A 71,218-nucleotide genomic window follows, 5' to 3' on the forward strand; every position below is an offset into this window, starting at 1 on the left:
TGTCATGCTGTGTGGTTCACTGTTAGAGTTGTAAAAAATCATATGCTTTGTCCCTAAGTATGTGTGAAAGAGATATTTAGTCCCAGCTTAAGTCTAGTAGGATTCTCCAATGATTTAAAAAAAAGGAGAAAAGAATGATTGAACTTTACCAAATGTACCAATCCCAATGCAAATGTTATTGAAAATTTTAATCCGAAACCTCTTGTAAAATAATACATATTTAAAGGTGACATACTTTGCCAAATCAACTTCAACAAGCTTTGAAGTTATGTTAGATTTGGTGTTTCCTTGTCATTAATTTACTCAAAGTTGTATTATGATTGATTCCTGCATGTTTGAGTTATTCTGTGTCCTACAACTGAGGCTCGAGTGCTCAGAAAATTCTTGTTTTCATCTACCCCCTATCCCCGCCCACATCGCTGCAGTTGTAATTATTTGACTTTATCGATCCACTGCTTGTTCTGGTGAAATGTCAGTGTGAAGAGGCCTTATTAGTTCTACAGTTTTAAACAGTAGTAGTGTAGTGTAGTGCAGTTTATTATAAACAAAATGTAAAATGATGATCTACTTGTTATAGTTTGATGCTTATTATCTGGATTATAGTCTCCTTTATGCTTCAATTAACAATTTCCATATGTAAATAGATTGAGGCCATCGTTTTGAGGGCATATATCAAACCCAAGTGTTGATGCTAACGTTGGACTTATGTAACAGTTCATAGATGTCCCTGGAGCCGCGATAAGAAGACTGGTCAATGTAAAGAGTCCTGTTTTCATTTGCGTCACAGGCTGGATGATGAATGGCACTGGTCTGGTCTGTGTATGGGGCTCACAGCAGGTAAATGCTGGACTTTATGTGGGCCTCTGGGTGTTTATGACTGATGTACAGACTGTGTGTGGGGAATCTGCCTCAGGGCACACAATTGATTACATAATATTATATATATATATATATATATATATATATATATATATATATATATATATATATATATATATATATATATTATATATATATATTACATAATAAAGCCACACATAATCCAAATTTGCATTTGATTTGGATTAATTTGAATGATTCAAACAAATACAAGATATTGTTTAGAATCATGAGGTCCCTGTGACAGATTTATGTGTTCTTGGAGAACATTTAAACATCTGTCAAAATATTATCAGCAATAGTAATTCACTTTTAGAGGTGTTTTATTCATCCTGAAATGTTCCACTGTACGTTATTAAACTTAACCATTTCCATGGAGACAAGCAGGCACCACCAGGCCAAGTTACAAGTCACACCCTGTAATTGAATGAATGCAAGACACTATAATGCCATACTGTGGAGCATTCCAAGCAAAGCTAGGAAATCTCCATGGAGACAAGTAGTTAGGGTGCCCCCTCCTCTTGGAAGGTATGACACGACACTTGAAATATAAATATATTGCAAACAAAAGCAAATCATTTTTAAATATACTGGTTTTCATGTTTTTCTTTTGTTTGCTCCGTAATTTTCTACTTTAGTTGTACGATCGGGACACGCGCTGGAATCGCTTAATTCAACTTGTTTCGACTTTGTTCGGCTGGAAGTGTTTTTCGTTGTGTCGTCGTGATGTGCGCTAGCTCTGAGCTAGCCCCCCCCGGCCCCACCGCGCTCCTCGGCCACAGCCGCCGTATGGATCGGCGCCGGTGCGTGTATACAAAGGAGGAACTCATGAAACTGCGGAAAACCATCGTCTTACCCGGAGATCGTCACGTTATCCCGGCGGACATCCTAATTTTTCCCCTCCATCCCTTGTTGGGAAATGGGAGGTTTTGTCTATAGGAGTTTTTGTTTATAAGAGTTCTTCTATTGAGTGTTTTTTTAAACTTCCTATATTCTGTGATCTGTCCTTTTCCTCTGTATCTACTGCGTTGTATCAATGAAATTTCCCCATGTGTGGACAATAAAGGATTATCTTATCTTATCTTATCTTAATGGCTCCTCCAGACTGGACTGTACAGTAAATACACTTGACGACAGTGTTTATCTTCACCATTGACCCTGAAATGGATATACAAGCGTTCCTGCATCTCCTAAACAGCACCCCCGTATCCAAATATACTACAGTATATTACTATTAATAATCTTGTGTCACTATGTTCCCGGTGCTTGTTATGCCAAGCACATCTTCTCGGTGCAGGGGCTTCATTGTCCAGTGCACACATGTGGTATTTGGGCTATTCTTTACCCTGAAAATGAGCTGCAAAGAGAGAGAGAGAGAAAGACCCCAACTTACAAAGGGACGCTGAGCAGGAACCAAGAGCGGCAGACTTCATATGCATTTGAATGAGGGGGACACAGGGCAGGTCTTTGAAAGGAAAAATGTCTGGCCAACACCATTAATATTCTGTTCATGTCCTACTCAGATCTCTAAGGCACAGTTTGAAGCTCTGTCTACTTAAAAAAAAATCTAACTCAAAGCACAACTGCAAAGGCGCACTGAAAGATTCTATTCACACTTGTTGTCAATGTTGTTTTTGTGCAAAACACCCTCTATTCTCCTCTTTCAATATTCATCCACATTTGCCCCAGTGTTTGTGATTTAGTCAGGGTTGAAATGGTGATTTTACTTTACTTTTATTTTAATTTTAAAGTATCAGATCCACTGGCCACAGGTTGGCGCTGCCTCAGGTTAATACTGTTGTTGCGTCCAGGGCAAAACCCTTAACCCGCCTCGCCCCCAGTGTCTGCATACAGCGGTGTAAGAATGTGTGTGTGAATGGGTGAGAGTTTCCTTTATGTAAAGAGCTTTGGGTAGAAAAGATAGAAAAGTGCTATGTGAATGGGACTATTTAGTGCACAGGATTGTGATCGCTGAATCGCTGAATTTTCAAAATGCCTAACCAATGCATTATAAGATGCTTCATACTAACTTAGTATTCATTAAACGTATTCTGAGAGATTAATGTTTTTACCAGAAGTGACACCGCATTTTATGGGGTTGTTCCACTTCTCTTTTGCATCCCTTTTCCCTCACATTGTTTTAGTAAGGCAAGGCAAGTTTATTTGAAGAGCATGATTTTTACACTAGGCAATTAGAACATGCATTCAAATCACAAAACAGATGTAGTGCAAATAAAATCCTTTCAGTCATATGCACAGCTAAACTACCGTAAATCTTTTTTAGCCTGGATATGAACATTGTCAGAGTAGAAGGCTGTCTCACATGTTCAGGAAGACTGTTCCGGATTTTAACTGCATAAAACTGAAACAGCTGTTTTACAGTTCGTTTGGAGAGGCCAGTGAGCAAGTCGTTACAGTAGTCTAATCTACTGGAGACAAACGCATGGATAAGTCTCTCCAAGTCAGGTTTAGACACTATAGTTTTGTTTTTGGCAATGTTTTTTAGATGGTAAAAAGCTGCTATTGTTATTAATTTGACATTTTTAATTGATTTGAATGCATTTTTCCTGCTGTGTGAAGCACTTTGAATTGCCTTGTGTATGAAATGTGCTCTACAAATAAACTTGCCTTGCCTTGACGTGGCTGTTAGAGTTCAAGTCTGAGTCCATTATTACCCCCAGATTTCTAACTTGATTTGTAGGTTCTAGAGCGAGACTCTTGAGGTGACACTAACACTTTCTCTTTGTTTCTGTTGGCCACAGAAATAGAAAACACGAAAAAACCCGTAGCATTAAGTCAGGTCGAGGCATGTAATTCTAAATCCTATATTTTTTAAGTCCCTTCGTCCTGAATTTGCGTCGTGGTTTTCATAGTCTTGAATAATTCACAGCTTTAGTGCCCCGCTTCCCTGAAATGAAGCCTGCGTAAATTCAGCCTGGAAGACCTAACTCCATCCATCTACATCAAGGCCTCCATGGAAGGACCCCTCTCCCAGCGCCATCATCGCACTCAAGCGGGCGCCCGCCTGTCCGTCTGTGAGAGTCAGATCCCTCCTTCACCATGGACTCTCCCAGGTTTCTGCGCTTATCCCAAAGAGGTTATGCAGTTTTTCCTGGCCAAAGAAGGAGGGTGAAAGGTCAGGGGGCGTCGCATCATGGCCCCGCACCTGCTCCTCATCCCCAATCAACGCTCCCAGTGACTCCTCCCTGCTCCCAATCAGCACCAGGCGGTCGCATTTAAGCCTTCAGGCAGATGGCTCCGCCGCTCAAACCGTACTGCGACCCACCACCTCCCCAGCTCCTCCTCTACATTCCCCTCATCCTCTACCTTCTCTTCACATCTACCACCACCAGTCTCCAGGCTCCGGGGGGAGACATCTAATACAAATAGATCATGGAGTGCCCATGATTGCAACGTCTTCCGCCCGGGTCTGAGCGGCAAATAACTCTCGAATAAAGCTTGCTAAACAGTCCATTCTCGTGGTCTCTTTGTCTCTCCAGGGTGAAATAGATTTAGAACTTAATCTTATCTGCACTGGGCTTGGTAGTATAAATCACGCCACTCATTCGGCAGCAATAAACTATAATTGGAGTTACCACTGCAAAAGCGATTTATTGGTTTTGATTTATTGGTGCTTCTGTCTCTCGGTGCTGTAAAGGTGCACGACACACAATCAGTTCCTGGTGTAGGTTTCACCACCTACTTGTCTCAATGGAGATGTTATTGCTGTGCCTGGAATGTTTCAGAGTATGGCATTAAATGTATCTAGCTCCATGAAGACAAGCAAGCGATGCTCACAGTAAAGAATGCAAGTTTTTCAAGCATTAAAAACACTTCATAAATAAATGCAAGAAAGATAGGTTTAATGCTATTCAGTGGAACATTCCTGGTACAACAACATCTCCATGGAGACATGTAGGGTTGTACGGCCCACCAGAAATGTTACACATTGCACTCGAAATACTGTACTTTTAATTGTTGTTAAAATGTGCAGGAATTCATGAAAACTACACTGATCTGTGAAGTATTTTGCATCAGTTTCACCAAATCTGTTAAATTAGGAGTCGGCATAAATATTTGCAAACTCGCTCATGCATGTTCCGTGTAGAAATGGTTAGACCAACCTTATTGTAGAATTATGTTAGCGAGGCTATTTCTCGACACATAATAGAATAGTCCAGCTCATTGTCTTTGCACCAGATTAGTCAAAAGTATTAGGCCTGCGTTACGAAGCAAAACTAAACTTCAAGTGCCAAATACATTTTGAAGAGGTTTTGGATGAATACTGACATTTGTTTTGTGCTTATGGTATTAAGGAAACGGCAGATTAAATGTGGGGAATTGGGTTGGTGTGAAACCACAATAAGCTGCAAACAGGTTCATGTTGTGTGTAATCATATTAGCCTCTGACACAAAGCTTAGAAAGGGTGAAAGAAAGTTGACCCCTATTTACTTGAGGTTTATGCTCCTGCTCCATTTACAGCAGGTAAAGACTAATGTAATTACAAACAAAATCTTAAATATTCATTCTTCATTCATTAATAATTCACAAACTAAAACACATTTTAGCTTCATAAAATAAAAAAAAATGTAATTTTAAACAATACAGTATTGTCAGAATAGTTGTGGTTCTTATTGTTATAAAAAGAGGACTTAGTACATTGCATATTTGTTTATTAAGGCCAAACCTGTCGTGTGGATCCTGGTAAGTTTAGTAATAAGACAAAACTGTATTCATCCCATCGCCCTGAGAGTGAAATCAATCATAGTAAAAATATATCATCTGAAATTGGGGAAGGAGCAATTGGGTTTCATAAATTAATAAATGTTTTTCTAAATTTAGCTTACTCAAAGTTGTATTTTGATTAATTGATTCATGCATGTTTGAGTATGACTGTATTGTCCTTCAATGGAGGCCCGGGTGCTCAAAAAATTCTCTGTTGATTGTTGTCATTATTTGAAAAATCACAAGCCTGAGTTGTACAGGTAGAGTTCTAAAATATTACGCAGCCAGTTTTCAAAGTTAAAAACAACTTGACAATTCAGTGCTTACTAATGAAATGCCACTGAGCAGAAACTACGGCATCAGTTCTGAGGTTTTGAACAGGAAGTCAATGGACCTGTTTTAGACATTTTAGATCAAGATTGCAGTTTCCAATGAAAAAAATGTAAAATCTACTTGTCTACCGGTAATCTAACTGTACAGAAGTATTTGATAGTTATCCCTGCTTTACTTTGACACACCTCGCTCACAGTATTGGCTTGTGTACTGATATACAGATGAGAACAAATTCCAGTGTTACATACGGTGCCCTTCAGCCTCTCTCTGGGGAGTAAGAGCGATGCGATCGGCTGGACCTATTACACTTCTGTTTTGAGTTCAAATGCTGGCGATTGCTTTGTCAACATGGAGACAGTTAGTATCTTAGTTTTGGAGCCTGTCTGATAAAATAGCTGCTGTGGTGACATCAGTGTAGGGGTCAGTGAGATGTGAAGATAAAATGTAGTAAGGTGACTTTAAGGATTGATGCATTATTTGTTTCTATGGGAGACAATTTCACATTTATAGGACTTCACACTTCCACACCATGACACATCAACACACTGTAACCTTAATAATGAACGGTTAAGAGCAGCCAACAACCTTTATCCTGGAATTTTAGTGTTTGTGGGTTGGTATGAATGAAAACTTAGACCTACCGGTATTTATCTTTAACAGAGGAGGACGGAAGTGGCTACTGGAGGGCAGGTGGATGAACCAAGAGAATAGAGGATGTTCAGGGTCAGAATCATCAGGGCCTTATTTGCTGATCTCTCTCAATAGATCTTTCTTAAGCATTTTTTAAAAAACATTTGTGCTATTCCCAAAACATCCCACAAGACAGATCACTAAAACACTTTCAATAAAACTAGAGTAGAGCATTTGCAGCAGCTTTTGGTCTTTGCTACACTTTAATTGCGACACACAAGTCCAGGCCCACTGAAAATTCTGAGGTGACACTTAAAATAGTTCGGCATCCTCACTGTAGATTCCATTTTTAAAGAAAGTTTGTTTTTTTGTTTTCCTAAAAGCTACTGTTTTGTTTTGGCCATAAATGGTGGGATTTTTTGCTCCAATTGAGGACCGGGCAATGCTCTTCTTCATCATCCTGTAGGACTCACCAGTGCCTGCATGATTTATAAAAAAGATAGAACTGGCACTGAAAATATATGCTGCTAATGTTGACTAGCTTTGCTTTGCTAAGCATGTCAGTTCAACATATAAATTCCCATCACTGGAGATACAGCACAGAAACTATAATTTTCTATTAATCAGCATTTGCCTCCTTGTTTTCACCCAAGTCTGGTTTCTCTCTTGCAACGCCACAGTGCATATGCTCCTCCTAAAGCAGACCTGACCCTGAACCCCTCTGAGAGATAGACCCTCACACGAGTCGTTTTGGACCTGTCAAATGGTCCAGTACAGGCCATGACAATGGAAACACAGCGCTTCCGATGGAAAAGGGGCTAGTGTGCACCTTTTTTTCTCATGTAATTCTCCATTCTCCATGTAATTTCCTCACTACTTTCAGAATATGATTTATTGTCCCAGAGTGTAATTTGTTTTGGGCTGGAGTACAAACAGCTGCAACTCAACACAACTATACAACCCTGCATAGGACTGACATACAAACAGTGACAGTAATGTCATTGTGGTCTCTAAGGAAACTAGAAGATTTGTATATAGTATAGTAAGTATATCCTAATGAAAGTCCTGAATTTAAGCAACACAAATCTTTATATCCAAAGTTCTCAGCGCTCTGTGAAGCTTCTTACTGTGCATTGGACGGGGCAGATCTGTGTCATTGCTGGAAAATGCATACATACATTCCGGATTTCTGGCAATTTTTCATGCTTGGGTTTGGCCACTGATGGTGGGAAACCTTTTTTAAAGTAGACCAACAAAGTAAAGGAATGCAAAGAGTTAAGCAATTGCCTGACCATGCACAGCTGCGGAGACTCAATGGTCAGTCCAGTCTACTGTATACTGTATAAGGAACACCATTAGCCCAAGGACAACAAAGCAGATCTAAATGGAGACAGGAACATGAGGAAATAACATGCATCCCACCATAAGTAAGATAGCTTAGTAATCAGTGGTAGTGATCATTATCTCCAAAAACATCAAAACGCTAATTACGCAAAGACTGACTGGTTATGCAACTTTAAATAAATATAGCTCTCTCTTTTTTTGTCTTAGATGTCCGTAATTTGAACAAAGAGAGAATATTAGCATGCTAGCCAATGTTTAACAATTATTGATCCTCCCTATACTTTTTAAAGTTTACATGGGTTAAACCGCTCTCTCTCTCTCTCTCTCTCTCTCTCTCTCTCTCTCTCTCTCTCTCTCTCTCTCTCTCTCTCTCTCTCTCTCTCTCTCTCTCTCGCTTACAGCGGTTAGTTATACAGGCATTGTTTTTACCTTTATCTCACCCAAAAATAAGAACATTGTGTTCTCCAAGTGACAAGTTTGTTATCGGGCAGCCACCATACAGTACATGCAGACAGTCTGGGGACTGGAGAGGCCCCGCCACTCCCTGGATCAGATACTGTCAGGTCCATCCATGTGCAAATAGAGAAGCTTTTGTTTTTTTGAATTCTTTATTTTTGAATTCTTTATTTTCTTTTAAGAGAGATCAGCAAATAAGGCCCAGACGATTCTCTCTGATCCTAAACATCCTCTATTCTCTTGGTTTCTCCACCTGCCCTTCGGTGGCCACTTCCGTCCTCCTCTGTTAAAGATAAATACCAGTAGGTCTAAGTTTTCATTCATACCAACCCACAAGCGCTATAAAGAACAATCACAACAATAATTTAAAACAACACCACACACAATAAAACCAAACCATAAAGCACTTCTCTCCACATCAAGTGTAGTCATCTGGATACTGTTTTGAATGAAGTAGAACTGCTTGGCCTTTCTTGATTGTTCCACACTCAAGCACATGTAACTAAGTATATAAGAAACCTACACACACGGATCCTTACCTGTTCTTTGGCTCTAAGCACTCACTACAGCACAAGCTGGGAGTGATCAGAACACTACGGAGCCCAAGAGGTGCCCACCAGCTCAGAAGGCAAGAGGAAAGAGGAAAAACATGTCCGAAATGCTCTCTCAGCCTGTGGGTACCCGCTTGGGCTCTAAACAAAGTTAAAATAGCCACACACAAAAAGGGAAACAGAACCAAGCAGGAGTGGTGTCTCTATCCTTTATGTGTCTGGACTATCAAAGGATTTTTAGGCAGCACAACATTCCAGTTTGCTTTAAGACAGAAACTGGTACATCCAGTTTACATAAGAACGAGATGCCCGCACAAAATCAGAGCAGTCTAGTGTATTCAATCCTATGCAGTGTGGAAAATGGTAAATAATGCTACATAGGTGAGCCCAAACAGTCTCTGCACAAAAGGCTGCATCAGCAGAGAAGACACGTAGATTTGTAACTGCAGAGCGCCGTGCATCTTCATATGAAAGCCACAAATCACACGTTTGAAGACAAGGGGGTGAAGATTATAAGCAGGGAGAAGAGTTGGTTTGAAAAAGGAGTTAAGGAGGTTATCTTTGTTAAAAAAAAAATAAAAAAAAATGATAAACAGAAATGGTGGTTTAAGGTTAAATTTACTGGTGGCATGCAACAGCGTTTTGACCCCTTGGTTAACAAAAAGAACAGGCCAGTCATATGTTAATCGGGTACTCATCAGTGATGAGGGATCTGCAGTCTGCAAACAATCATATTGTTTTGGCCCATTACAGGGCTGACAGGGCAACACATGAGATTTGTTTCAGGTGAAACTAAAACAAACTACAGTGTAAACAAATAGATTAATAAGACATGCTATTGGAAACTCCGCCCTGAGGGCTGGGTTTACGGAGCTCAGAGAAGCATAACATCTGAATTCTCAGATCAGGTGCGCAGCTTGAGAATGACTATCAGATGAAAGTTGAAATGTCTTCATTTTCATAAGTGTCCAGATGACTACAACTGGGGCGATTACACGACTCACTTTTCGTCACAATAAATGTGCATTTTTTTATATTTCGATGCACACAGGATTCTTCTGAATTAAAATCAAAGTCACGTTCTTACTGTGCGGTTTTGTTCCCATAATAAGCTTGTACAGGAGCACCTGTGCCAAATGTCCCCTGCAATTACCTGCTTACCATCATTAAACTGCTCACTGATGCATAACATTTGCCTCACTTCTCCTTCTGTTCCTAAGGGAAACCTATAGAGAGTTAGACCATGTGTTTTCCCCCATGAGAGAGACATTTATCCATCTGCAATGTACAATAGGCTAATGCTTACATAACAGGTGCTAATATTCAACCTGTTGAGGCTATTTTCACCCATCCTTGCCTAGTGTCTTTTAGTTGTAATTTTCCAAATTAAAAATGAGTATTAATGGAGTATACTTTTTCCAAAATACATGTGTTATACACCCTTTAAAAGGAATTCTAGTTTCACCTGATGTGCATTGAAGCAATTTACTTGGTGCACAGACAAAGCAAATGTATTTATGATATAAATGAAATATTAATGTATTTGATATTAAAAAAAATAAAAGTTGAATTGAAACGGCTCTGGCAAAGACACACTTCATAGTAGACAGTCCAAATTCACAGTTATTGCCCAACTGGTCAAAAAAAGCTGTGAAATTTTAGAGCTTCAGGTGCAAGTATATTGGAATTATGCATATTGTAATATTTGAGTGCTTATAATTGTGTAATTGTGTGCAAATGTACCAAAAAGTTCCAATTGCAATAAAGACAAACACATTTCCCCTCCAGGTGGTAAAATGACTAATTAGCATATGCTTAAGCTGCCCCATTGTGCACAGCTTCCCCTGCGCCCCCCGGAGGCTTTACCTGGGAGTCTGACACATCTTTGAGAAGCTTAGAGGCTGCACTTTATGACTCGAGTGCTGTTTTATGTCAAATCATAACACTTTGGATGGATTCAGCAGAAGAAAGCTAATGGGCGAGTTAGCTTCAGAGTGAGCTTTGCAAGGTTCACAATACAAAGGTGAGAAATGGATAAGAATAGACTGATTTTGAGGAGAAGTAGGAGAACACAGAGATACCAATGAACCCAGTCTTACCGCATGTTGTAGGAAATCAAATTTTATCATCAATTGTTTATGTTTTAACTATTCAAATTCACATTTTAGGAGTTTTTTTGGAAACAGGGAGTACTTGAGTGAAAATATGTTTGTATTTTCTTGAAATCTTGATTTTTGGGGACAAAACTTGACCAATCAACCCATGACTGAACAAACATATCCTGAATGACGGAAAGTAAATTATTTTAAAATGTTTACCCTGTATTGCTATTTTGGATTGCACGGTGGCATGCAGTTAATGCAATATATGTTTTTTGACATATAAAATAAGTTTCCAAAACTGTATAGCATGTCTCTGTAGCTTCAAAAATATGTTCTCTATTGGATTGAACGGAGGCAGAACCTCAAACAGGTTAAACTATATTATACACTAATACATTGTATAGCATTGTAATACTGGAAAACCCAATTTCTTTATTTGTATTTTTTTTAATTAAAATAATTAAAATAAATCTTGAGCCCTCTAGTTATTACCACAGCAATGACTAATATTACATTTCTTCTTCTTCGTCTTCTTCACCATAAATCTTTGTGGAAGCATTTATCCATATTTGTGAGACCAAAGCCTCTGCAGTTGTGTCATTATTCATACTTAACATTACCATCCAAGCCCTTGGACACTTCTCTTTGAACTTTACAGTATGAGTGTGGACACCTGTTGTACCCATGTGTCTGGAAATGATAAGAGCTTTTGTTGCCCTTAATCGCCTCATCACCCCCTGTAGCGTGAGACGTGTTTCTTTTGCTCTTTTTGGCTTCTGTCTGTTGAAGTTATTTAGACTGTCCTGGTTTATCACAAGAGGAATCTTTGTGGGTAGTGAAAAGAATTCCCTTCCTTGTATGGCGACAGACGTGTCCTTCATCTGCAGCTGTTAGTGGCGACATACAGTATATATCATACAGTAGATCTTCTAACTCATACCATTTTGACTGAGTGAGACATTTTACCATCTGTTTCAATATCACTGAGAACAACTCCTCCCTTTTTTAATTAATTCTAGGTAATCCCAGCCAGTACACACCATGTTATGTGACTACGATCCACTTGGCCATTGTTTGCAGCATCTAAGGCAGCCATCTTGGTTTAATCTAATCTTTTGTGAGGCTGTGGGTCCATGTTCTTCATGAATGCTTCCTCATATCATATCGACATGTACAGTACAAACCATGCATGGAAACTATGTACATAATGCACTCAACTGCTTATAGCACAATATCAAGTTTAGCTGACCTGCTTTATTTACTAACTGTTTGATGACATTCTGGAAAGCTATTTGTGAATGTGAAATAATAGAAATCAGTTTAATGTTTAACGAGACTTTGATAACGAGCTTAATATTCTGTTAGATTAGTAGATGCGTAACGTCATTGTGGACTGTAGGAGAGGCTAAACAAGATCTTTAATACATAACCTAAATCAAACATACACACCTTTTCAACCTAATAGTGAACATTGACCATTAGACGTGGACAGTATATCAAAAATAAGGTAATATCATGAATGTTGTTTTGAAGCTAGGCAAATGTCGAGTATATCATTAATAGTAAAACAAAAAAAATGCTACAAAAAGACTTTGAAATGAGGGTATAATGTGATATTTCTGCACATTTGTCTGGTAATTAAACCCAATATTAATACATATGAAGACATGATTTAACACATTTCTGTTGGATTGTCTCAATATTGTCTGACTGTCGGGATAATCTAGAGATCTTCTTTTTCATGAATCTTGCACACACCAACACCTTTACGTTCGACCGATCTCAAATCTCTGTCAACTCGTCATTAAAACATCCTCAGTGAGTTGTCTGCGTCCACCTGCCACCACATTTGTACAGCCTCAAAAGAGCTCTTCTATCCAACAGGTGGTAACGTGTGATACATGAGGCCCCACAGGTCTGGGAGAAATCCTACTCCCCTGGGTAACGTTAGCCAGCATACCAGACGAGCAGCAAGGGAGCAAGGGCGCACAAACAACCCCGGCCTCTGTACGACTGTAAAGCTGTGTTAGCCAGAACCTCACATATGCATTTCCAAGTGATGAAATAACGGCCTTTCGAGAATTGAAACTTTTCCCATTTAAGACAAGCACTTTGGTATTGATGGTTCATGAAAAGGGGATGCAGCTAAGAATGTTGGAACTGTTATTTGTGTTTAATATAGTATTTTAGCTGCAGCACACACATGCTGGACACTGGAATGATTGACTTTAAGTGTTACGTCCTGTCCTTTTTAGACTTAGTACAGGACAGTAGTATTTGTTCAATTAGGGATATTATCATTTAGTAAATTTGTTATTTTTAAAGAGGTGTTTTATTTAGTCATTTAAAACATGGAAGCAGGAACTAGACTAAATGGGACTTTCTTTTTCTCTGGATGCCTTTATCAAATTTGTATTTTCAGTTTTACCCGATTAGTTTCTCTCTGATCCTGTTTTGTTTATTTTCATTTAAGAAAAAAAGAAAGGAAAAAATAGAAAAGTGTGTAAAAAAAGAATAAAAGAAAAAAAAGAAAAAAGATAATATATCAGTAAATATAGTAAGTATTTTTTTGTCAACAGAAACAACTCTATGTTTGCTTTTCGTTTGTTTGATCAAAGCCCAGACTTGAACTCAAAACCTGGATTGTTGTATAAATTGAAGTAGCTTGAGAGCTGAAAGACGAAACATGAGGCTGGAGAAGTTTATCTACAAACTGAACAAGAGTGAAACCATAAAAATGACTTTCTACTTTGCAGTCCAACTAAAAAAATGTTTTGTAGTAGGAAATACCTTCTCTCAAATGCAGTGGCGTAACAGTACTGCACAATTCACTTTCAGTACTTTTGCTTTTGTACTCTATCAGTAAAGAGGTGCTCTGTGTGTTCCAAAATCTCATGAGGTAAAATCTGTAGCAAGAAGAGAAGGCTAATTGAGCGATCTGGGACACTGGAATCATAGAGCCGATGAAGGGCTGGATAGGTGACTCCACTGACTGTTTGTATTTATTCAAGCGAAAGTTTCGGAGGGGAAAAAAAAGAAAGTAGCGTGTGAGAAAAAGCCGACGGGACAAAGGGCTCAAGGAGAAGTCGAAATGAGCAATCAGCAGCCGGCGAACAAAGAAAAGCCCGGGACTGGTCAGGTCTGGCACACTCTCACTGAGCAAACCGCCAGTGCGATAGCCCCATTCAATAGAGCCATTCTTCTTATCAGCCGGCCCAGTGCAAAGCTCCTGTAGGTGACCTAGATAAAAGGCGGGCTGGACAACATGGCGGGGCGGCAGCTAATTGGTGAAAGCCCACTCGCTATCATCAAACCCCTTTATTATCAGTAGAAACGTGTTTGCTCGTAGACATATGCAAAAGGAGATAGCAAGTGGTAAAATACAGAGCAGGATCAATACAGTATTATATCATATGCAGTAGCAGTACCGTGTGGTTTGTCTGTTCCACAAGCGAACACATGCAGGAGATTCACCAAAATGTATTTTTACACATTTGCTCATCTTTGCAGAGGCACAAGCAGGCAAATATCTCAACATGATACATAAATGAATATGAGTAACATCCTGTATTGTACAAGTAACATCCTGTGCTGTAAAGAAGGATCGTCTTTACTTTCCGTGGAAATGTAGAGAATTCACACCCCCCAAAAAAAGCTGAACTTTGATCGTTGTGCCATTCAAAGTCTTTTTGTTGGCTGTATTACTGTATTGTTCGGTAACGTTGCAGCCGAAGAGAGGAAAGCTTTAAATGACGTGGTCCGCTCAGCTTTAAAAAAAACTTTGAACTGTGACTTTTAAACCAAGCTCTTCAAATTGTTCCCGGCGACACTGCACTTACCGCAGTCATCGAGCTTCTTCCCTTGGGACGAAGATTTTGCGCCAACAAATGCAAGCCATCTCGTCATGCGAAAAGCTGTATATTTTTAGCAGCGTATTTTTTGTTAGCTTGCTTATTTCACAGTGTCAAAATGTTTCTTGGTAGTTTTTATTTTTAGGAATTTATTTTCTGTTGGAAAGACTATTCTTAAGTTTTCTCTAAAAATGTCATGTTAAACCTTTAGTGGAACTATTGGGCTACTTTTCAATTCTAAAACATCAAGATTAAGATGTGTTTTAAAGATTGTATTTATTCATGTCAGCAACAACCTAACAAACAGCAACTTTACATAAGTAATGAATAACAAACATTTTCACTTATAAAGAATTTACAGTAGACAACAAACAAACAAACAAACAAACAAACAAACACTGCCGTTTACTAAGAGAGACAGTTTGTAATTATCACGTGATCCAGGGTTGATCAGTTTTTGAATCTAAACATTATAGCGGCTGTTATTTTAATGAACAATTTGTTTTCTTCCTCAAAATTCTCTTTAATTGTGACGGTGAATATCATTGTGCAAATGGAGGTAGAAGAATGATTTTATATCCCAAATACATTTATTTAATTTATAAGGTTAAAAGCTCTCTTTTGAACTTGTCTGTGGCCTTAATGTGATGAGGGCGCTGTATAGCATCATAAATAATTAGAATCATTTAGACAGTAGTTAATGACAATGCCGGAGTTGTTTTGGGACCTGGGACACAGTGGAACTGAAATGACCATGAGATATATACGCTTACAAAAATAGGTTTTATGTTATTAAGTTTATATATGATTTAAAGAGCGTTAACATTGTTTTTTCTAAAATGTTTGAACATGGCGGTCAGATATACTGCTCAGTGCGGCAGTTCAATGTGATGTTGCAGTAAGAGTAAAAAAAGGGGAGGCTTGGTTCCATCCAACCCGGTGTAAGTCTAATAAAAGAATGAGCCCAGTGAGTAGGCTGGGGTAAACAGGCCACTACTACCACCACAGTGAACCTTGACCCCAGCATTCTCTCATACTTTGCTTGATGTTAATACACTGGAGACTCACATTTGCAGAGGACAGACCAAACATACAGCGCCACAGTGCACAGCCATGTTTGCCATCAGACGTGTGGGTTGGGGCCACAAAAGACCCTTCTCTTATAGAGCGGTCTATCCTCTGCTAGCATACTAACATCGCGTTACGGTATCCGGGTATGGGATTTGCAAAGGATGTAAAAATCTTAACATCTGTAAATATCCGGCATTGGCCACAAGAGTAAGACAAATGTTGGATATTGGTAATGAATTGCCTGAATGTGTCTTGTTAGTTCTTGGAGTCCACAGTGAAGTGTCTGTGTTAAGTGCTGTTCACCTGGATTAGTCTGAGTCCATTAAAGTGAGCGCTTTGTCAGTGTCTGTGGACAGTAGAGCAAAGCAGCTCACTGTTTATCACACACTCACTGATTGGCCGTTGTGTTGGCTCTGTCAAGCTCTACTTCACAAAATACTATCAGCCATTTCATTACACATGATTTCTTTGTATATTTTCAAAACGTTATAATTATTCAACTTTAATATATTAAGGTTCAAGGTCATATTGAGAGGTAATTTGACCAGACAGCTGTGTTCCTCCTCGTCCCCCCATGAGAAATTAAATAGAGTGCTTTGTAATTAAATTCCTGCTGGGATAATGTGTACATTCTACAGTATATTTTGATTTAATGTGTTCTTTGCCCTACAGTGTCATCTTTAGAGATTAGCTGTGGCACTGATATCCTGCTGGCCCAGTGTCAGTACAAACCAGGAACATTAAATCAGATTGAACTGACTTTTATACTTCGTCAAACCCATGGGAACAAAATGTGGAATAGTGTAAATCTGGACCATTGTCAGAGAGACATCTTAAGCAGTGAATTATTTACACTAAATAAGAACAATATGACCTCTGAGTTCACAGAGGAAATTAACCACTGAGATGTTTATGTGAGCCGTTCCTGTCGGGAGAATGAAAAATGCCTTTGGTGAAAGAAGACTTCCAGGGCACAATCTCTAAAATAACATATGTAGATTTGAGACAATTAAATCTTTGTGTCACCAGATGAATGATCATTGAAACCACATTCAAATCGATTGCTGGATCTTATATTCACAATGTACAAGACAAGAATGGAGCGGCATTTGACAAACCGTTGGCTGAATGTGAAGTCAAGTTGGCCTGAATAAGATCTACCACTGAGCCACACAACAGCATGTAGTAAGCCTCTGCTGTTGCCATAGTCGCCCAGGGGCTGATTGTCAAGAATGTGTCTGCACTTTTAACCTGTCTGTCCTAAAGTAAAGACACAAACGCAAGGAACGTCCAGCGGTGGCAATATGTGCAGGCTATCAATATTAACCGTTCTCTACCCACTCATTACTCATTTACGTTTGTCAATTAATGATGAGTAAAAATAATTTCAGCTAAGTGTAATAATCACTATGTGCTTAATAGATATTTGTGTACATGTTAAAGGAGACATATTATGTTTGTTTTTTTCATGCATAAGTAGATCATACTTTTTGTTCATTGTAAACCGATAAAACGGCTCAATATTAGAAACAGTTCCATTGACTTCCTGTCCAACTCTGTAGAAGCCCCGCCCTTTCATAGTGACATTTCACTGTAACAAGCTGCAGATTGTCGTTTACATGTTTATTTTGTTTAAATGGTGGCTACATGACATTTTAAAACCTGACATTCATCACTCAGATTCTTAAATTTGTCAAATACTCGTGACTAAGTACAGAAATGTGGGCGGAGATAGGGGGTAAGTTAAAACATGCAAAACATCATTCATTCATTTTCTGCGAGACAAAACAGAATAACTTAAACATGCAGAAATCAATCAGAATACAACTTTGAGTGGACGAAGGATGAGCAAACGCTGCTGTAACAGGGAAGTTTTGATGATGCGTATTATGTCACCTGGAGTGTGAGCCTGTTCACTGAAGGCCTGTGGTGTCCCCGCTCACACTCTGTCCTCTCTCCTCTCTCTCACAGCCATGGACATAGCTCCTGTCTGCCTCAGATATATCACTATTCTGACACGCTTCATTATGCAACCTGCTGGTGGGAGGGCGGGGGCAGGGGGAGGGGGCAGGGGGGAGGGGACAGGGGGGAGGGGGTCTATGGTACCAACTGTAAAAGGGACAGCTCCGATCTGGCTGCAGTGTTGCTCTAAAGATATCGTTAGTGTTTATTAGCGAGCAGTTCATGTGAAGTGGAGTGAGTGGAAACTGTTTTTGAATTGATTCTGCATTTGATGGTCTGCAGTGGGGTTCTTTGTCTTTGTCAAATAAAACAAACTGACATGGTGTTTGCTGGGTAATTTAGTATGATGTCATCAATTACAAACATCAGGTGAAATTGTAAACCTAAAAAGATTGCTGTTCTGGATAACATTTTTATAATTTTTAGCAAAAGTCTAAATATATCTATCTCTACTGCAATGAGCGGTCCGACCTGTCAGAGGCCCTTTAAGGCACTGCTCTGTTGCACAGGGAAGTACACTTAATGCATTGCTTCCCATCGTTACTATAACTACAATCAAACTCCCGGTAAGACAATTTCCTGGTGAAAGTGAACCTGATCTCCCCAGTTCTTCCATTAATAGTAATTGCTTTTACTAAGAAGTGCAGCAGTGTATTGATTATGGCTGATGTAGTGAGACGGACGTGATGCTGTGCCAGATTAAAAATAGCTGTTTCATTTTTGGATTTGGGTCTAGACTAGAGCAACACAAATCAATAGGATTACTTCTTTCAATCACTGAGTTTCAACATTGTGTTTATTTTTAAAGGTGCACGATGCTGCCATTTGCTCGTCGGCAGCTTTTTTCTTTTTAAGTTACTTTATGTACCTTTTAAATCAAAGTTGTTACCTATTTATGACCTTGGCAAATCAAACAAACAGGCATTATCACCATTTTGTGAAGACGGCGTAGACAAAACATGCTGATAATGTCAAGTACGAAGTAACGTCAAAGCTAATGTCTTCACACTTTGCCTCTATGAATGCGTTTGTTTTTTAATAAACATAACTTTACAGCATTTACAGCAGGTTGTGAATGCTAGATTTACGCCTGTCAGTAGTTATTAGAAACATAATGCTGACTCAATGGACTGAGAAGCATTTGTGAGAGAGGTGAGAAGCCGAGATGGCAACTTGTGACCGAAACGCAGCTGCAGCTTCGAAATCCTGGGCCGTTATTGTCAATTTCAGTTCGAATTTCAGGTTAATCAGAATGAAATATCAAGAGAGATTCTGTACAATGTTTGTAGAGAAGGTTTTACTGGCAGATTTGTGTTATGGTGACCTGCGGCTGACCTCATACAGTGCTGTAGTGGGTGTTTGCACGTGGCTGTAAACACGGTGACAGTACCAAGTTATAAATTCCACCTAGTCATTTAGCAAGCCTTTTCTAAAATGTTACATGCAGCTGTGTGGAAACAAGGAAAGGGAACACTAAGAATAAGCAACATAAAGAATAAAAATGTTGTAATAACGTATGCAAAAAAAACATACTTTTTACTGATTATATTGTTTTTTGACAGTATTTTCCACCACAACTTTCCCCCAAAGGTTGTAATAATAAAATGACAACACAAAAGCCAAAGTTATTTTTTCATAAAATATATTTATTACTACTAAAAAGTCCAAAACATCACATCGTGCTGGATGAGTTCAACTGGCATAAGTGACTGGCATAAGGCGTGTTTCCCATTCTTTCATTTGAGTTCATTACAATCTTAACGTAAAAACATACTGCAATTCTGAACCACTCTTGCATGTTTCGTAAGTGCTGACAGAGACCCTGTACAACCCGGACACACTTCACTCTTAGTTAACAATTCTCTGCAGGGGCTTTCTCCATTTTTACCCTTTTCTGTTGGCAGATTTTTCTCTTCCTTGGTTTTTATAGTTTAGCTTGTTAGTTGACCAGTTTAGCAGATGCGTGCTCATTTAAAGCATTAATAGGGCATCAGAATCATTCATTTTGATACTGAATTACTTAAGACTTAACTTAGCTAAATGTATAAAACAAAATGCATGAATGACATAATAATGACTAGCTGCAATTTCAATCGTCCCCCCCAAAAATAGTAGTTTGCGCCCATAGTAAGTAGCCAGGCCGTGCATCAGACTTAAAAACATAATCCACCTACACATCACATTTTAAACAACATGCTGTAACAAAAAGCAATAACTGTCCTGGCGGGAGCAGCTAGCACAGGCCGCTGTCCTCGTGTACTCTGTGAATCAATAAGAAGGTCAGCGCCTGTAGAGCTGCTACTACTACTGTGCTCTTACAGGGACGTTAGTGCGGAAAAGCCAGAGGGGGATTTTGGACTCATTTGGTCGTGATGGGGGTGGTCCGGCACATATTTACTAAGCCGCTGCCAATCCGTCGGTCAGATTACGCTCGGACTGGCAGCGGTGACAGGAGGGTGGAGTGTAAGAGCCCAAAATCATTTTTATCTGCACCTTGCACTTCACAGATGGCCCAATGTACGGTGGTCCCATTCCTCCGCACTAGGCTTGTGCCTTTTGCTCCCAGCCAGCTAACTAAGCACCATTTAAAATACAAAAGATGAGTTCTCTTGGCCTAAAACGTAAAGAATGACAAGCCCTTTTCAAATGGCTTTCAAAATTGGCACAAATTGTATAATCCAAAAATGGTTTAAAGTGATTTTTTAGATTTGTTTTGTTAAAGTAGTAGACAGCACACAAATACTGACCACTACTTAGCTAACGCCATCTGTTTATAGCATCCAGCGTATCTGCAAACTTGTTCTCTTTAATGTCGTCTTTGCAGTTGTATCATGACACTGCTCGATGGCTTGTGCGACTGTTCGGATTCTCTGGTTTGACATGATCAAAACAAACCTCTCCTTTTGGTTGGATTAAATGTCATAAGATACAAAAATGTCAAATAGTAGAAGAGGCAAACGATTATCACTTAAAGCTTGGATTATACTTGTAGCTATAGATGTCTCCGGTCATACAAGTTCTTTTGTGCTAGTGCTATTCAAACAGTGTTAACAGAGAGGCGGGGCATACAAATTGTTAAAATTGTATTGTTTTACTCCAAAATACAACAAAATATTGATACTGGAGCCATGGACGGAAATGTTGGTGAAAATTTTAATTCAATTCTTATCTCCCGCCTTTCTGTTAACAGTTTGTTTTCACCTAAAAGTGGGCGTGGTCGTAGCGCTAACCCAAACGTACCCGTATGACCGGAGACTTCCCGTGAACGCGTCAGGTATAACCCTACCTTACTCCTCCTTAGTATTTACTCTCAGTGCAAGAAATATTGGACGGGCGAGATGTGCTCACTGCAGGACAATTGTCAAAGGGCAAAGGGGGGAAGGGTGAGGGCACTGGGGCAGAAGGAGGGTCGTGGTGGGGGAGGGGCCGGGGCATTACTTGAAGGAAGCGCGAACGGCGCGGCCCTTGAGGGGCTGGGGGGGGCGGTAGTTGTCCACCATGCAGCACTCGGTCTCACCTTCGGCCGTGAACAGCAAGCTGCGGAATCGGGCCATCTGCGAAAACACAAGAAAGTTAGAACGACTCCTGTGTCACTCACTAAAACAACATGGGGCTTAAAGGAGGGAAGGTCTGCCCCTCCTCATCGGCATGGAAACGTTATTGCTTTGATTGGAACGTTCCACAGTATGAAAAGGAACTTAAATTACTGTATTATTCGGTTCTCTTGCTGTTCTTGAACTTTGCGTTGCTAAAGGTTCTTATTTTATCTACTATCTCCACGGAAACAAGCAGATGATGACGCGCGGCTAAATTATGGATAAGGTTTGTGGTAAGGTGAACCCACGGACAGAATGTATACATTTTCAAATACACCACCGGGAATTGTAAGATATAGATATGTTAAACAGGCTCTACTGATTTGTTTTCATGTGATATAATCTGTTTTGCCTCAGAGCAGAGACTTCAAATGAGACCGCAGTGTGCTGTCTGCATCTAAAAATAGAGCGCTTTATCCTCCGTGAACCAGGAAGTGGAACGCATGACCGTGTTGGCAAAACTCCACTCATCATGGTGAATAATTAGGATGCTAGAAATGCGTTTGGGCCGCCGAAAACTGTTTACTAGTTGTGTTTTTCCATCTTTTTAAGACACTACAAAGCAGGTACAGGGCCTTTAAATGCCGTACTGTGGAACTTTTCAAAGCAATAACATCTCGATGGAGGCAAACAGGTCCAGAAAAGTTACATAATTCACTTTTACAAGCACGTCATATGTTTATAGATCAGTTATAACACATTTGAGTACAATTGAATCTCCTATTTCTGTAAAAAGTTGAATTGGTTTCTTATAATGATGGACGCCACTAATGATAAATTAATATCACATTATTGCTTCCTGTTACATGTTTTATGCTTCTATAATTAACTTATTTATCACATCTTACGATCGGTGTGAAGGTTACGATTGCAACACCAGGTTTCAGTGAGATCATGAGCGTAGGAGGCGTTACAGAGAAATCAATCATCGTAATTTCGATGACGTAAATTCCAGCTTAAATGTGTGCCTGTTTAAAATATACGTTGCATTACCGTAGACTGTTCTTTACTAGGGAACTGCTTGATTAGACTCAGACTGGTTCATTGCTTAACCACTTTCACTTCCTACAGCCTCTGAAGTTCTGTGGTTGCACTGAACTTCTGAACTTCTTACTGTCACCACCCCAAGTGTATCATTGGGTAAATAAACGGTATAAGTTTTCATCTCAGTTGTATGGATAACTCAAACAATGATTTCATTCATCATGTTTGAGGTTAAGAGAGTGCTACCGGTCAGCGATCCGGCGCCGGCGTAAGCTAAAACCTCAATAGTCCCTGTGAGCGACCTTTACCTGCTCAGAGCTGACGCTGATTGGTTCCTTGCAGACGATCCAGGTGACGCTCTCCAGCAGAGGGGGCGTGGTCAGAGAGCCATCGTAGGTCCAGAAGTCCAGAGACTTGGGCAGGAGAGTGGCAGGGTCGAAGTCAGTGAAGGAGGTCTGCTTTCCCTGAAACAAGTTGCAATGGAAGGTGAGAGGAAAGCGCGCCATTGTCTGTAAATGTGGTTTAAAAGAAGGAGACGTACTTTGGCCTTGATGCTATTGAAGCAGTCAAGAACCTTCTGGAGATCTGGGTTGGCATTTCCAACCTGAAAGGACAAAAAATATGAGATTTTTTTGTGTTGTGTTGAGTGGAAAAGGTACCGCATGTAGGGCTAATAAACAATAATAATAATCTGGAAGAGCTACATTTCTTTTTTTTAACACAATCTAACGTCAGACTGACCTTCAGGAAAACCCCCACCACAGCGAGACCATCAGGTTTGCTCGCGGCATCCCCAAAACTGGGGTACTTGGTGTTCCAGTGCACCAGATGGAGCTACAGGGCAAAAAACAAACATATTTTTTTCAATACTGTTACATAATGAGCAAACATACTACCGATAAAGGACTCTTACCTCAGCAGGAAACTTGGTCCCAGCCACCGTGTGTTCAGAGCCCTTATCATCAGAGGCCCCCCAGTGGAAGTGAAACTGCTTCAGCCTGTAGACCCCCGAGATCGGCCCGTCGCGGAGAGCTGCAGAGTGAACGCACGGTCAGTCATTTCAGACCCGGAGTGACAAAAAGAGCGATCATCTACTGGCTTGCAATCCATTTCTTGTCGATATTTGGTTTGGAGGCCGACATATGAGAACACTTTACGTTACCAAGGAGATAAGACTTCTTCACTTGCACAAACACCATTCATATCACTAATGACACAACAAACCGATGTCCAGGTATTGTCAACCAATCTCAAATCTACTTCCAGTCTTACGCAATGTACCTATTTACGGAGGAGACACGTACGTACATTGTTGTAAGGACCTCTCTATTGTTCTGCTGTATTGGCTGTTGAAGTGTGGACGCTTTTAAATAGAACCGACATAGAGCAGAGTCCAGCACGTGGCATCACATGAGCGGTGACAAGACACGACAAAAGCACTATTTTAAACCCATATCCTGGAGAATAAGATGACACAGAACTAAGCATCCTCTTTTAACATAATCCTGGGATTACATAACCAGCATTGTAAATCACTGTTTTTAATTGCTATAAACACAGAGTGGAATTACAGCTTAAAAGAACACGAAGTCCTTTGTCATACGACCCTGAAGGATTGACATGGTACATTAATAGTTAACCGGGCTTGTGTGCCGTTTGCAATGTAACCTTCGTTTTTTACTCTTTTGACCCCGACGCGTTGGAGAAAAAGCTTTGTCGTGGGAAAGAAGTTTAAGGACAGGGGCCGCGTTACAAATGCAATTGCAATCGGGGGGCTTTGTTCAGTGCTCGCCCTCTGGATGGGAACAGCGAGTTCCTACAGTTTATAAAAAATGCATGGAAAAAAACATTCTCTGATATGAATAACAGCGATATACTGAAAGGAAGGGCGATATCCACAATTAAAATACTCTTTTGAATGATCTGGATGTTCAGACGATCTTTTAACAGTGCATCGAGAATGTGCTTATGTAAATGTCTTTGTCCAGGTTCAAGTCTAGCACAAAAGGGGAACGTACCGTACGTAAAATTAACCTCAAAAGTGAAGAAATGTCACTTAATAGAATACATTTGACTTTCAATCATTTCTTTTTGGTGTAATTTTAATTAAATTTAATTATAGACGACATACTTGATATTATAAATGTACAATATTATTATTTTTTCTATATATTTCCCACCCAAATGCACACATCATTTAAGATCAAAGAGAGGTAGGACACTTTATGCAACATTTATATTTAAGATGCAGGTGTTTTGTAGCTGCAGCCCAGTCATGACCAGTCTCTTTGTGTTGGGAATCCATACGCTCTCACTGCAAATATGCTCATTTGCACAAAGCATTTCTTGGGACAGAGAACGCTTCTTCCAATTAATCCACACTGACAATGGAATGTAACAATTAGTGCAGTAAAAAAGGGCGACTTACTAGAGCTGTCTTTGTCGTCTGCAAAGGTCACTTGGAAGGAATGTCCGTTGTTGAGGATGTCCATGCAGGTGGAGGGGTCGTACTTGATGTTGAGGGGCTTCAGGCCGGAGTCGTACGCCGCGGCCCCGGGCACGATGTCAATGGGAGACTGCCGTGGTCCATCGGCGATCGGAAAGTTCTTGCACCATTTTTCTGGCCCTGCAAGATTTGCAACATCAATTATGAATTTCAAAGTGCGAATGCAACGGGATTGTGCCAATTACACCCTCTCCACATTATTTATCATTATGTCCTCACCGTTATCTGCCGCGTATCCCCAAGACATGGTCACTACTTCGAGGGTCTAATGAGAGTATGGAATCCCGGTGACGTGCGCGCTCCTCTTACGCAAAGGCAGGCAGTGTCCTCCACCTGACAGCTGCACCGCTTATATAGGGCCCCCCCTGTCCCCATCCGTGCGTGTCTGCGTGCGTGTCTGCGTGCGTGTCTGCGTGCGTGTCTGCGTGCGTGTCTGCGTGCGTGTCTGCGTGCGTGTCTGCGTGCGTGTCTGCGTGCGTGCTGTTGTCGGATGCGCGCGGTGGCTGCTGCTGGGACGGGAGGAGTTCACATTGTGAGCTGGGACGGGGCCCCTGCTCCTGCTCCTGATGGATCCATGGATCTCCCCGTCTCCTCTTGACACTCCCGACACGCTTTACCCGGTGATGACAGTGACACGACGGACCGCAGTGGCGTTAGGAGGAGGAGAGCGGACAACCGGGGCAAAGAGCGCGTCTGGCGTTGATTTCCCCCGAGCGGAGTTAATCAATAGTGAGTGTTTTAGCTGAAGGACGCGCCAGTCCACATCAGGATCCGCGTGTGACGGAATGCGTCAAAGCTGCAGTGAGAGCAAAACGACGCGCGGAACCCGAAAGCGCCAAGTCGAATTATTGTCCACGCCATATTTTCTCACGTCCTAAAATAAGATAGATGACATTGTAGGTTAGAAAAGGCACCGCGTTCCCTTGGTTACGCAGGGGCCAATAGTGACATTCTGCTGACACCTACTGTTATTTAATTGACATTGCAACCAACATTTTTCACATGATTAATTCATACCAACCATTACTATTCTAAAAGGCATATAACGCAATGTAGTTTAATTATCTGTTTTTTCTCCCTTCAAATAAAGGCACAACGAAACTCGAGTTCTAGTGACTGTCTCTAGTTTGAAATAGGCTTTACACTGTAAAACCTTTCTCAAAGTTGGCAAATCATATGACACGCATCATGAGATTGAGGTTATACTTTGAGTGGACTGAATGTGCTGATGAATAGTGATGGCCCTCAGGCAAAGTAGAATAGTGGAGTGTCCATGATGGTTGTTTATAGAATGACTGATTAGATTAGATTAGATTAGATTAGATTAGATTAATGTATTTGTTTGTGGTTGTAATTGTAAAAAAAAAAAAAAATCATTAAATCTAAGCCAAGTACAATAAATGCATGATTTAATTGTCTCAAGCATTAGGACCAAAACAGTAATGTAGCTTATACTTGTTTTTGGGAAGGAGTAGAATTAAGCAACATTCTGGTCATACTCCTTAAATAGAAGTTCAGTCGTTTAATTTATAAAATAGTAAGAGATGATGTATTACCTTGACACATTTCAATGGTAACTTTGAAACATGTCAATTTGTTATTTGACAATACATTTTGTACAAGAACAAAAATCTCCTTTTTATAATCCTCATATTTCATATATTCTGTATTCCGTTACTCCATAAATCGATATAGGCTACATGCGCTTTTAAGTGGGTTCTATGCACTGAAACTTGCCTCTCAATATACAAATAAAATTGTATACAACATAACATAATAAAATATCGTACAATAAAGCATGGAAGCATAAGAGCATAATAATAATAATATTATCATAATCATAATCATATTAATAATAATCTATTTTTCTAGTTATATGTCTACAAATGTGACTTCCTGCACTGATTACCTTTTTTATGGCAAAATTATCTCAATAATAGTAAATAAAAGAAAACTTATGTTTTGTTGAACTCTGCATCCACAGAACCATAGATACACAGTACATGTTTCTGCTGCCCTCTAGTGGCCACAGCTGTTTCGCGCTGGAAACAAGTCGCGCGAAAATGACGTAGTTCAGAAGGGACGAACGTATTCACAGCCTCACGTGAAAAAATCAACAACAACTTAAGAAGGTACTTTATCCCTTTTTATCTGACATACAGCGCATGAAAAGCGTACGGTGCTCTTTGTGCTTAAAGCAAGAAGGTTTACGCTGCGGAATTAAACTAAATCAACAATATTTATGGTGATTTGAGTTCGTGCGCATGTGTTTTAAATGCTAGCTAACACAAACTACATGGGTCTAAAACATTCTCTATTTTAGATTATATTTCTTTTGATTAAAGATACTGATATTTATGAAGTGAAGCTCGTTGGTGTGAAAATTGTATTACTCTACCATAGGGCTGCAACTAATAATCATCATCATTATCATCATTATCATTAGCTTTATTTCGAACACTTACTTTATTTGGTCCATAGAAAAAAAAATAAAAGACAGCACATGGACAAACAGTACAACAAGACAATAGGTACATGATATTCTGTAGAGGCTCAGGCGCCAGTGAGTCCACTTACTGGAAAAGATAATCCTGTTTGTAGAGTCATTTATCATTTTGGTGATCGATTAGTCCAGCCGTTATTCTTCTAATTAATCGATTACTTGTTCAGAAAGCGAAATGTTACGATGAGCTTCATGCGACTCATAAAACATCTTCACTCACACACAGCATGTTTTGGAGTCTGTCTGTAGTCCAGATAACGATTATTGAATTACTAAATTATTTGACAATTATCTCAATAATCAATTAACACAAGTATATTCATCCATGGGTTCTAGCTTCAGCTCTGTAATTGTAGTTTCAACCTCCTCATGATTAGATTGTGTTAAAACAAACCTCAGATTGAAGTCTATCTTGAGTATCAGAGCTTCACGCAGATAAATAAAACACAAATGATTTTCAAAATGATTTATTATTTTCTTTTTCTACAGGAAAGATGGGAAAGAATAAACAAAAAGGCAAAAAACAGCCAAACGTTTTCCAAGTGGCAAACAAACATTTGAAGGTGAAGAACAAAGCCAAACCGGTCAAGACCTCATTAAAACACGTACGTTTCTCGATTGCAGAAGAGATTTTGTGTGTGTGCAACTCCTGAGGTCTCAATTTCTATTTATCTTACAGATCAATACACTTAAGAAAGAGAAGGTGGAGGTTCTCAATCAGAAGTTCACAGAAGTTCAGAGGGATGTGAAAAGTGTGTCAAAATCAGTTGCTGCTCAGCCCAAGAAAAGCACTCAGGTCAAATACAAAAGTTGGACAGATTGCTGTTAAAAACTACATGTAATAATTTGACGCATTCTTTATTGTTCTTTCAGGTCAGAGAGGCCCCAAAAGAGCCTGTGAATGTGGACAGCGCAGCGCAACTCTTCTCTCAGCTTTAACGGGCCAAACACAGACTCTTATTGACTCTTTTTATCACTGCTATTATGGATTTTCAACTGCTGTTCAGACGTCGAGCAAAAAGAGGCAATTACAAGAAAACGGCTCAACTGGAAGTCATTCCCGACAACCATTTCACACCACAACGTTTAGAGTGCAATGAGAGCCTCTGGATTCAGTGCGAATCAAAATTAACATGTCAAAAGCCTTTTTAACGTAAAGTGTAATCTGTAATCTATATATATATATATATATTCAGGAGGCTGAGCAGCCCGTCCAATGTGCTAGTGTGTATGTGTATATATATATATATATATATATATATATATATATATATATATACACTAGCACATTGGACGGGCTGCTCAGCTTCCTGAATTATGGGGCCATTTGGAATTTGATATTTGAGTCCCTGTTTCAAGAGGCATGATGAGCCTTTATTCTGAACTGTTGTTGTTGTTGTTGAATTGCTAATAAAATGATAAAGGTTCCCACCTGCCCAGACTTAATATCCTTAAAGTGATATATCCTCATTCTCCATGGAGATTGATTGGTGCAGCTCCTCCAGGTCAAATATGAGTCAGGTATGTGGAAATAAATGTCATTGTTCGATGAATTTATTTATCAACGATTTTCTTTGCAATAAAAACCTTTTTTTTTTTTTTTTTTAATCATGCTTTGTTCCTATATTTAGTATAATTTCCTGATTAGACTTACTAATCCTCAGGGAGAAATTCTATTGATACATGCAATTCCTAGAGCAAAATAAATTAAAACTTTTTTTTTTTGAAGAGCTATATAAAAAGGTTAAAAATAATAATTTGAGGATTAAAACAATATGATAAATATTTAGTATAGTGTCTTTAATATATCTCTGCAAATGCTCCTCCTTATTTCCTGTTTGTGATGGAAAGCCTTTTAGATGGGAGCAAATGCAGTTGTAAATAAATCAGACTGATTACCCAGTGACCCCCATTGTGGTCGTCTACAGTATGTCCACAAGATGTCGCAAATTTGGCAATACATAAACAACAATCAACAGACTAGTGACCAACGTATTGACAAGATAATTGACAGAGGAGTAGTGAATTGGAACACGGGATTTAGAGAGCCTCTGACCTGCTGACGCTGTTATATTCCTGTGGTGCTGAAATGGACAGCTCCGTACTCCGCGTTCAGCACCGGAGCTAAGGACAGCTCACCACGAGACATTTAGGCCGGTGCGACTCTTGGAGACTTTTAACTGATATCTCCTTTCTTTTTCAGTAATTTTTACATTACTTTACATCCTAACTCCATAGTTTTTCTTCTTTATCTTTCACGAGGTGGAAGTGAGGACCTGGAGGAGCTATATTACAGTTTTTGTTTGTCTTTTATGATGATGATGATGATGATGATGATGATGATGATGATGATGATGTTGTGGTGGTGTTTGTGGTTTTTCCTCAAAAACGGTTTGCCTTTGAGTATTTTCTTTTTCATCCTCACTGAATTTGCTTCTGTTTGTCTTTGTCATTTTTTGTTTTGTTTTGATTTTACTCTATATGTCACGTTTTTAACTTAGAATGATAAAACATCTAGTGGGAGTAATCCCATTGTCCATAACACTGTCCAATTTAAACTTCAAAAACATACATAAAATAAAGATATTTGTAAAAACTTGAACTCCAAACGTATTCATATTTAAATTTGGATGGATGCATAGTATATTTGTATTATTATTATTATTATTATTATTATTATCATTATCATTATCATCATTATTATTATGACAAATTTGTGATTTAGTTTTATTTATTTTTTACTGTAGATTTAGTTTTCTTCCATACTCATCACCTTTTTTAATAACCAATTCAAGTTACGTGCTGTGACCCCTTTATTTTACATTTTATTGCGTGTTTGAAGCCAAATAATCTGCGCATTCTCGAGCCCAGTCCAATCCCCGCAGACACCCAAACACACGCGCGTTATTGAGTATGCGCAGGCACATTTACGCTCCAACGGGCTAAAGGGCAGTGACACCGAGAACGGACGCGTCCCTTCAAAATAAAGTCATCTGTGGATTTCAATGCAACTCACGAGACCTTCAAGTCATTCAACACGTCAAAAAGACAAGGAGAAAATCACATACGATTGAAAGACACGTCTCAAAACGCATTACTCGTGCCCGTACTGTATGTTATCAACACATTTGACGAAGTACCGGAAGTTGTAAAGCATTATTCCGGGCAGCTTTACTATCGATTAACCCAGCAGAGAGCGATGTGACTCGGCCCGTCCGGTGCTGCTGCGTCCGTTCACTCTCCAGAACCGATGGATCCGGTTGGATGTTAAACCACCACGCGTGTACGCCGCCGGGCTCTGGACCGTTTCTGCCAGAGCATGATCCGATCCGTCCTCTTCTCTCAGGTAGGATCGTTTAGCCTTTTGCCATCGCTGTGAGTGATGCTAAATGATGTAGCCTTCTCCTCCTCCTCTTCCTCTCCTCCTCAGCAGCAGCAGCAGCAGCAGCGGCAGCAGCAGCGGCGGCCGCACCTTAGCCCTGCTCTGTGATCACATCCAGCCACTGCTCTGGAAATGATGATAACGATCCTAGTCATGTAAAGATGAATAATGAGCGTAACAATGAGAGGAGCAGGACTAAGCATAGGACTTCTGTCTTATGGCTGTGTGCAATGATTTACCAGGCTCAGTTAGAGGCGGGAAGTAGATTGAAACATGTATAATATCACTATTGATGTTTTGGAAATATGCAAATAATTAGAATATCGACTATTTTGTCTATAATTATATCTATTATTTCAAAATGACCTCATAGAGACAGAAATATCTCGTGTTATCTCCCAAACCAGGGTGTGTGATATTACTGCTATTTTGTGGTTAAATGTATGGTCCATTCACGTTTTATAAGCACATTTATAATACTTCAAACTGATTGCTACAAAAGAGTAAATGTAAAAATGTTTTTAATTTTAAGGCATTTACTATTGTACTTTAATCATGTGTTTTTTTTAATTGGAGATTGTGACAGACATGTACAATTTTTTATGAAGGCAAAAATGTCACTGGACAAATACCTTCAGAATGATTGACTCTGTAATAATTTTTAACTGTATCTAGATCTTTATTACCAGCTTTTACATCAGAATAAACTGGGATTAATGATCTATTATTCTATCCTGGAAATTAAAAATATTTTTTTTAAATTATCATTAGCATTTGGACCTGACCTAATACAATACTTACTATACAATTGCCTCCATTCTGGAACATTCAGACTTTAAACATTAAAAGGGTTTATAAGATTAAAAACAGACCAAAACAGACAACCCTCTCTTTCTTTCTTTCTCTCTTTCTCTCTCTCCTTTTTTATTGTATTTTGTTCAATGTGGTAAAGCATGAAACACATACTTAAAAGACGTACAACCACAGTAGGTGGCGGTAAATGCACCTTTTCTGTAATGCTGCCAACCACCATTAAAAATAACACAAAACAACAACAACAACAACAACAGATCATATTTCTGTCTTCACCACAGAACTCATAGCGATACGATTAGCGATGGAAAGGGCTGAATCTACTTTGCAGTGTCACAACATTGTGCTTCTGACAGACTCTCTGCACTGCAAACCATTAAATCTGGAAACTCTGATCGTAGACAGGATATTCTATACAGCATCTTCTGTCTGATACTCTCGCTGTCCAGGAAAGAGGTGAAGGTTTCCTGCCCATGTCGAGGTGGATGGTAATGAAATGGCTGATTTGCTGGCTAAAAAATCCCTTAAACTGCCATCAATTGATTGGGTCATGTGTATAAACTTTGGCAGGATTATTGGAGTCTTTGTGATACTGGACAGCATCTGTATCAGATACAAAGTAGTGTTGTGTTTGTTGTACAGATCCATGGGCAGGAGCGCGGGGGAAGAGAGAGTCTTTACTCGCATGAGAATGGGCCACACTGGACTCAATAAGTCACTGAATATGGCAAACATACTACTGGTTTATGTAATCACTGTCAAGAACCAGAAACGGTTGAACATTTGCAGATTCACTGTACAGCATATGAAAGAGAGAACTGAATTAGTTTTATGGTTTCAAATAATAAACAGGAATTCAATCTGCTGAATCTTTTTTCAATCCAGTTGTAAAAATCATGTAAACTATACTTACTTACTTATATAACACAGGATTAATTGGAAGATTATAGAGTTAAGAGCGTCTTTGTCGTGTTACATTACAATCCCCTTTTAGTATTATGGTTTCCGTTGATCTCCTGCCCACACTCAATCCAGTAGGTGGCGGTAAACGCACCTTTTCAGTTGGCTGCCAACCGCCATTCAAAGTAACACAACAACAACAACAACAACAACAACAACAACAATCCTATAAGAATCTCCTATGCCAAAAAACTCCCATCATATTCCCAAACCGTAGCCTTCATATCAGACTTCAAATGAACAAAACCGCTGTTATTAAATGGCTGTGGGCTATAATTTCATGATGATAACAGATTATTATGTCAATCCTATCCTCACATCACTTCCTCATCCTTCACTACCTCATTCAGAAAGTTGCTATCAAATGAAAACATGGACCTGAATTCTCCACAACCACTCCTACTACCACTACTGCTTACTTTCCTTACATTTTTCTTGTTATGTTTTGTAGAACCTGCACCAGAACTGCTTCCTGAGCCTGGCGTCCATGGCCTCCCCCTCGCGCAGCAGCCAGGCCCAGCAGCGCTCCAAGGATGTGGTCCGACTCAGCTTCAGTCCGGAGACCTACGCCGTGCCCAACTCCTTGCTGCTGGGCCTGTCCCGCTCCACCAGCGACACAGACCTGGTTTCTCCCGATGCCCGCTCCACTCTCGCGGCCAGCGCCTCACATTACACTGTGGGCCAGTCCCAGGACCTGGTCATATCCTGGGACATTAAGGAGGACGTGGACGCTGGGGACTGGATTGGAATGTATCTTCTCGGTAATGCAGTTGTGTGATTTATGTTGTTGTTATAATATAATTATTATTACATGTTCTTGTAAGTCTTCAAGGAATTTTCAAAATCCAACAAATGCTCAATTTACTGTAAATCATACATCAGAGGCCAAAAATACAGTGTTTATACAGTGATAAATTTAACCAGGCTTTTTTAGGAAAATCTGCCACAATGTTATGCAAATTCCATAAACATTTCTCAAAACCTTTATTTCTGAACACACTGCATGGATTATTTTCATCATGCATCACATTAAACTGGCTCTTTTTTCCTTTTCCAGATGAAACTTCATCTGAAAACTTCCTGGACTACAAAAGCAGAGGAATCAGTGGTTCCCAAAAGGGACAGATTGTATGGAAATTTGACACAAGCATACCCTTCCCTAACGGTAAGTTCAAATATGATTCTATTACAGCGCGCAGGGCATCAGGGGCTCCGAGGGGCACCACCAGCCTCACCAGGCAGTCTGGATTGAATAACAGAACAGGCTATTTGTGCAGCAGCTGCACTGTTCCTTTTACAATTAAACGTGGAGCATGTATAGTAGGATTACTTTGTCTTCAGTTGTTTATCATTGAAAACTAACTCTAGGACTCGAGTGATGTCGCCGCTCTCTTTTCCAAAGCATGTAGGAGATGCACACAGGCCGCTCCACTGTACAAGCCACTGTTTAAACTGACTCAGATGGATCAGGGGCACAGCTGGAAGCGGTTTAGACTCCATATATGTATTCTTTGATCCACAAGGAGCAAAACAGTCTTTAGATGATGAAAATCTGTCTCATATTAATTTTGAAACAGTAAAAAAGATCGAATGAAACAAGACATGGCCAGCGCCTGCACCAAGGTGGTTGAACTGCTCACAAATGTCTTCATGTTTTTATAAATGCAACAGAAAGCATCAATAGTTTGCAGCCTGTAGTGTTTCTAGAGCCTCGATCTCTTCTGCACAAGGGCAGAAAGTTCAGGTGATGCTGGAGCAGGGGCAGAGCAAGGTCATTTAGGGACGGGGGGGGGCACATGTTTTAGGCCCTTTCATCAGAGAATGTTCCTTATTCTGCCAAGTCTTTTGTATAATAACCGTAGAATAGTGACAGTTTAGTTCAGTCTTGTTTCCTGTGTTTTGTGGATGTTTTCTCTTCTCATCCTTGTCCTCTCTGTGTGTCTTCAGCTGAGACTCAAGTGTGCTTCAGGTATTATCACGGAGTCAGTGGAGCTTTGAGAGCAACTACCCCCAGTGTCACCATCAAGACCAGCTCCACTTCAGTACGGTTTATTTCAATGAACTTGTCCAATGCAAACGTGTAAAGGTGATAAAAGCCTCCATGTTTAACGCCTTAACACATTGAAGGACGTAATCAAACTCACACTTCAACCACGTCAAAATTTGGACAAAAAAAACAAAAAACAAGACTAAACCCGAAACTAAACCTGGACCAGAACAGGACCAGATCAAGATGGATTGGGACCAAATTGTTATCAAGTCTAAATCGTACTCCATTTAAAATTGCAATTTGAGTTAGCACAATAATCAAATTGCAAGGGCCACAATTATCATTCAGCATTAAATAATAGAATAGAACATATCCTTTTGTTTATTTTACCTGGCCAAACATTAAGTACAAAGTCTTATTTACACAAGGGGAATCTTGAAGTTTAGACCTCAGCAAAATTGTTGTGAGACTCAAAGAATTCTTGAATAAGTTCAGTTCATATTTCAGTCTTTTCTCAAATGTTAATGCTCCAGGAGTTATAAGAAAAAAAGAAAAAAAGTGCACTCTGACTAGAATCCTAATCATAATAGCAGTAATACAATGTTGTCCCCCCAAATCGTGCAGCCCTGACAGTTACTAAAACAGTTTTTAACAGTATTTATGAACGCTTGTTTTGGGAAACTCTCTCACTTTTCTATTTAGATTGAATGGGGTTATTTTTCATACAAGTTCAGAAAAGGCACAGCAAGTTCTAATAAAGATAACTACATTACAAAAAAGTACATTCATTGAAGAAGTAGCCATGGATTTAATCTGAAATGCTAATGATGAAGAGATTTCCTGTGTTACCTTTTCATTCTGATTCATTCATTTCTCACCTTTATTCATTTGAATAATGAGTCATTGTGTTTGTAGGTGTCAAAAACAGTGGTGAGTCCAGAAGTGAACACGGAGCAGGGCAGAAGGAGGCTAATCAGCTTCAATCTGTCAGGTAACACTTTATACTTGTAACAACCCTTACATTTGATATGTATCTGCTCTTGTACCTTCTCCTGGCGTCGTTCTGCACTGAACCTTCCATCTACACAGTCTTTGTTCCATGACGAATGTTGACTGCAGCTCTAGAATCTGTCTCCCTGTTTTCCTGTCCATCTCTTTGCACTTCACTGGAGCCGTTTCATTGTGGCGTTCTGTTGATTCCCTCCCCCGTCCCTTGTTTGCGCAGCCCGCGCTTTATCCTCCGTGCACTGTTTGTGTGACAAGAATAACTTCATTTAGCCCATTTTATGTGAGTGTTTAGACAGCAGAAGTGTTAAGAAAGGCAATGGTTCATTATCACAGTCATTAAAAAGTCTGCTCTAAACAGTAGGCACCAGCCAAACTCCGCAATGACAACTAAACGTATCCTTTTTCGTTTATGATTTGAAGACCTCCAGGCGGTGGGGATCAAGAAGGGGATGTTTTTCAATCCGGATCCGTACCTGAAACTATGCATTCAGCCAGGCAAACACAGCATCTTCCCATCGCTGCCTCACCACGGGCAGGAGAAGCGCTCCCGGGTGGCCTGCAACACAGTCAACCCTCAGTGGAGCGCAGAGGTACGTCGGATTATAAATGAGTGACCTTTCCATTGGCCCGGGAGGAAGGGATAGTTTGAACGTCTGAGCTGCCTGGTTGTGTAACGTGTCGTGCGTGGGTTTGTCTTCAGCGCTTCAGCTTTGTGTCTCTTCCCACGGATGTCCTGGAGATTGAGGTCAAGGACAAATTCGCAAAAAGTCGCCCAATCATCAAACGGTTCCTTGGAAAGCTGGCCATCCCGGTTCAGAGGCTGCTGGAGAAACACGCCATTGGGTAAAACGATTGATGAGCTGTACTTTGCGATGAAAACATATTATTTTTTCAAACTTAATGCTCGTCATTCATCTTAATGCGTTTTTAAAATGCCTTTTCTTTTGCAGTGACCGGGTTGTGAGTTACACTTTAGGGCGGCGGTTGCCCACAGATCATGTGTGTGGACAGTTACAGTTCCGCTTTGAGCTGACTTCATCTATTCATCCGGGTAATGCAAATCAGTGTAGCTGTCTGTAGTCATCACTTCAACTTTGCTTTAATGTTGATGTTAAACTTTACATTTTATAATAACTACACGCTAACCTTACATACCTTAATAAAGCATGACAAAGACTTAACTCATAATGAACAAAAAGGTTTGTAAGACTGATTCAGGCTTAGTAACTAGTTAGCTAATACCCTAACCCTGATTTCTAACCCTAACCCTTAGTTAAATAGTTACTAAGCCTGAATAATTCTTTAATTAAAAATTTAGTCATCATAAATTAAGCCTGCTGATGTTTTATTAAGGTGTATTCAAATTGAGGTATTATAAAATGGTGCCAAAAAGTAGTTTATTACAAATAATAGTATTTATTTAGGGAAGATGTATCAAAATTGTGTCGTTTTAGAAGTAGCTTACAGAAGTTAATCCCTAAAAATTGCTAATTCATTTGCCTCCTGCTGCGGTTAGTCCAGTTATGTACAGTATGTTTTCTTTCAGCACTTTTTGTGTCTTTCTCATGTCAAAGTATGTTTCAATTTCTAATCTCTTTGTAACTTTGTGTTTACAGATGATGAGGACTTGTCACTTGTTATTGAAGTACCAGCGCCTGAAGCGAACGCTGAAGACGCTAACCACAACAACCCCCCTGAAGACGACACTGTCAGTGTTGGACCAGACATCATCGATCTCCCGGGCGACAGTCCCAAAGACCCCTGTCCACAAGCGCTGACTGCCCCCTCCGCTGAAACCTCCCCTGAACAAACGGACAGCCCAGAGCAAGAGAAGGACCCGACGTTAGAAGTGACAGACACTGACACTGGGAACAATGAGGACCAGGCTGATGAACCAAACGTCACTGTGGCCGTGTGTAAAGTGGAGGTTCAGCCGTCACAGGAAGTACATCAGGTGACAACAGAGGGGCCCAAAGATACGGAGGATGAGACCAAGATCGAGGCGCCACAAGAGACGACGATAAATGATAAAGCCTTGACAATAGAAACGGAGGACGCAGATAAATACGACCCAACGCAAGACACAAATATCGAGACATCCCTGGTGACATCGCAGGCAGTGAGTAATGGAGATCCGAGCCCCGTCTCCTGCGGCCGCCAGTCCCTCTTCTCAAACTACAGCACCCATTCTTCATCAGGGCGTAAAACTCGGCCCTGTTCTCTGCCGGTGTCCGAACTGGAGACCGTCATAGCGTCGGCCTGTGGAGAGCCCGAGACGCCGCGGTCGCACTACATCCGAATACACCACCTGCTCCACAGCCTGCCCTCGGCACAAGCCTCCAGCCTGGACGAGCCCCAAGAGGGAGAGAGCCCACACTCGTCCTCAGCACCACAGACGCCCAAACTCACAGAGGACGGGCCTGAGGAAGAGGAGGATGACGCCACGCAGTCTCCATCACAGGTACAACTGTGTGGAAAGTCATGGCAAACAGTAATTACATCAGTCATAATCACAATTCTCTCTAACTGCTATGTATGGATGATGTTTGAGTGTTGCAGAAAAAGTTGTGTTTTATCTTGGAATAGACGAAATAAAGTTTGATTGCATTCTAATGTACGATTTGGGAAACAAATCCAATTGTGATTTTTCTGGCGAGTGTTGCAATTGACTTTAAATTTGCTATTTATTTTAATAAAGGTTTTAATAATGGGATTTTAACCATGGAACAAGCTGGCCCCTGTCCAGGGTGTACCCCGCCTAAAGCCCAAAGTCACTGGGATAGGCTCTAATCACCCACGACCACAAATGAATGAATGAATAATAGGATTCTGTTCAATTGTAGGTCTCATTTATAAAGTTTGCATACATACAAAAAATTTATGTATATGACTTGCAACATTTGTGATCTATAGAAAGACAACTCGATGTGAAAGATGTGAAAATGAGCGGTCTGATTGATGGTACTTAAATTGACTTACTTAAATTGCTGCATTCGCATTTCCATTCATTTGTGGGCCATCTTGCAGCCTAAATAGCTAAATCATATTGCTCATGAATTAAAGCATAACTATAATATCCGGTGCATTGCAGGTGGTAGAGTGTTCGGGCCGGTGTTGTCGGCGCACTCTCCCCCGCAGCCTCTCCATCGAGCGCCTGTCAGAGCTGAACCACCTGCTGGAGCGAGGCGAAGGGAGGAGGCCGCCCGGCTCCTCCTCGTACAGTGAGGAGGAGCAGGGCGGTCCCGGGGGCAGCTCCAGAGCGCCGGGGGAACACGAGTGTGAGTTCTGTGACACGTCCTGCTACAGCACGTCCTGCTACAGCACATCCTGCTACAGCACGTCAGCTCAGAGCCACTCGGTGTATGAGGGCAGGGAGCACCCACGCCTCTCCTCTGCGGACAGTAACCGGCTCTCCGGCAGCACCGTCTTCTCCTCCCAGGACGAGGAGGACGAGGAGAACGGCACTTTTGACTCTGCCCAGGATGAAGGGCAGGAGGGAGGAGCAGGCCGCCCTCTCACGCAGAAGGACGCCCGACAAGGAGAGCCCGGAGTGTGCGCCGTTCCAGGGATTCCAGGTCCTAGTGAGCGACGTGGCATCGGTGAGTCAAAACATCTACACGCTAACAAACTTATGCTGTTTTGTCTTCTTATTACACTGAGCTATGCATAAACATCTGAGTCAACCATGTTCTCCACCATCTATGCTGATTGGATATTCAGCACCAAGATTGTTAGGGCTTTTATGTTGGGCGACAGTAGCTCAGCTCTGTTGGGTGACAGTAGCTCAGCTCTGTTGGGTGACAGTAGCTCAGTTCTGTTGGACGACAGTAGCTCAGTTCTGTTGGACGACAGTAGCTCAGTTCTGTTGGCGACAGTAGCTCAGTTCTGTTGGGCGACAGTAGCTCAATTCTGTTGGGCGACAGTAGCTCAGTTCTGTTGGGCGACAGTAGCTCAGCTCTGTTGGGCGACATTAGCTCAGTACTGTTGGGTGACAGTAGCTCAGTTCTGTTGGGTGACAGTAGCTCAGTTCTGTTGGGCGACAGTAGCTCAGCTCTGTTGGGCGACAAAAGCTCAGTTCTGTGGGCGAGAGTAGCTCAGTTCTGTTGGGAGACAGTAGCTCAGTTCTGTTGGGCGACAGTAGCTCAGCTCTGTTGGGTGACATTAGCTCAGTACTGTTGGGCGACAGTAGCTCAGTTCTGTTGGGATACAGTAGCTCAGTTCTGTGGGCGAGAGTAGCTCAGTTCTGTTGGGAGACAGTAGCTGAGTTCTGTTGGGCGACAGTAGCTCAGTTCTGTTGGGCGACAGTAGCTCAGCTCTGTTGGGTGACATTAGCTCAGTACTGTTGGGATACAGTTGCTCAGTTCTGTGGGCGAGAGTAGCTCAGTTCTGTTGGGAGACAGTAGCTGAGTTCTGTTGGGCGACAGTAGCTCAGTTCTGTTGGGCGACAGTAGCTCAGTTCTGTTGGGCGACAGTAGCTCAGCTCTGTTGGGTGACATTAGCTCAGTACTGTTGGGATACAGTAGCTCAGTTCTGTGGGCGAGAGTAGCTCAGTTCTGTTGGGAGACAGTAGCTGAGTTCTGTTGGACGACAGTAGCTCAGTTCTGTTGGACGACAGTAGCTCAGTTCTGTTGGGCGACAGTAGCTCAGTTCTGTTGGGATACAGTAGCTCAGTTCTGTTGGGCGACAGTAGCTCTGCTCTGTTGGGCGACAAAAGCTCAGTTCTGTGGGCGAGAGTAGCTCAGTTCTGTTGGGAGACAGTAGCTGAGTTCTGTTGGGCGACAGTAGCTCAGTTCTGTTGGGCGACAGTAGCTTAGTTCTGTTGGGCGACAGTAGCTCTGCTCTGTTGGGCGACATTAGCTCAGTTCTGTTGGGCGACATTAGCTCAGTTCTGTTGGGCGACAGTAGCTCAGTTCTGTTGGACGACGACAGAAGCTCAGTTCTGTTGGACGACAGTAGCTCAGCTCTGTTGGGCGACAGTAGCTCAGTTCTGTTGGGAGACAGTAGCTCAGCTCTGTTGGGAGACAGTAGCTCAGTTCTGTTGGGAGACAGTAGCTCAGTTCTGTTGGGAGACAGTAGCTCAGCTCTGTTGGGAGACAGTAGCTCAGTTCTGTTGGACGACGACAGAAGCTCTGTTCTGTTGGGCGACAGTAGCTCTGTTCTGTTGGGAGACAGTACCTCAGTTCTGTTGGGCGACAGTAGCTCAGTTCTGTTGGACGACAGTAGCTCAGTTCTGTTGGACGACAGTAGCTCAGTTCTGTTGGACGACAGTAGCTCAGTTCTGTTGGGCGACAGTAGCTCAGTTCTGTTGGACGACGACAGAAGCTCAGTTCTGTTGGACGACAGTAGCTCAGCTCTGTTGGGCGACAGTAGCTCAGTTCTGTTGGGAGACAGTAGCTCAGCTCTGTTGGGAGACAGTAGCTCAGTTCTGTTGGGAGACAGTAGCTCAGTTCTGTTGGGAGACAGTAGCTCAGCTCTGTTGGGAGACAGTAGCTCAGTTCTGTTGGACGACAGAAGCTCTGTTCTGTTGGGCGACAGTAGCTCTGTTCTGTTGGGAGACAGTACCTCAGTTCTGTTGGGCGACAGTAGCTCAGTTCTGTTGGACGACAGTAGCTCAGTTCTGTTGGACGACAGTAGCTCAGTTCTGTTGGGCGACAGTAGCTCAGTTCTGTTGGGCGACAGTAGCTCAGTTCTGTTGGGCGACAGTAGCTCAGTTCTGTTGGGCGACAGTAGCTCAGTTCTGTTGGGCGACAGTAGCTCAGTTCTGTTGGGCGACAGTAGCTCAGCTCTGTTGGGAGACAGTAGCTCAGTTCTGTTGGACGACAGAAGCTCTGTTCTGTTGGGCGACAGTAGCTCTGTTCTGTTGGGAGACAGTACCTCAGTTCTGTTGGGCGACAGTAGCTCAGTTCTGTTGGACGACAGTAGCTCAGTTCTGTTGGACGACAGTAGCTCAGTTCTGTTGGGCGACAGTAGCTCAGTTCTGTTGGGCGACAGTAGCTCAGTTCTGTTGGGCGACAGTAGCTCAGTTCTGTTGGGCGACAGTAGCTCAGTTCTGTTGGGCGACAGTAGCTCAGTTCTGTTGGGCGACAGTAGCTCAGTTCTGTTGGGCGACAGTAGCTCAGTTCTGTTGGGCGACAGTAGCTCAGTTCTGTTGGGCACCTAAAGTTCCATCAATTTATCAAGCCTGTTTTACTTTTAATTACTTTTAATGTACCTGATGGGAAAAAAGATAAGTTGTAGGTAAAAGTTTCAAGTAAAACTGATGAAGGACGTTGGGGGTGATGAGGGTAAGACCCATTCATCTGCTTGTCATCATCCATCCATTCTGTCCATTATCTCGTGTTATCTGTCTACAACAATCGTGGTCTCACTCTGCCCCTCTTTGCTGCTGTCCTCTCTTCTGGAAGGACTCTTTGTAGGACATTGTGACGGGGGGTTTCTTTTCTGGATCTTCTAACAGAGATCTTCTTTAAGGATCATTTGTCTTCTGATTTCAATCATCTCAAGCATCTTTCAAATGCTCTCAAACAAACCATCATTTGCTTATTTTGAAATAGTATGAATAGTTTTGAAATGTTTTCTGATACAATCTATATCTTTCTCTTGATTTCTCCATCACATTTTTCCATCTTCAGTGAGTTTATGACCTAAATAGATAAAACTTGCAACTTGTTGTACTTTCTACTCCTTCAATCTTTATATAACTCTTCATTATTTGTCATTTTTACGGTCCTAATAACAATTGTATTCGGTTTTTTTGCATTCTCTTTTTCAGTTTTGTTCATTGCTTCTTCATCCATTTTTATTATCATTTTTTTAGACGCATGATAAATAAAATAATTAATTTCTAATCATTTATTAAGCTATTTCTCCGACTCTGTTTGCGGCTCTATGTCTCTTCCAGCTGTCTTCACACATACAGATAATTGTTTGTCTGTGTACATCCCTTCTAACCATTACATCACATCTTGTATCTCTGGTGTATTTCCTGTAGGCTCAGACTCCATCCCTCCTCTTTGTCATCTTCCAGTCCTGCGACCCGGCCATGAGCTAAACCATTTTACTCCTGCCAATGACACGTCCTTACCTCCAAGTAAGCTCCTGTCCCCAGTCTTACTCTGGAGTGTTCGCTTTGCATGCCATATTCATCACACTGTTTATGGGAGGGAGGCAGAAAAACATTGTGAGGTGGGAAATATCACATTTTAGATCAGATTATGAAGATTATGTTGTGTTTCAGTGGCGTGCGGTCCGGGCAGTCAAGGCTGGCAAGGCAAATGATCGTGTGTCAAAGCTATTTTTAAATTGTTTGGAAAAATATCCAAATAAGCCTTTTATCCCCTCACTTCTGCTGCTGAAGTTTGGCTGGAAGTCAAGCCACTGAGCAGCACTGCAGGCCAGGAATCTTGATTCTTCTTCTCTCGTCCCTTTCCATTCTGTGATCGTGTTCAGTTGCCTGTTGAAAAGGTTTGCATACTGGTTAGAAGCAACTGCAAGGTGTCGGGTCAGGACAGCAATGATATGTTCTGGTATGTGTTTTACGTTATACTGTGTAAAAAAAAAAAAAAAAAAAATAGATATTCAAACCACATGAGGTCATTAAAGTGACATCATTAAACGCGATATCACACAATATGGCGCGCCCTTTACTGGACATTCCACAAACTACAAATGTATGTATAGAATCTCTCTCTCTCTCTCTTTCTGTCTTTCTTTCTCTCTCGCTCTCTCCTTTTTTCTTTCATCAAACACACACTTTGAAGACGTACAACTACAGAAGGTGGCGGTAAATGCACCTTTTCAGTTGGCTGCCAACCGCCATTAAAATTAACACAACAACAGCTATATATTTATCTCTCACCTGTCTCTTTCTCTCTCTCTTTCTCTCTCTCCAGTTTATTATTATTTATTTTTTACAGTATAACATAAAACACATACTTTGAGGACGTACAACTATGAGTTGGATGCCAATCGCCTTTGGAGGTAACAACGACAACAACAAATAATTTTATTGTTTTTTCACTTTGGATTTTTCTTTCAAAAACAACTTCCAAAAGAAGAGGAGAAGATAATTTTTGAGATGTTCAAGTAGACTGATAACGGCTTGGAGAGACGGCTTGGAGAGACTAACGGTTTGAGAAGCAGAAAAGTCAGCATGGAGTGGAAAGAGCGTGGACAGACTGTCGGAGTGACTGATGGATAATCAATCTCGAATTGGAGAGCGTGGAGGATGAATGTTTTGCTACTGTTGAAGCTGAAGGTTGTAGACGAAAACGTAAAAAAGCCACAAACCGTTCCGACTCAGAAAGTTCTGGCAGTGAGAAGCAGGAGGAAACTTCTAATGTCGGGAATGAGAGTACAGAATGTGAGGTGATCATAAAAATACAGAAAATGCGTCCTTTAGAGAGTGGAATTCAGTTACAATAACGTTGAATCTTGATAAGGCATTGGTGGAATGAAACATGCGACAGCAGGTCATTTTTATAATGTGTGTGATGAGCGAACACTGGATACTTAAAATTGTATTGAAGAGGATGTTCAAGGGAGATTTGAATGCACACAGCTCTTTGTGGGGCGGTAAATGTACAGATAAAAATGGTTTGGTGGTAGAAGATTTTATTGATCAAAGAGTTTTGGTTTGTTTGAATGATAGACAAGGAACACGCTGTAATATTGTGAACAATACAGAAAGTGCAATAGATCATATTGGCTTTCCATACCCAGTGAGCGCCGTGGTGCTTTTCGCGCCGCTTCCGGTTATCTTAATACCTGGCGGTATTTTTTGAGCATGGCGGTGGCCAGCCGCAGCATGGCGGCATCTTTTGGGCATGGCGGGGGCCATGAGAGGCTGATGGCTGTGGTATGTTTTTGTGTAAAGTGCAAGAAATAAGGCATTTATGAAGATAAAGGAGCTCCACTGTATGAATGCCCTCACTGAATACAAGAACGCTCATGCAGTTGTACAAAGAACTGTAAGAACAGAAGATCCTATTAGAGGCAGTACTGTTCTAAAATTGAAAGAGAAACACCACTTGATGATGTCTGTAGGGTGATAAATGTATGGGTGGAATTGAGCGCAATTTTGAGATGCCAGTTCTAATAAAGAACGTCATTGAAGCCGTCAGCAATGCTAATAAAGCTGAACTGTTGGCTAGTACTTTTGTGTACTGCTAACATTCTGTACCAGAGATAATACTCTGGCACAGAATACTGAACTGAAACCCCAGCCTTCAACTCAGGATCTTGCCCTCCCGTTCAGTCTATTTGAGTTAAGAAGCGCACTTTCTAAGGCAAGACAAACGTCTCCAGGTAAAGATGAGATGTGCTATGATATGCTCTCTCATATAACATTTAACAACAGCAGCACCAAGTTTTGTGTGTAATGAATGTAGCGTTTACATTATGCACAGGGATTTATTAGGATAAGCCTTTGCCTGACCGTGGATTCAAAATGAGCTTCTTTTGCACGCTAATATTATCCACTAAATATTGATGAATACCCCAAGCCATAAAAGTCACAGCACGTTACTGAGGTGTTGTTTATATATATTGAAAAATAAGTACCTACAAAAAGAGCTGATTCAAATAGAAATCAAAAGCTATGGTGTAAACTGTCAAATAAGGTAATTAGGTGATAAAACTGAGAAATAAATATCCAAATATGAAATTAAATCTTAATAAACTTTTGGCTCAAAGTCCTTTCAACAGAAATCCCACCTTTGTGACAAAATCATGCCACAGTTGATATATTTGTGCAGCTAAATTTGAAACGATGGGCAGTTTGGACCTACAGTGGCTTAACCTTTGGCCTTTGTATCTGGTGCAGACTGGGAGGCTCGCGTGGACAGCCATGGCAGAGTGTTCTATGTGGACCACGTGCACAGGACCACCACCTGGCACCGGCCCAACCACAGTGAGTGTGGCACCAAGTGTAGCCACGGCCTGCCCCGCTCCGGATCCACCCAGCAGATGGAGCAGCTCAACCGCAGGTCAACACACGCTCTGTCATGACATTTACATCCAAAAGACGGATTAGATGTTGCGTCAAACTGTGTAATGTTGGAACAATGCAACTTAAGTTCTGCCTGTATTCACATCCGCTTTCCCTGTCTTTGTGTTACAACTAAAGAACATTTTTATAACATTTTATTTTAAAATCTACATGTTTCTATACACATATGCAGCCAGATAAAATTTATGTATTTAAATTGCCGTAAGTCTATTTTTTTGGCTATATATTGAACAAAAATACTTAATTTTGCTTATAAAATAGTCACGATTATTATATTGTGACCTGAATATTCACAATTATTGATTACATAATAATCTTGACATTCTTAACTGGGACCAAACCAGGTCATGGGTAGACTCAGCCTACAGCACCTTTAACCACATTTTGCAGCGTTTTTCTTTTTAACAAGGCTTCATATGTTTTGCCAAGTATGAAAATCATACCTATAATGCCTTATTTTCCCTTTCTAACATTAATGTCTTGATTGTTTGACATGCCTGACACAGATATGAAAGTATCCAGAGGACAATGGCCACAGAGGATGAGGGGGAGAGCTCACGGCTGGAGCGCACGAGCGGCTCCGACACAACGGCAGAGTGGACCCCGACAGGTGGGTGTGGCCTCGCTCATGTACAGTTTAAACACGAGTATATACTGTGTACTTTCTGACCTTTTGAACTATGCAGGCCCGGGCTCACCATCCAGTAGCACCAAGCTCAGCCATCTCCTTCAGTCTCCTGCCGTCAAGTTCATCACACACCCAGAATTCTTCACCATGTTGCACAGTAACTATGTGAGTCATACCATTATATTTAAGATATTTCCACTTCAAAAATACTTCATTTCATGCTTAATATTCTGTGTGTTCTTGATTTGCATCCTTAAGTCGACTTCTTGTGTGACAGGCCGCCTACCGCATGTTCACCAGCAGCAGCTGTGTCAAGCACATGATCTTAAAAGTCCGTCGTGACGCGAAAAACTTTGAGCGCTATCAACACAACAGAGACTTGGTGGTCTTCCTCAATAAGTTTACAGATACACAACTGGAGCTGCCACGGGGCTGGGAAATCAAAACCGACCCTCAGGGCAAGGTGAGAGGGCCGTCCAGGTCGTGCGAGAGATGTCACCATTTTGTGTCACGACTTTGTGTTACGAGAGGAAAACATCACAACTGTATAATGATTATTGAGACTATGACAAAAGACTTTCATACACTTTTCATCCATGTCTAATAAATCACTATTTATCTAACATATTTTGGCTAGCTTTGGCTGTGCTCTATTCTTTATAGAGCACAGCCAAAGCTAGCCAAATATATTTTATTACATTTATTACTTTGAACAAAGAGCTCTGGTGGTCAGGGAGGATCAAACTGAACTCTTGCAGTTATTTCAATAATCTTCTGCTCATTCATGTGTGTGGATAAGGAAACTTGACACTATCTCTACATTATGTAACTTCTAACATTTCCTCTGTCTCAGTCCTTCTTTGTAGATCATAACAGTCGTGCGACCACCTTTATCGACCCTCGCATCCCTCTTCAAAATTGCCGCTTACCTGGCTACCTCGCTCACAAACAACACCTTCAGCGGCTGCGGAGCTACAGCGCTGGAGAGGTATGAACGTGAACAAAATTATTCCAAACCTGATTTCCGTCCGGAGGAGGTCAACGATCTCCTTTGTTCATCGTGGTTTGCGATGTGTGCTCGCAGGCCTCAGAAGTGTCGAGAAACCGCGGGACTTCTCTGATGGCCAGGCCGGCGAACATGCTGATCGCTGCAATACGGAACCAGCACTTGGATCAGCAAATGTCCCCTCCTTGTAAGTGTTCACAAATACAATAGGTATTTTTGAACGATTATAACACCTAACATAGATAACTTTAACACATTTTTTTCTTTGCAGCGTACAACGACAAGATTGTGGCCTTCCTCCGACAACCAAACATCTTTGACATGCTGCAGGATCGCCAGCCCAGTCTGAGCACAAACCACGCCCTCAGGTACCGCTCACGTCTAATATGGCTCTGCCGAGTGGAATGAATGCCTTTTCCTGACGCGATATCGTCTTCTTGGCAGAGAGAAGATCCACTATATCCGCACAGAAGGCACAGCGGCGGTGGAGAAGCTGTCCTGTGATGCAGACCTGGTCATTCTTCTCAGGTAAAAACACATCATCATATCAGTGAATGGAAGCTGAGGAACAGGCACTTAACAATTAACCACATTATATGGGTTCTTCTTCCTAATTAAGACGGTCAAAGTTAATCATGGAAAACTAACGCATGAATCACGAAATGACATAGATTAATCACGCGGTCTGTTTTGAACAAATGCACTCTTTTAGATTAGTCGGCGAGGCTTTACCTGAGCGTTCTGGAGCAGCGCTGACATCGTGTGGTTAAGTGAAAACATCAAATCATCAAGTCACTTGCCAGCAGATCCTTACAAGCACAGAGCGGTGGGGAAGGGTTCAGCAACAAACCAAAAGATGTGACAGCTAGAAAAAATATATATGATATATTGCACCAAATCAATACAGAACCCTGGTAAACACCCGAACAGCTCACTTCTGTTACCGTAAGAACCAGTTACAACAGCAAGCGGCAATGAAGGGTCTGGAACCTCACTAAACTGTAGTTTTGTCCCGTATGTGTTACTTGAAACATGCGGCCTCACAGATTTAGTATGAAATTTATTTATGACTTACATTATAACTAATAGGGCTTTTAAATAGGCTAATTTGTTTAGATTTGTGAAATCATTAAAAAAAATGGTTTGAAATTTTATGTAACGTTTAAAAGGGACATATTTTAAATCAACTTAAATTAACTTTTAACCTTTTTACAACAGTGTTTCCTCAAAGTTGTATTTTGATTGGTTCATGCATGTATAGTTAATCCTGTATTGTCCTGCAACTGAGGCTCGAGTTTTCACCTACCCCCTATCCCCGCCCACTTATCCACATGTAGGGTTCTAAAATGTCACGTTTTGTTCTGCAGTTTTGAACAGGAAGTTAATGTTTCTATTCTTAAGCAGTTTGAGATCGATATCGCGGTTTACAAAGAACAAAATGTAAAATCATGATTGATTTATGTTATAGTTCAATAGTAAGCACCTGAAGAAATCATATGTCTCCTTTACATTTCATTAACTCAAGCACAGATTGACAGTCCTAATAGTGATATGTGTTTTTTTTACTTTTGCAGTTTATTTGAGGATGAGGTGATGTCTTATGTGTCTCCTCATCCAATCCATCCTGGGTTTAACTTCTCACCACGCTGTTCCCCTGGCTCCTCCCCACAGAACTCTCCAGGTTTGTACATTTTATGACAATTTAGGGAAAAAGTTTGGTTTCAGTAGAACATTGTAGCTATTTTACGTGCCTCTGACAGGCCGGACGACTCATTGAACTAAAATGCAGTTAAGATAAATATATTTTGAATTTTGCTATAAAATATAAAAATGTATCACAGAATAGCACATGTTTCAGGTTTATAATTTCACTTCCTGTTTGTAATTGATGACATCATACAGGGAAATTACCGAGCAAACTCATCTAATGTAACAATTTTTTTAATTTGACAAGTCAAAATATATGAGAGCACCTCTATTTTGTTGTATTAATGTTTAGGGAGTCAAAAAAGTTGTTTCTTTGTATTAATTATGCATAAACTTTGACTGGAATGAGTGTCCCTAGTGTAAGGTCACATCCTGTAATTTTCTACCGCTTGTTCCCTTTCGGGGTCTACTGGTTTTTCAACGTGTGCCTACTGTATAAATATACCAAATAAAGTCAAAATTAGAAAATCATAACGCTCTTTAACTTGAGGAGGGGCTTGTCACTTGGAGTGTGAATACAGTTGATCATGACATTCAGAAGCGGCTGAACTGTGAAGTCATTGTGTGTGGCATTAATGCTATAATTGTGTGTATATATATAGCATTAATGCCACACACAATGACTGATATGATATATATATATATATATATATATATATATATATATATATATATATATATATATATATATATATATATATATATATATATATGTATATTAGCTTATCTCACAATTTAGAACGACTAATATGAAGAATTAGTAGACGTTTCTTCTTTCCCATTCCTTCATTCCCACTTTCTCTTTGGAAGTAACAAGAATGAATGATTAATTAGTGCTTATTATTGTGATATATTAAATTTAGATTCATTTTTTTACTGTTTCCTTTTGTCTACACACAAATATCAAGTGTATTTAAGTTTAAAACGTGAACTTCATTATTGTGTCTTCTTCATCTCTGTTTGGATCAGGGCCTCAGAGGGCCAGGGCCCCGGCTCCGTACAGAAGAGACTTTGAAGCCAAACTACGGAACTTCTACAGGAAGTTAGAAGCTAAAGGTTACGGACAGGGGCCGGGCAAGATCAAGTAAGTTCAACCCACATTCAAACAACTCGACATCAAATCGTTTTTAAGCACGTTCAAATAAGATCATGTACTTACAACGTTTCTTTGTAGGTTACTTGTCAGGAGAGAGCACCTTCTGGAGGGAACGTTCAACCAGATCATGGCCTATTCTCGCAAAGAATTACAGCGGAGCAAGCTCTACGTCACCTTTCATGGAGAAGAAGGGTACGTGTTTTCATATTTAGTGTGCTCAGTGTATTCCAATATTGTTTATTCTCAGAAATGTGCTAAATGTGTATGATAATGTCTTAGCATAGTATAAAATGTTGGTGTTACGATTATTTTAAGAGGAAACATCATGATTTCACAATTATTCACAATTCTTGACACCGTGATCAAACAACAGTAAAACGCTTCATCACAATAGATCAAAGTCTGTGACCAGCTTTAAGAAATCAAAGCTTCTGAATGATAATTAAAGTTAATGTGACAGAAACAGACAGATACTTTAAAAACACTTCTACACATCTGGGATTACTTTTTGGAGAACGGATTGACTTTAATTAACTTATTTCAAGTTCTAAAATAGTCCAAAATAAATGTTGTGACCTGAATAATCATGATTATTGATGAACAGAATAACATTGACATTGGTACAAATGAATGGAACTGGAACACTGTAAAATATAGTGCAGAAAGAGCAGAAATATGACTAGCTCAAGGTGGGCACACCTTGAGCACCAGCTCAGAGGGCAAGAAGAAAGAGGAAAAACATGTCCGTAATGCCCTCTCAGCCTGTGGTTACCCCGCTTGGGCTCTCAACAGAGTGAAGAGAACCAAGAAGCAGGACAAAAGGGAAACTGAACAGAGAAGGAAGGGTGTTTCTATCCCTTATGTGTCTGGCCTCTCGGAAAAACTGCAGAGAATTTTTAGACAACACGAAGTCCCTGTTTATTTTAAACTAGGAAACACTTTAAGACAAAAACTGGTTCACCCAATGGACAAGTTGCCGACTCAAAAACAGAGCAATGTAGTTTATTCGATCCAATGCAGTGAAGAAAGCTGTAAAGAACGGTACATAGGTGAGACGAAACAGCCTCTACACAAGAGGCTTTATCAGCACAGAAGAAATACAAGTTCAGGACCTCAGAGTGCCGTGCATCTCCATCTTGAAGCCTCTAATCACTCGTTTGAAGACGGTGAGGTGAAGGTTTTAAGCAGGGAGAAAAGATGGTTTGAAAGAGGAGTCAAGGAAGCTATTTTTGTTAAAAAAGAAAGACCTTCTTCAAACAGAAATGGAGGGTTAAGATTCAATCTTCCTGTTATTTATAATGGGATACTGAACCCCTGGAAAGGTAGAGGACCAGGACCAGGACATTTAGATGCTAATCAGGTACTCAGGGTGGTTGAGCCAGGGTCTCACAAAGACAAAGAGGATTCTAACAGCCCATTAAGATTCTGAATAGGCTCGGTAGATACAAGGGGGGAGTTTCTGTTGAAACAAACAACTCTTTCTACTTCAGGAAGGCTCCTCCCAATGGGCGGGTCTTACCACAGAACAGTATTAATATCGGAGTTCTCGATCTAAATTCTTTTATTGACAATGACTCTTGGATGAGAGTCGAAACGTCTATTTTTTCTAACTGAGTCCAGATGACTAGAACTGAAGCTTTTTCTACTATGGAACACGCCTGGACGAATGAGGGATTACACTGACTGATTACACATATTTACTGTAACATTTCTGCAGCTTTTTGACAGTTATGGACAATACTCAAGATTCAAATGTTGCTTATCTGGTTTAGTCCATTCAGTTCATTTATTTAGGTTAAAAGGTTATTTTTTCATCCCTGACTGTTCCGACTGCTCACTCGTAGTCTTCTTCAGAGCGGTTACGTGCTGTTGCTTTAGCTTGTCTTCTTACTGCTAGAGGCAGGACGACAGCGCCATCTGCAGTCCGACTTCTTGAAATACAGAAACGTGCCCACGGGACTGTAAACCGGGACGAGGGGCCCTTTTTACTCCCTCACACCTGGGATACTGTTCTGAAGAAGCCGGACTGCAGAGAGCGCGGTCGTCCTAAGAAATCTGCGCCAAAACCTGTGTAAATCAGCTTTTAAGACACGTCACAGCAACTTTAAAAAAAAAAAACTCTGGTCTGGTCCTGGTTTCGCTGTTTATTTTGCGTCACACATTGATTTACCGGTTCATTACCTCTCCTCTGATCTGTGTGTGATGTCTTCTGCTCAGGTTGGATTACAGCGGTCCTTCCAGAGAGTTCTTCTTCCTACTGTCTCAGGAGTTGTTCAACCCTTACTACGGCCTGTTCGAATACTCGGCCAACGACACGTACACTGTGCAGATCAGCCCCATGTCGGCCTTCGTAGAGAACCATCTAGAATGGTATAGGCACCGCGGTAGCCACACGCAGTTCTATTTACCAGAGTTCACAGTTCACATAATGTTTGTCGAACTCGCTGCAGGTTTCGGTTCTGTGGTCGAATCCTGGGCCTTGCGTTGATCCATCAGTACCTGCTGGATGCTTTCTTCACTCGGCCGTTTTACAAGGCGCTTCTGAGACTGTGAGTGACTTTTTCAGTGGTAGAAAATGGTTAAAAAAAGTGGTTAAAATAGAGCAGGAAAACAATTACAATCAATTCAGTCCGGATTTCTGAGCAAACAAAACACGTCATGACTTCCTCTCAGATTAAGAACAATAGCTGCTTGAGTACAATGTAGTCTATGTTTGGATGTTAGTGTTCTGAAATGATTAGAGTGAGTCTGGAGAAGGTGTTTGGAGTTAGACCAATAGCACAGAACCGAAGAGCATTTTCTGGAGTACCACTTGATGACATCATGCTATAGAACCAGAGTTTTTTAAGTATAGAGAAGGAGGAACTGCTTGACTATTAATAATACAAATTTAAGAACATTACAAAAACTACAAAAATGCCAAACATTGAATATAAATCTGTCATAATTGGATCAGGATATAGGACAACTTATATAAAAGTATACATACGTTTTATATGTATTTTTTTTTAATATTATGGTTCTATTTGGTCAATTGCATTTTCACAAGGCCGTGGCTGCAGAGCCGCGGCGCAGTCAAATGGCCCAGCAGTTTCAGGAACCGCGGCACTGCCATATAGCCTCATGGCTAACTCTAACTAACCCTGACCCTAACCATAACCCGGCGCGGTCTAAAACGGCGCGGTGAAATACCGCAGCAGTTTCAGGAGCCGCGGCACAAAATAACATGGCAGTTTCGGCCGCGCGGCTCTGTAGACACTCCCTTTTCACAAATGTAAAATCCAAAGATTAAAACCTTGCTTCATCATTATTGCATAAATATTGCTATTACCATATATTAAGATAAGATAAGATATTCCTTGGTGCAACGCAGGTAGATCCAGAGGTAGATACAGAAGAACAGATCACTTATAGGAAGTCTGAAAAACACTTTCAGTAGAAGATCTCCTATAAATAAATAAAAAACTCCCATAGACAAATAAATAAATAAATACATAAATACCATTGCATGTGATCACGACAGTAATTGCACATGAATATGTGTCACGACAGCACATAGATTGCACATGAATTTCACAGTAATTGCACATGAATTGCACATGAATTTCAACAGCAATTGCACATATGACAGAATTAATTCAGTAAATTTGTGTAATAGTTCAAAACGCTTAATCCACTTTAAATATTCATGCGTTAAATCTCCACAGATAAAATGGGTTCTGAATTATACGCATGAATATTTCTCATCGATTACTGGTTGTATTCTATCGACTGTTAGAGAAGGAGACATCTTAAATATTCAGGATTACATGTAACCTGACTCTGCCAGATTGATATGTGTGGCACTCTGAATTGAGTTCTACACAATATCAGTCTGGACAGGTTCTCACTAAAGGCAGTCGGGAAAAGGCAATGACAAATGTTTGAGTCTGATTGGTCAAAGCATAACAACAGGAACAAGCCAAGAAATCAAACTGATGTTAAAAGCACACACTTTTTCCCCGTCGTCAAATACACAAAGTGCTTCCAAACTACTTTTTGTCTTTACAAAAAGTAGTTTGGAAATCAGCTCAAATAGGCCAAAGTACGTCTGCTGGTTTTGCCAATGTTGTTTAGGTTTGTCCTTGTGACTTCCAAACTACAATGCTGCGCAGGCCCACAGTCTGACCAGATGGATTCTCAGGAGTTTGTAAATATCATGAGAATTCATCTGACATGAGCCAGGTTAAGAAACAAATGAAAATGAAACCAATGTATAGATGATATTAGGAAACACTGCCGTAGTGGCCAAAAATATAACACAATGTTGCATCATCAGGACCATGAATTGTGTGTTGAAGGTGAGAAGTCTGTTCTCTGATGTTCCTGTGGTTGTTTTAGAGCCACAGACCTGTCTGATCTGGAGTACCTGGACGAGGAGTTCCATCAGTCTCTGCAGTGGGTCAAAGACAATGACATCACAAACATCCTGGAGCTGACCTTCACTGTCAACGAGGAAGTCTTTGGACAGGTCAGACACTCGGCTGATTATTTAACTTTTTAAATGCCCTAAAACACGGGTGCCCATGGTCAATGTCAGTGACATAAATGCATTCAACAACCAGTCCATCCCACACAGGTCTGCGCTAGTGAAACAAGAGCCAGTTCAGTGTTTTTTATAGCCACTTCCCCATGAGTTTAGACGCTCAGGAGAGGGAGTCATGTGGAAGGTGCTGCCATAATGTAATGTTTGTCCTTCACAAAGCAGTTTGTTGTTGATGTGAGTAATAATTGATTATTAATAAGCTACAACTGATCATTATAATCAACTGTAGGTTATTAATTGGTTGGCATGGTAATTCTTATAACACATTTTCCACTCCCAGTTTTATAGTCTTGGCCAAATTTATACAAGTTAGTATTGTTATTAGGCTATTTAAGTTGGCATATAATGTGTTTCTACAGTCTAATTATTTTAATTAATTATTTTAATTAATCATAAATAAAATATAAACACAGTAAAGAAAATAAGACACACACTGATAATAATTATAATAAAGTATCTTGTGAGCCCCTGTCCTAAAACCTTCCTCCAACAGTCTGGATATGTCACAGTAACACATCCATTCAAAACATTTGCTACATTTGGAGATAAATCAAGTCAGCATCACATTTACAAATGAAATTATTGACCTGAAACGTGCAACCAGCATCTCATCTCATCTAATTTGGAAATAATCTCCCACAAAATATTAAAAAGAACATACCAGTTACTATGTTAGTTCACACAATACCTACATTAATAGTCAAATAGCATACTGGGGTTCGAAACTATTACTATTGACCTCATACTTTATCTAAACGTGTCCCGGCAGGTAACGGAGAGGGAGCTGAAGTCTGGAGGAGCAAACGTCCAGGTGACAGAGAAGAACAAGAAGGACTACATCGAGAGAATGACCAAGTGGAGAGTGGAGAGAGGAGTGGTGCAGCAGACCGAGGCGCTCATCCGAGGCTTCTACGAGGTCGGGCGGCGCCGCAGCTCTTTGTAACTGAAACCAAAAGCAGGATGAGCGGCTCTGAAGGTGTCTGTGTCCCTCAGGTGGTGGACTCCAGGCTGGTGTCTGTGTTCGACGCCCGGGAGCTGGAGCTGGTGATCGCTGGGAGAGTGGAGATCGACCTTAACGACTGGAGGAATAACACGGAGTACAGAGGAGGTATGAGCTGGAGAATAGGACATTTTGCACTCTGGTTGACATGGACTTTTCGTGCTGAGGGGATTTATATAAAGCAGTTTCCGCTACTGTAATTTTGTCTGATTTGTGTGTGTCAAAGTTGGGTAGAGTAGTCAAAAGTAGCTTAGAGAGTTAAGTAGAGTAAACAGTTACTCAGTGAAAATACTTTCTGTAGCAGTGTTTGGAAGAGCAAAGCAATACTCACGTAAAAGTAAAAGTAGCACATGCAAAAATCTACTTGAGTAAAATTTTGAGAATTCTTAAAGCGTCAAATTTGCTGATTTTCATAAAGAATTGCGCAGATTTTTTTCAATTCGAAATCAATTTCTTTAAAAAAAAATGGTTGAACTCAAAACATTAAAGTAGAATGTCACTATGAATATGCAAAAAATAAAGTAGAAAGTACAAATACCTGCTGTCAAATGTATAAAAAGAAAAAACTGTAAAAAATGACTGTATAAATAAACAACAAATACCTGGAATCTAGTTACTAACTACTGTTACATTTGTACTAACTTTATACCACTGCCACACACAAAACAGCTGGTATTTAAAATAATATGAACAATGCAAATTTGGAAAATTAGCAATATTTTGACTTACGGTACAAGAAAAGAGTCGAGTCAAGATTCCTCATTATATCACAATTAAACTTTCACCTTGTAGTGGAAGAATAACCAAACATTACCCAAATAAATAAAATGACAGGGTGCAAAAATACTCTTGGAAATTGACTTAATTTGCTGTGTTGATATAGCTGAAAGTTACAGAATAAACCTGCATCACAGACGGTATTACAGGTCAGCTCAGGGTCTTTGTCTTCTTGCATGTTCCCTTGACAGGTTTTCACGACGGGCACATTGTTATGCGCTGGTTCTGGGCTGCGGTGGAGAGATTCAACAACGAACAGCGACTGCGCCTCCTACAGTTTGTCACCGGGACGTCCAGCGTGCCCTACGAAGGCTTCGCCGCGCTCCGAGGCTCCAACGGCCTCAGACGCTTCTGTATCGAGAAGTGGGGCAAAGTCACGTCGCTGCCCAGGTCTGACTCATACTAGTTCATCCCTAAAAGACACAAGCTGCCATTGAAAACCTCTGCTTGATCATTTTCCTGTTGCTAGTCTGCAGACAAAGGGCTTTTAATTATAGTTAATGTAATTTATCTTAATAATAGACCCAGATTTCCATTCAAAACTGCAGAACTGATTCTCTTCTGCTGGAACACCTCTTCATAGTTGCAGCAAGCAGCATATTTGTTTAGTTTTTTGACTGGCTACGTAACATTTTTGAACCCTACATGTGTGACCAGGAGTCGGAATTTGAAATTTGTGAATAATCGCAAGTACAGTGCAGTAGCTCCAAAAATAAATTCTCAAACAGTGAGTATTAACTAAATTAAGCTTTAAGGAACTGTAGAAAAAGGTTCAGTTGTAGTCATCTAACAATAAAACACAATTAAGGAATTGTGTTTTATTGTTAATCTCATTGTTCTTTTGAGCTTTTTGTGCATCACAGTTTGGTGTGCAGGTTTACAGTTCTCAAACAGAACAGGAAGAAGGAAAAAACAAGACTTTTGTTGTAACTCTGCCCAATTAAATATAAAGCCAGTTACACCCACTTTCAGCCACTTTCGCTGTGTGAATACAAGCAAGTGTGGCTGGATGGTCCCTCTGACTAAATAAGAACTGGGGTAGTATAGGGACTTCAAACCAGTGGTAGTGCGTCACAGCAGTTATCTTACATTTCCACACAAACTTCCATGACTTTAAGAGTGTGAAATATTAACGCGTCGCCTTGTGTCTCTCAGGGCTCACACATGTTTCAACCGGCTGGACCTGCCTCCGTACCCTTCATACTCCATGCTGTATGAGAAGCTGCTGACGGCTGTGGAGGAGACCAGCACCTTTGGTCTAGAGTAACCCACACGAGGACATGTTCACGTGGGCTCGGGGAAGAGCGAGTCCCCTCCAGAGATCCAGAGTGTAATCTCTAAAGGACAGAGGTCACGAACACTGTCAAATAGGAAATATAAGGACCACTTTGAAAAGACATTTGTGAAAAAGAGATAAGTATCCACATTTTTTATATTGCTTTAAAAAATATAAATCAACTGCACTCTCAAATACATTAAAACAAATAACAGATGACATTAACCTCTTATTGTGACAGACTTAACTGTACTTTAATATCCATCAATAAATATTTATTTTCATTCAGTAATATTATTTATGATGGTTTTATGAGTAAACAAACTCAACAGGACCACTTTATGGATTCAAGATTTTTTTATCTGCAATTTCTTTAAAAAAAAAATCTTTTTTTTCAATAATTTATTTCTATTTAATTTTTATTGTGTGGAAAATATATTAGGCAACAGAACCACACCACTTTTTATAAAAATGCGCAAGAAGCCCATTATCAATTGCTCTATATACGTACAATACATGTAGATATAAAGTATTATTGTACTTACATATATTTAACCAAATCAAATTAAATTCATTGTGGCTTACAGTTTAATTAAGGCCATAAAACAGTTTTGTTCTATTTAAAATACAATCAATACAGAGATTCATCTTGCAGGTCGAGAAACTCAACAATTGTCTGAAATATTTTCTAAATTAGATGCAGTATTCGTTGTCAGGCTCATGCTTAGTACAGAGCCCCTAACATGGCATGAGCAAAGAAAAGAAAAAAAAAGAGTAAACTTTATGGAGGACTTTTGAATGCTGTGTGAAAAGGAATAAACCTTTTAATTATTCATTTCAAATGTTATAAACTGTGTCCCGAGATACGAGATAAGCATAAGCATCTTCAGATCAAATATGGCTTTTTGTAATCATGTTGATGTTGTAATTAGGTGTTTTGGTTCTGAACACGATTATCCAATCAGCAAGCAGAATGAGCCTCACACGAGTCTCTCATTTGGGTTAAATCCAGGTGGTTTGACCTGACCTCAGCTCAGCACCTGCAGCTCATAGTGAGTCAGGGCTCGTGAGAGAGACACTTCACTGAGGCTTTTTTAAACCAGCAAGAATTTAACTCTTACACACTGTTCCTTTAATAGATAAAGTAACTGACGCTAGTGATTTTATTACTTAATTTGCAAAACTTTTCTTTATTTAAAAGCAGATAATACAAAAATACGTGTTAAAGATTGACTTGATGCATTTCAAATATTTGTATTAAAACCGTATTCAAACAATATTAGCTTCTCCACTTAGCTTCTGCAATTAGTTTGTTGTGGTCCTCCTGGCTTAAGTAAAGTGTAATATAAAAACTAAAGCACCTTAGTAGTTTGCTATAATTATTTATTTAACTTTAGCCAGGAAGACCAGGGAGGCCATGGAGAAGCTAATAAGAGAAGATAATTGGATAAGCTAATAAGAGAAGCTAATAAGAAAAGCTAATAAGAGAAGCTAGTTAGAGAAGCTAATTGGAGAAGCTAATTGGAGAAGCTAGTAAGAGAAGCTAGTAAGAGAAGCTAATTGGAGAAGCTAATAAGAGAAGCTAGTAAGAGAAGCTAATCGGTGATTCTAATTTCAAAAGTTTGCAAAATATTTTCTTTAAGGATTTGAATGTTTAATCAATGTCTTTAATTGAATTGTCTTTTAAAAAAAAAACTCTTTTACTAAAACAATTTGTTTAATTATTTATCAAATTATTTTTTAGTGAGAGTAGTGCTGAAGTAATGCTCTAAGTAATGCACTTACTAATTAATTTGATAAAATGTGTTTTTAAATCTATTTTTAATAATGTAGTTTTGAGTGTTTGAATAAAAGTTGTATTCCTTTTCACACGGCTGTCAGGGTCCTCCATAATATGGAATGGCATAATTAAATAAAGCATAAAGAAACTTAAAATCTTTATCAAAATGTTCTATTACTATGGAAATGTGTGGTAATCTCCCATTTTTTAATTGTGAATGTTAATGTACAGTGTATAGAATTGTATTTGTGGAAACAAAGTGCAATACAAATATACACTTTAGTTCCACAATTCCACTGTGTTTTTACATATGTGACTCGTACAATCTTAACTGCCTGACGTCAGAGCAGCAAAAACATACACATTCAAGAAGACTGAACAAAACAACTGCCATATACCATTATTGATGCGGTTATCTATTTATTTATTTGTTTATTTATGACTACTTAAATAGGATCCTTATGTTTTTTTATTACGTTTTTTAACAGTTTAACAGGGCTTGTATTCAACTATGGGACTGTTACGCATGTCTTCCTCTTTCTACTTTCTACAATGCCATATCTTTACGTTACTGAATTCAATTACACTTAAGATTTCATGTGTGTTTTTCTTTTTGTCAACTCAGCAGTATGTGATTCTTGTCCAGTGGGAAACACTGTATAACATGCAATAACGTATGGTGTTCTTTTTGTTTTTTGCATCAACCTTCAAAGTGGAGTTCAAAGTGCACATTTTAGAGACATTCAGGAGCAACAACATTTGAGAGACGATTGAAATATGAACTGCTAAATAAATACAAGAATCACATGCTTTTCAGAACATGTTTGTCAAGGTCTGAACTACAAGATTAGCAAGTTTTATACAGAATAAAACCCCACGGAGACATTTTGTTGTTTGCTCAGGACATGTGATTTCTGCTTACGTTACGAGTGATTTTAATGGTGGAAATGTTTGCAGCCCTATAACACACAAACCCGTCTAGAATATAAAAAAAATCCTTTCATAAATGAATTTTAAAATCAAATTATATTTACAACTGCACTCGACAACACTGTAAAAGGTTATCGTTTTGTCCCATGAATATTTTGTTATCTTCTGTTTTTTTTTTTTTCATTTTTGTATTAGGATTTTATTTTTTTATTTTATTTTTCCCCCATAGTTTCTTTCAATGCACAGACCAATACATATGTGAAAACCAGGATTATCTTCAGCAGTATTCAACCCTGCTCCATTGTTTTGTATGGCTGCGCTGTGGAGGCCTTATGTACCACCAGGCTGTGCATATTTTCTACTCTTTTTCTAATTCTTTCTACTGTAGTTACATTTGTTGCCTTCACTGCAAGCCTTGTTCATGTGTCTCCGTTATCTATGCTATTTTTTTATTTTTTTGTCTTTAACCTTGTTTGTTTGTTTGTTTGTTTATGTTTAATTCACAGAAATCATAACGCCATTTTAGAGCTGCATGTGTTAGGAATGTCATGTGTGGGATAAGTCAAATGGCATTAATATTGTTTACTGCATTTGTCACTCAACGCTGTCAATAAAGAAAACTCTAAACAAGTTCAGTATTTTTTCTTTAACATACCTGAAAGTACTAGAATCATCGTCGGTGTAATCCCTCATTCGTCCAGGCGTGTTCCATAGTAGAAAAAGCTTCAGTTGTAGTCATCTGGACTCAGTTTGAAAAAATAGACGTTTCGACTCTCATCCAAGAGTCATTGTCAATAACAGAATTTAGGTCGAGAACTCCGATATTAATACTGTTCTGTGGTAAGACCCGCCCATTGGGAGGAGCCTTCCTGAAGTAGAAAGAGTTGTTTGTTTCAACAGAAACTCCCCCTTGTATCTACCGAGCCTATTCAGAATCTTAATGGGCTATTAGAATCCTCTTTGTCTTTGTGAGACCCTGGCTCAACCACCCTGAGTACCTGATTAGCATCTGAATGTCCTTTACCTTTCCAGGGGTTCAGAATCCCATTATAAATAACAGGAAGATGAAACCTAAGCCCTCCATTTCTGTTTAAAGAAGGTCTTTCTTTTTTAACAAAAATAGCTTCCTTGACTCCTCTTTCAAACCATCTTTTCTCCCTGCTTAAAACCTTCACATCACCGTCTTCAAACGAGTGATTAGAGGCTTCAAGATGGAGATGCACGGCGCTCTGAGGTCCTGAACTAGTATTTCTTCTGTGCTGATAAAGCCTCTTGTGTAGAGGCTGTTTCGTCTCACCTATGTAACGTTCTTTACAACTTTCTTCACTGCATTGGATCGAATAAACTACATTGCTCTGTTTTTGAGTCGGCAACTTGTCCTTTGGGTGAACCAGTTTTTGTCTTAAAGTGTTTCCTGGTTTAAAATAAACAGGGACTTCGTGTTGTCTAAAAATTCTCTGCAGTTTTTCCGACAGGCCAGACACATAAGGGATAGAAACACCCTTCCTTCTCTGTTCAGTTTCCCTTTGAATCATCATTACAACTAGTAGACATCTTGTGTGGTTTAGATCAAGACTAGTGCAGCCTATAGTCCTAGTTTAGACCTGGTTTAAATCAAGACTAGTGCAGCCTATAGTCCTAGTTTAGACCTGGTTTAGATCAAGACTAGTGCAGCCTATAGTCCTAGTTTAGACCTGGTTTAAATCAAGACTAGTGCAGCCTGAAGTCCTAGTTTAGACCTGGTTTAGATCAAGACTAGTGCAGCCTATAGTCCTAGTTTAGACCTGGTTTAAATCAAGACTAGTGCAGCTTATAGTCCTAGTTTAGACCTGGTTTAGATCAAGACTAGTGCAGCCTATAGTCCTAGTTTAGACCTGGTTTAAATCAAGACTAGTGCAGCCTGAAGTCCTAGTTTAGACCTGGTTTAGATCAAGACTAGTGCAGCCTATAGTCCTAGTTTAGACCTGGTTTAAATCAAGACTAGTGCAGCTTATAGTCCTAGTTTAGACCTGGTTTAGATCAAGACTAGTGCAGCCTATAGTCCTAGTTTAGACCTGGTTTAGATCAAGACTAATGCAGCCTATAGTCCTAGTTTTGGCCTGGTTTAGATCAAGACTAATGCAGCCTATAGTCCTAGTTTAGACCTGGTTTAAATCAAGACTAGTGCAGCCTATAGTCCTAGTTTAGACCTGGTTTAAATCAAGACTAGTGCAGCCTATAGTCCTAGTTTAGACCTGGTTTAAATCAAGACTAGTGCAGCCTATAGTCCTAGTTTAGACCTGGTTTAGATCTAGACTAGTGCAGCCTATAGTCCTAGTTTAGACCTGGTGTAGATCAAGACTAATGCAGCCTATAGTCCTAGTTTAGACCTGGTTTGGATCAAGACTAGTGCATCCTATAGTCCTAGTTTAGACCTGGTTTAGATCAAGACTAGTGCAGCCTATAGTCCTAGTTTAGACCTGGTTTAAATCAAGACTAGTGCAGCCTGAAGTCCTAGTTTAGACCTGGTTTAGATCAAGACTAGTGCAGCTTATAGTCCTAGTTTAGACCTGGTTTAGATCAAGACTAGTGCAGCCTATAGTCCTAGTTTAGACCTGGTTTAGATCAAGACTAATGCAGCCTATAGTCCTAGTTTTGGCCTGGTTTAGATCAAGACTAATGCAGCCTATAGTCCTAGTTTAGACCTGGTTTAAATCAAGACTAGTGCAGCTTATAGTCCTAGTTTAGACCTGGTTTAAATCAAGACTAGTGCAGCCTATAGTCCTAGTTTAGACCTGGCTTAGATCAAGACTAGTGCAGCCTATAGTCCTAGTTTAGACCTGGTTTAGATCAAGACTAGTGCATCCTATAGTCCTAGTTTAGACCTGGTTTAGATCAAGACTAGTGCAGCCTATAGTCCTAGTTTAGACCTGGTTTAGATCAAGACTAGTGCAGCCTATAGTCCTAGTTTAGACCTGGTTTAAATCAAGACTAGTGCAGCCTATAGTCCTAGTTTAGACCTGGTTTAAATCAAGACTAGTGCAGCCTATAGTCCTAGTTTAGACCTGGTTTAGATCAAGACTAATGCAGCCTATAGTCCTAGTTTAGACCTGGTTTAGATCAAGACTAGTGCAGCCTATAGTCCTAGTTTAGACCTGGTTTAGATCAAGACTAATGCAGCCTATAGTCCTAGTTTAGACCTGGTTTAGATCTAGACTAGTGCAGCCTATAGTCCTAGTTTAGACCTGGTTTAGATCAAGACTAATGCAGCCTATAGTCCTAGTTTAGACCTGGTTTAGATCTAGACTAGTGCAGCCTATAGTCCTAGTTTAGACCTGGTTTAGATCAAGACTAGTGCATCCTATAGTCCTAGTTTAGACCTGGTTTAGATCAAGACTAGTGCAGCCTATAGTCCTAGTTTATACCTGGTTTAAATCAAGACTAGTGCAGCCTATAGTCCTAGTTTAGACCTGGTTAAGATCAAGACTAGTGCAGCCTATAGTCCTAGTTTAGACCTGGTTTAGATCAAGACTAATGCAGCCTATAGTCCTAGTTTAGACCTGGTTTAGATCAAGACTAGTGCAGCCTATAGTCCTAGTTTAGACCTGGTTTAGATCAAGACTAATGCAGCCTATAGTCCTAGTTTAGACCTGGTTTAGATCTAGACTAGTGCAGCCTATAGTCCTAGTTTAGACCTGGTGTAGATCAAGACTAATGCAGCCTATAGTCCTAGTTTAGACCTGGTTTAGATCTAGACTAGTGCAGCCTATAGTCCTAGTTTAGACCTGGTGTAGATCAAGACTAATGCAGCCTATAGTCCTAGTTTAGACCTGGCTTAGATCAAGACTAGTGCAGCCTATAGTCCTAGTTTAGACCTGGTTTAGATCAAGACTAATGCAGCCTATAGTCCTAGTTTAGACCTGGTTTAGATCTAGACTAGTGCAGCCTATAGTCCTAGTTTAGACCTGGTGTAGATCAAGACTAATGCAGCCTATAGTCCTAGTTTAGACCTGGTTTAGATCTAGACTAGTGCATCCTATAGTCCTAGTTTAGACCTGGTTTAGATCAAGACTAGTGCAGCCTATAGTCCTAGTTTAGACCTGGTTTAGATCAAGACTAGTGCAGCCTATAGTCCTAGTTTAGACCTGGTTTAGATCAAGACTAGTGCAGCCTATAGTCCTAGTTTAGACCTGGTTTAGATCTAGACTAGTGCATCCTATAGTCCTAGTTTAGACCTGGTTTAGATCAAGACTAGTGCAGCCTATAGTCCTAGTTTAGACCTGGTTTAGATCAAGACTAGTGCAGCCTATAGTCCTAGTTTAGACCTGGTTTAGATCAAGACTAGTGCAGCCTATAGTCCTAGTTTAGACCTAGCTTAGATCAAGACTAGTGCAGCCTATAGTCCTAGTTTAGACCTGGTTTAGATCAAGACTAGTGCAGCCTATAGTCCTAGTTTAGACCTGGTTTAGATCTAGACTAGTGCAGCCTATAGTCCTAGTTTAGACCTGGTTTAGATCTAGACTAGTGCATCCTATAGTCCTAGTTTAGACCTGGTTAAGATCAAGACTAGTGCAGCCTATAGTCCTAGTTTAGACCTGGTTTAGATCTAGACTAGTGCAGCCTATAGTCCTAGTTTAGACCTGGTGTAGATCAAGACTAGTGCAGCCTATAGTCCTAGTTTAGACCTGGTGTAGATCAAGACTAATGCAGCCTATAGTCCTAGTTTAGACCTGGTTTAGATCTAGACTAGTGCATCCTATAGTCCTAGTTTAGACCTGGTGTAGATCAAGACTAGTGCAGCTTATAGTCCTAGTTTAGACCTGGTTTAGATCAAGACTAGTGCAGCCTATAGTCCTAGTTTAGACCTGGTGTAGATCAAGACTAGTGCAGCTTATAGTCCTAGTTTAGACCTGGTGTAGATCAAGACTATTGCAGCCTATAGTCCTAGTTTAGACCTGGTTTAGATCTAGACTAGTGCAGCCTATAGTCCTAGTTTAGACCTGGTTTAGATCAAGACTAGTGCAGCCTATAGTCCTAGTTTAGACCTGGTTTAGATCTAGACTAGTGCAGCCTATAGTCCTAGTTTAGACCTGGTTTAGATCAAGACTATTGCAGCCTATAGTCCTAGTTTAGACCTGGTTTAGATCTAGACTAGTGCAGCCTATAGTCCTAGTTTAGACCTGGTGTAGATCAAGACTAGTCCTGGTTTGGATCTTTCTCTAAACACTGTGACTGAATTATTATTGCATTTATTACACAATAATTACTATACACTCTAGATTGATGGAGTTCAAGTTTAGCAGATTTTTACCATTTTATGGCTGCCAGATGACATCACAACATTTTATAGGCTTGTATTAATTTGGTCAATGAATATGTGAGACAATTAAAATTACAAGTAAAATAAGATATTTCGTATTGCACAGTAAAGCACAGATAGTGTGCATGCAATAAAATCAAGCTACAAATACAATTTTGTGCACTTGTTGATAGAGTAAATGTAAAAATAAATAAAAATTCAATAAATCAAATGATCCAATTGTCGTAGTCATGATGTTTTAATAGATACCATGTTTTTAAAAGGAACATGTGTAAAAAACACTTTTCTGATATTTGAGCCATTATTTCCTCCTCCTCAGTGTGCAGGAAATCAATGGTAATGCAACGATTGATTCCTGCATGTTTGAGTAATCTTGTATTGCTCTGAGTACAACAGTGCGCTGACCACTTACGGTCAGTCGAACAGTCAATTTGATCTCTGGGTTTTCCCTGAGTCGTGCTACAAATCAGTCAATCCTCCTGACAGATCAGGCTGGGTGAAATACAAGTTGATGTCTCTTCACTGGGGAAAAAATTATAATTTCAACAATAAAAACAAGTGAATAAAAGGCTACCGTGTCGTGCATTAGAATACCAAAGTCTGCAAGTCAAAGCGTTTTGAATTCATAGCCCTTGAGGTGGGATTGTGTAAAAATATTACTGGAAAAATAATAGTAGGTTTTTATCGTCCTCCGTCTGCACCTCAGTGTCAGTGCCAGAGGACTTCTTTACCTTCCTTCCACTTGTGATCATTCTGAGTTACTTGTTTTACTTGACATGAATATCGATTGGTCGTCCAAAACGTCTGACGGTCTAATGAGTTAAACCTCACACAACTTATTAATGCTCCCACCCGACTTGACCCTAAAGACCCACTTAAAGCAACATTACTGGACATTATCTTCAGCAACAAGCCTGAGAACTATTCCAATTCAATTCAGTTCAATTTCAATTCAATGTGTGTGTTGTTTATCACAACCGTAGTTAGCATGAAGGGTGAAAATGAAAACAGATTAAACAATGTTCATGGGGACTTGTCAATGTCCCAGCGTCCCAGATAAAGTAGAAACCTCAGGCAGTTCCACAGTGAAGGAGAGATCTAACTCCCGCGGACGGACAGGCAGACGCGATTCAATTTGCAGGAGAACCAGTTCTTCGAGGCAGATGAAGAACCGTTCATCTGGAGTAGAGAGATAGAGTGGATCATCTGAATCCGCAGGTCATCAATGTGCCTGTTCCACTCCCCTCTGCAGATTTTATGTATTCGATCATTTTATTGATTGTTTTCTCAGATGATTTACTGGCATTTTATTTGGATATCCTGTGTTTATTTGTTTGATTTGTATTTTCACAAGGTAACAACAAAAAAGACCTCACGATAATTTGATGGATGTCATTCCCTATTCTCATTCCCATTTCCTGTGAAACAAACAAACAAACAAAATTCTTAAAAATCAATATTGTTGTTTGCAGAGAACAAAATGCAAATTAATATAATACCAGAGACAAAAAAGGGGGAAAAAATACATGACGTCACCTTCAACGCGCCCATGACCCGCGTGCGTCTGTCTAGGGGCGGGGCCGCGTGGGCGTACGTCTTGCGTCACAGCGCGATGCAGCTCTGTCCGCTCGTTCAGGAACAGCACAGGCCCCCGTCTCCTCCGCCCGACTCCGCCCGACTCTCTTGTCTCTGCGCGCGGATGGAGGACCGAGAAGAGCCCGCCGATGCTCAGGCCAAATGAGCGGCTCCACGTAGCGGCCCCTGGAGCGTCTTTTCCCCGCAGTGTCGGTGTTCTTGTCCTGACCCAAACATGCCGAGCCCGCTGGTGCCGCTGCAGCTGCTGGCCCTCATATTCGGGCTGTTTCTAGAGGTGAGTGGATCCTTTTTGTGTGTGTTTTGGGCACGTCATTTTCTTTTGTCAGTGTCATAAGAAGTTTATTACACATTGTACTTGTGACGGTACAAAGTGATGTTCCATGTCAGCTGTGCTCACGGTTCTGGTGTTGTTCAGCTGCAGGCGGATGACGTGTGTGCTCTTTGTGGGTTACAGGGCCAGTGGAACGAGGCCACTTGAACTCACATATAGCTGTTTATTTTGGTGCAAACACATGTAACACTTTGCATGCTTTGCTGTTCTCAGTGGTGGTAATAGTGGTGATGACTCTTTGTTGCAGGTGATTGATGCTAAGAAGTACTGTTGGTACTTTGAAGGAGGATATCCCATCTACTTCATGTGAGTAGGCCTCTAAGAATATTGTTTCACTCAGGTTTTAAAATGATGCACGGATAATCAGTGTTTGGAAGTATTTACATATACTGAAAATACATTCAGAATATACATTTATTTATATATATATATAGCTGTTTTACCCATATTTAGTCACATTTTACACTACCATATAATGCAACTCAAAGTGAAAGTATTACAAGTTTTTAGAATTGGATCTAAAAAGGTTTTTAAAGGTTATGCTTTTTCTAGGAGCTTGAACTTAATTATTTGAATTGAATTGAACTATTCCATGAGCAGATCATAATTTTACTTCCTTCATCGTAATATTGATCTGGTTGATCGACTTCCTGTTCAAAACATCAGAACTCATAAGCCTCTTATTAGTGATATTTCACGTAACAAGCAGCACATTGTCATTTTCATGTTTTTATTTTTGAAAAGTGGTTGCGTGACATTTTCAAATGCGTCACTCAAAAATCTAAACTGAGTACAGGGGATGTGGGCGGGAATAAGGGGTAGGGTGAAACAGGATTTTTCTGAGCCTCAGTTACAAGAAAATACAGGATTAGTCAAACATGCATGAATCAATCAAAAATACAACTTTGAGTAAACTAATGATGAGGAAACAAGGTTAAAAGCTTAAATAAGTTCATTTTGCATAACGTATTCTTCCCAACACTGCAGATGATATTTACTTGCTCATTCTTAAATGTGTAATAGCGTTGAACTCTCATATACTGATAAGTAGAACCAGCATGCATCAATAAACATAGCTGTCTCGTGATTCACACACACATCTGCAATATACAGTCCACTGGCCCCTAATCCAAGCCTGTGTTGTGAGTTGCAGATGCCGCTCTTATGAAGACTGCTGTGGTACTCGCTGCTGTGTACGGGCCCTGTCCATCCAGAGGCTCTGGTACTTCTGGTGAGACCACTCCCCACTTTCAAGTACCCTATTTTCCGGATTATAAGTCACGCCGGAGTATTTGATAAAATCCAAGACCAAGAACAGACATTTTATCTTGAAATGCAAGAAAAAAGAAAAAAAAAAACAGATTAGAGAACATGATGAATAGGTGTACGTATGCTAACGTAACGCCCTCAGCTACATGACGCATAGACAACAAACTGCAACAAACTGTTGTAAGTGTCTGGTGTGTTAACGGAACATATGAACAGTTATTCAGATAACTATAGCGTAAAGAACATGCTGACAAGTTTACCAAAGCATCAGTACTATTACCCCAAATCACTAAATCCAATTAATTATTCTTCCTCAGTGTCACTACTAAACAATTCCACAAACTCTGGAGGTAGAGGAAGTGCTGATTCTTCTTCTGCGTCGCTTAAAGCCTAGAGCGCCCTCATGTGAAATGCGTGAAAATAACGAATAATATCACATGTAAGCCGCTCCGGAGTATAAGCCCCGGCCAAAACTATGTAAAAATGTGCGACTTATAATCCGGAAAATACGGTATCGTTTGTCTCTTTAGGATTGTATGTTTTTTTAAGTAATGAGCTAGGAAACAGCACAGTGCTGAGACGTTGGATATTTCCGATGAACCGTTAATTGCATTTCCCTGTCAGCAGAGGCATAGGTTCACCCAGGCAGAGACGGTACATTAGTGAGTGATGTGTGTGCGTGTGTGTGTGTTTGTTTGTGTGTGTGTGTGTGTGTGCAGGCTGTTGCTGATGATGGCCGTGCTGTTCTGCTGTGGAGCGGGCTTCTTCATCCGCAGGAGGATGTACCCGTCTCCTCTGAGGGACGAGCCCGCCTTCAACGTGTCCTTCACCAGACATCCGGTCAACTCTCCAGGTACCGTATCACTGTTATGTGTCCAGTGCACAGTGGTGGGGAAATGATAAAGTAGTAAAGTCATATTACAGACACAGGAGCAAAAAATACTAAAGTAAAAGTAGCAAATCAAAAAAATAATTCCATAAAACAAATTTCCCCCAGTTTAATTAAGTTTAGAATTGTACTGCCTTGTTGGACATGAGTAGCAGAAGCTCTTCTATTTTTCTATTTGTACTCATTTGTCTGTTAAAAAAAAATAAAAAAAATGATAATAATAAAATATCGAAAAATGGCCCGATATATCGCCCATTCCTAGTCTAGAAGCCTCCAACCTTTTTTTGGTTAAAAATGTATTAAAGAAATTAAAATAGAAATAATTGTTTCACTAGTTGACTAAATGAAAAACTAATCGCTGACCAATTTTTGCTCTGTCTGTATTGACCAAATGAAACGCAGCCAACCGTAGAAATGACCTAAACCTGTGTCTTTGGACTGTCCTGTTGCTCAGAAATATTGGACTGTGATCAACAAAGAGCTACAGACCGTTTTTGACATTATCATCCCACTTGATTTCAGAACTACTGTACGTAGTTAGGCCTAAAAAACCCTGTCATGGCCACAGTAAATGGATACCTTTGGAGCATAGTCCTAGTGGCAGGGAAAAAATCCATCCCAAAAAAATGGATGACACAAACTGAACCTACAATAAAGGACTGGACTGACATCATTATGGACTGACTTAATTTAGAAATGGACAGATTTGACAGACTTTGGACCAGGTGCGATTCTTATTTTCATCTGAAAGTGCCATGATTTTGTTTGTTGAAATGACTTAAACCAAACACACCAGCACAGCACACTATGTCTCTGTTCTGATGTGTAACTGATGTCCTCTTGTCCACAGTGTCTCAACAGCCGGGCTCGGTCCACGCCTACAGGGTGAACGGGGTGCCTGAACCTGTGGCGTATCCCGCCTCATACCCCCCGCCCCCGTCCTACTGCAACCACCCCCCGCCCTCCTATGAACAAATATTCCAAAACAGCGACAAGACGTAACTCCAGGCACAGACTTTGGACTGATGGGCTGAATGTCCACAGACCAGAGCAATCAAGGTGGAACTGATTCTTTTCTGTTTCAATGGCTCTGGAGCACCAACACAGCATGACACTGCAATGATTTCAAGTAACATCCCTGTTTTTTATGAGGGTGGACTTTGAAATCATATCTTGGTCTGAGCACAACATTTTAATGGTTCGATTTTTTCTTCCATCATACTATTCAAAACAACTGCCTAAAATGACATGAGCATGTCACACCTTGTCTTTCCTCTTTTCTTTTATGCGCTGTTAAAAGAGCTTGACTAGGACAGGCCAATAAGGGTGGATAAATAATAATAATAAATTACAGGAAGACTTAACATGGACTCAGGAAACACCACAGAGATTT

General features: G+C 40.3%; 4 protein-coding genes across 6 annotated transcripts; 3 read left to right on the top strand and 1 right to left on the bottom strand.

The window, feature by feature from the left end:
• Positions 1 to 19,532: 19,532 nt before the first annotated feature.
• LOC140364765 (carbonic anhydrase 1) lies at positions 19,533 to 25,430 on the bottom strand. The gene is made up of 7 exons (XM_072451118.1): positions 25,211 to 25,430; positions 24,914 to 25,111; positions 23,399 to 23,517; positions 23,227 to 23,319; positions 23,027 to 23,089; positions 22,794 to 22,949; positions 19,533 to 21,459 (listed from the first exon to the last, which is right to left on the bottom strand). Exons 1-7 carry the CDS (start codon positions 25,236 to 25,238, stop codon positions 21,340 to 21,342), a joined length of 777 nt encoding a protein of 258 aa, XP_072307219.1. The 5' UTR covers positions 25,239 to 25,430; the 3' UTR covers positions 19,533 to 21,339.
• Positions 25,431 to 26,976: 1,546 nt separating this feature from the next.
• LOC140364252 (ribosomal biogenesis factor-like) lies at positions 26,977 to 28,709 on the top strand. 2 transcript variants are annotated; one of them, XM_072450348.1, is made up of 4 exons: positions 26,977 to 27,123; positions 27,984 to 28,099; positions 28,174 to 28,290; positions 28,368 to 28,708. In XM_072450348.1, the coding sequence occupies exons 2-4, from the start codon at positions 27,989 to 27,991 to the stop codon at positions 28,431 to 28,433; spliced, it is 294 nt and encodes a 97-aa protein (XP_072306449.1). In that variant the 5' UTR covers positions 26,977 to 27,123; positions 27,984 to 27,988; the 3' UTR covers positions 28,434 to 28,708. The 2 variants fall into 2 exon arrangements, with proteins under 2 accessions (XP_072306449.1, XP_072306450.1); XM_072450349.1 differs by lacking the exon at positions 26,977 to 27,123 and adding an exon at positions 27,344 to 27,366 and having other exon boundaries at positions 28,368 to 28,709.
• Positions 28,710 to 30,731: 2,022 nt separating this feature from the next.
• On the top strand, positions 30,732 to 58,424 carry LOC140364767 (E3 ubiquitin-protein ligase HECW1-like). 2 transcript variants are annotated; one of them, XM_072451120.1, is made up of 29 exons: positions 30,732 to 30,840; positions 33,101 to 33,410; positions 33,707 to 33,814; positions 34,597 to 34,691; positions 35,555 to 35,630; positions 36,068 to 36,237; positions 36,348 to 36,490; positions 36,598 to 36,698; positions 37,264 to 38,108; positions 38,739 to 39,246; positions 42,639 to 42,737; positions 45,471 to 45,633; positions 46,163 to 46,266; positions 46,343 to 46,449; positions 46,562 to 46,747; positions 47,138 to 47,272; positions 47,369 to 47,477; positions 47,562 to 47,658; positions 47,735 to 47,818; positions 48,865 to 48,971; positions 49,967 to 50,081; positions 50,172 to 50,285; positions 52,311 to 52,463; positions 52,544 to 52,642; positions 54,474 to 54,603; positions 55,448 to 55,594; positions 55,672 to 55,786; positions 56,647 to 56,845; positions 57,611 to 58,424. In XM_072451120.1, exons 1-29 carry the CDS (start codon positions 30,814 to 30,816, stop codon positions 57,720 to 57,722), a joined length of 4,758 nt encoding a protein of 1,585 aa, XP_072307221.1. In that variant the 5' UTR covers positions 30,732 to 30,813; the 3' UTR covers positions 57,723 to 58,424. The 2 variants fall into 2 exon arrangements, with proteins under 2 accessions (XP_072307221.1, XP_072307220.1); XM_072451119.1 differs by lacking the exons at positions 30,732 to 30,840; positions 33,101 to 33,410; positions 33,707 to 33,814; positions 34,597 to 34,691; positions 42,639 to 42,737 and having other exon boundaries at positions 35,540 to 35,630.
• An 8,923-nt stretch (positions 58,425 to 67,347) lies between these two features.
• On the top strand, positions 67,348 to 70,994 carry vopp1b (VOPP1 WW domain binding protein b). The gene is made up of 5 exons (XM_072451121.1): positions 67,348 to 67,610; positions 67,915 to 67,973; positions 68,821 to 68,898; positions 69,656 to 69,789; positions 70,676 to 70,994. Exons 1-5 carry the CDS (start codon positions 67,551 to 67,553, stop codon positions 70,825 to 70,827), a joined length of 483 nt encoding a protein of 160 aa, XP_072307222.1. The 5' UTR covers positions 67,348 to 67,550; the 3' UTR covers positions 70,828 to 70,994.
• The last annotated feature ends 224 nt before the right edge of the window (positions 70,995 to 71,218 follow it).

This window comes from Eucyclogobius newberryi, unplaced genomic scaffold (genome assembly GCF_026437365.1).
Source record: "Eucyclogobius newberryi isolate DKJ021-1_F unplaced genomic scaffold, fEucNew1.0.hap1 SCAF_18, whole genome shotgun sequence".
Lineage (NCBI taxonomy): Eukaryota > Metazoa > Chordata > Actinopteri > Gobiiformes > Gobiidae > Eucyclogobius > Eucyclogobius newberryi.

Coding starts and splice junctions, on each gene's coding strand:
- LOC140364252 (XM_072450348.1), top strand. CDS start 27,989: ATGGGAAAGAATAAACAAAAAGGCAAAAAACAGCCAAACGTTTTCCAA. Junction 28,100..28,173: donor TCAAGACCTCATTAAAACAC/GTACGTTTCTCG, acceptor TTTATCTTACAG/ATCAATACACTTAAGAAAGA. Junction 28,291..28,367: donor AGCCCAAGAAAAGCACTCAG/GTCAAATACAAA, acceptor TTGTTCTTTCAG/GTCAGAGAGGCCCCAAAAGA.
- vopp1b (XM_072451121.1), top strand. CDS start 67,551: ATGCCGAGCCCGCTGGTGCCGCTGCAGCTGCTGGCCCTCATATTCGGG. Junction 67,611..67,914: donor TATTCGGGCTGTTTCTAGAG/GTGAGTGGATCC, acceptor TCTTTGTTGCAG/GTGATTGATGCTAAGAAGTA. Junction 68,899..69,655: donor CAGAGGCTCTGGTACTTCTG/GTGAGACCACTC, acceptor GTGTGTGTGCAG/GCTGTTGCTGATGATGGCCG.
- LOC140364767 (XM_072451120.1), top strand. CDS start 30,814: ATGATCCGATCCGTCCTCTTCTCTCAG. Junction 38,109..38,738: donor CCACGCAGTCTCCATCACAG/GTACAACTGTGT, acceptor GGTGCATTGCAG/GTGGTAGAGTGTTCGGGCCG. Junction 55,787..56,646: donor TAACACGGAGTACAGAGGAG/GTATGAGCTGGA, acceptor TTCCCTTGACAG/GTTTTCACGACGGGCACATT.
- LOC140364765 (XM_072451118.1), bottom strand. CDS start 25,238: ATGTCTTGGGGATACGCGGCAGATAACG. Junction 23,518..24,913: donor AGACGACAAAGACAGCTCTA/GTAAGTCGCCCT, acceptor TTCACTCTGCAG/CTCTCCGCGACGGGCCGATC. Junction 22,950..23,026: donor TCAATAGCATCAAGGCCAAA/GTACGTCTCCTT, acceptor AACTTGTTTCAG/GGAAAGCAGACCTCCTTCAC.